Source organism: Phaenicophaeus curvirostris, chromosome 3 (assembly GCF_032191515.1).
Source record: "Phaenicophaeus curvirostris isolate KB17595 chromosome 3, BPBGC_Pcur_1.0, whole genome shotgun sequence".
In the NCBI taxonomy this organism is placed as follows: Eukaryota; Metazoa; Chordata; class Aves; order Cuculiformes; family Cuculidae; genus Phaenicophaeus; species Phaenicophaeus curvirostris.
Window position 1 is genome coordinate 66600435 of NC_091394.1, and position 72089 is coordinate 66672523.

At 37.6% G+C, this 72089-nt stretch overlaps 1 protein-coding gene across 3 annotated transcripts; it reads left to right on the top strand.

Annotated features, from left to right (window-relative positions):
• Positions 1 to 21994: 21994 nt before the first annotated feature.
• Positions 21995 to 57918, top strand: CRISPLD1 (cysteine rich secretory protein LCCL domain containing 1). Of its 3 annotated transcripts, none has more exons than XM_069854245.1 (14): positions 21995 to 22310; positions 41514 to 41632; positions 41740 to 41872; positions 43112 to 43227; positions 43818 to 43918; positions 44947 to 45120; positions 45213 to 45273; positions 45399 to 45465; positions 46099 to 46229; positions 49346 to 49389; positions 49484 to 49556; positions 51687 to 51762; positions 55043 to 55173; positions 56355 to 57918. In XM_069854245.1, the coding sequence occupies exons 1-14, from the start codon at positions 22053 to 22055 to the stop codon at positions 56404 to 56406; spliced, it is 1536 nt and encodes a 511-aa protein (XP_069710346.1). In that variant the 5' UTR covers positions 21995 to 22052; the 3' UTR covers positions 56407 to 57918. The 3 variants fall into 3 exon arrangements, with proteins under 3 accessions (XP_069710346.1, XP_069710345.1, XP_069710347.1); XM_069854246.1 differs by having other exon boundaries at positions 22047 to 22182; positions 56355 to 57917; XM_069854244.1 differs by lacking the exon at positions 56355 to 57918 and having other exon boundaries at positions 55043 to 55285.
• Positions 57919 to 72089: the final 14171 nt, after the last annotated feature.

Below are 72089 nucleotides of genomic sequence, written 5' to 3' on the forward strand. Positions count from 1 at the left end.
TAAAAACATCATAATTCTTTGAGTAAAACTAGGAGAATCACAAATGCTGCTTTAGATAGAGAGGCTGAGGAAAGGCTCTTAAGTAACTGCAAGATTTTCTGTGTAAGAAACAGTTGGTTTTTTTGTGCTTGCCTTCTGCAATACCACACTGGACTCTGTATTGTATCAATAAGGAATTATGAATTCTTTTCTCTCTTGCCTCTTGTTAAAACACCCCAGTGCGGCTGCCTGCCTGGCTCTGTCATCTACTACTAATCCCATCTGAGAGACAGTGCCTCAGTACAAGACATATGTGATGCTACATCATGCATGACACTACACAAGCCAAATGACTTGGGGAGTCCTGTATTTACCGAATTGTACTCCTACGTGACCCAGTGTGTTCATTCTTATACATAGGGCCTCTGAGAAAATGAGAGCACTACAGTAACAATAAGTAGAGTTTTTTCTCTGGAAAACTTCGTTTTCTTCAGATATAGCAATTAAATGCCACATGTCTGATCAGTATTCACTTTCCTACGTCATTTTTTGAGCTAAAGCAAATAAATGAAAAGATTTGTCTTATAATGCCATAGCCATAAAACGTCATATCAGCACAGTATTATAGCCACTGAGATATCACTGCTACCTCCTGTGGAACCTTGGTGGAAATGTGCTCATGCACACTTCCACCTCCAGTGTCTCAAAAGCCTATTTTTTTCAGCGTAGGCAGCTTCTTGTATGTAGTTACTTATTTTATGAATGCTAGTTTTGTGGTTGTGCCACTGTGGGACTGTGGCTGCAGTGGTGATTACTGTTTGTCTTCACTGCCCAGTGCATCTTTTTTACCACTTACACAAGCAGCGTGATGTTGTGGTAGGGATAGCAGCCAAAGGCTAGCATGTAAAATCCAATTTACAGAAGGCAATTCTATGTGACTCCTTCTTAACATATTAACCTATAATTAGTCAAGAGCCAGTAAGCTGTGGAAGAGAAGTTTGAGAAAGAGCATTGAGTCAGATGGAAAGCTCAAATAACTTCTCTGAAAAGTTCATCTTTCCCTTCATGAAAGCACTGAAATGTTTTGTTTTTCAAATAATTTCCTCTCATTTACCCATCCACTTGCACACCTCAAAAATACTCAGCAACTTTTTCTGGTGCAAGCTGCTTGTATACGTCACTGTACAGACTCTTTTGGTTTGGATCTCAACAATTAAGTTGCTGATAGTATTAGAGCTCAGTCTCTGAGTGGCAAAATTGCGTACATTCCTTCTGTAGATAGCCTCTCAGGGTTATGTTGCAGCCTCTCCAAAAATGAGAGATTCTTACTTGCAAATTATCTTGTGCATGCTCTTTCCTTTCAGAAAGAAAGCCATGGTGAACTGGGCAGCCATTGGAATCATAGCTTATCAGTAGCTGTATGACAGATGTCAGACTGCTAAAATTTCCTATAACCTTGACCTAGTCTGTATGACTCAAGCCAAGAAAAATGTTGCAATCCCTCACCTATACTCTTTTGCATTACAGCATTATGAAGAATTAGAAGTAAGCTAAGTTGTTGTCAATACTAGAAGAAATTGTTGCCAGAATTGCTTATTGCATACAGGGAAGCTATCAGAAAACCAAAGGAAGCACATAAAATGAGGTGCTTTCACATTTTATTCATTAAATATTTTTTGAAGGAAATTGTAGATGTTACAGTCTACTGTTGATTATAATAGTATGACCAAAAGTGCTAGACATTAATCCACTGGGAATGTAAGGAAAATGAGGAACTGAGATAAAGTACAAAAATGCTGATGTCACTTAAAACCATTACTAAGTCAAGGCAAACTTACAAGAAATGTAGCAGTCAGGACGAAATGTGGATAGACGTTTGCAGGTGGCGGAGGTCTGGGGGCATTACTAGCACACTGCTCCATGGGAACATGGCTAAAACAAGAGCTGCAGTTAAACCATCTTTGTGAATACTTTGTTTAGTGAGATTTGCCTACTTGCAGAGACATAGAAAAGGGGTTATTCATACTGCCGAACTTCAGGCATCTAAACTAGGAGTCTGAGCTCCTGTAGAGTCAGTATAGGATTCTTTAGAGAGCTGGCCAGGATGAGGAGGTTAACTTTTGTGTTCAAATTCATATTCATAGCATCATAGCATCATAGCATCATAGCATCATAGCATCATAGAATCATAGAATGGTTTGGGTTGGAAGGGACCTTAAAAATCAGCTGGTTCCAACACCCCTGCCATGGGCATGAACACTTCCCACTAGACCAGGCTGCCCAAGGCTCCATCCAACCTGGTCTTAATCACTTCCAGGAAGGTGATTGTTCCATTGGACAACTTGTTCCAGCGGACAACCTGTTTCAGCATATCACCACACTCATCATGAAGAATTTCTTCCAAATGTCTAGTCTAAATCTTCTCCCTTCCAGCTGAAAGCCATTCCTCTTTGTCCTATCTCTACATGCCCTTGTAAAAAATCCCTCTTCAGCTTTCTTGTACACCCCCTTCAGGTACGAGAAAGCCACTATACGGTCTCCCTGGAGCTTGCTCTTCTCTGGGCTGAAAAACCCCACCTCTCTCAGCCTGTCCTCATAGCAGAGGTGCTCCAGCCCTCTGATCATCTTTGTAGCCCTCCTCTGGACTCATTCCAACAGTTCTATTTTTGTCATAACCAATGTAATAGGGAGATAATCCTTACTTAGCTACCCATCTCTAGTGTTTCCTGTTAGAAGTTGTGAATAATCGCTATCAGCTGCTGTCACATTAGTAGTCATCATGTTTGTTCATGAAGTAGAAGCCATGTTCCAGGTGCGACCATTTGACATCATGTTAGGAATGTGCATTCTAAAATTGTCATTTCAATTTGCATAATTAACAAAGGGATTATTAGTTTTATTGCTGGCAACTAAGTCTAAATGAGGTTATTGAAATAAGTTGACTGTGCTTTTGTGAGGGGAGTGAAAACCACGCTTCCCCAATGAAAACATTAATAAGTAATGAAAGGACAGAATAAGATTTAATTAAAAAGTCATATAAAAGAAGACAGAAAGGCAGAATTAAAAAGGCAGAGAAGCAGCACTAACTAATAAATTCAAATGGGGTGTCTTATTCAACGCTTCATGAAGGAACAGTGGCAGACAGAGACAAGAGTGTTTCTGTTATTTTAAACTACAAAGGATTACCAACTATAGTACAGCCTTGACCTGGAGGAAAATACTCTTCTTGTAGGTATGAAAAGAAGATGATGATGCAAAATCAAAGTTCTGTGTGAGATTGCCTAAAAAATGGCAGATTATAAATTCAGACTCTATTAACAGCTTTCTGATAACTACAATTCATTCTCGAAAAGTAAGCATCTCTCTGAAACTATATATACATAGATCTAAGATAGTCTTTTAGTAAAGAGGATTATCTCATTAATGAAACAGTATTACAAGTTTTCTTTTAACAGGGAAAAAATGTGAGATGCACTGAAAGCAGAGTTTTCTCCCCAGGAGATCTTGGTTTACAAATAACGCAATTTAATACATTACGGGTTATATTCATCAGCTTTTTTTCATCAGCTCATCAGTCTACCTGTGCAAAATCAAGATTTCGTTTAGTGGATTTAAAGGCTTACCAAAGAATTATCCATCTTGTTTTCAGAGCTTAGTAACAAACCTACAGATTTACTTCAAAGACAAATATACTTTGAAATAGTTACAATTAAATGACACACCTGACACTCAAAGCAGTGGAAATATTATAACATACATACCAGTTTGTTACAGTGTGCAAGATGCTTTCAGAGAATGAACAGAGAATATCTGAAAAAACTAAGGTGGACTACATTTTTTCAGTACCTTACAGAATTCTGAAATGGTGCTTGCTGTTGTTCTTCACTCACTTATATTCCATAGTATGTCTAGTAACCAAAAACAAAACCCAAGAACATTAAAGCTAGGATCCAGACTATATTCTACAGCCAAGTAAGAGACTGAAGAGATGGGTCTCAAGGAGGCAAAAAGAATTGGCATGGCATTAGAAAGCAAATGTATTTGAGAGACAGAGTATAATCCCTCAGAAGCTCTATACCCTCCCTGCATGCTATGCAGCCTCTATGCAGTTGTATTAACTATTATGTAGCAGAAATATTTAATCAATATTGTGCTACATTGCATCTTGAAGGGTAAAGATAAAAGTAAAGATCAAAAAATGAAAATACAGGCACCTGTCATTTAACAATCAAACTTTCATTAAAATTCCAATCTGTGTAACATGACCTGGCTGTGTTTGCTTTTAGTGTATTTGGCATTTATAGCAGGAGAGGATATATTTTCCTGAGTAATGCAATGGTAATAGCCTGAACTACTGTGTTGGGCTGCTGGTGCAGGAGGGAGAGGCAGTGGAGAGAAGATGATAAAATAAAAGTAAGGAAAGTGAAAAGAATTGGTGAGGACTTGAAGACAGTGAAGCATATGACTGTCTCATTTCAAGGAAAAAGGAAAAGGACAGTGTGCATAAGAAATGTAACAGGGAAGAAAAGTTACAAAATGAAAGAAACCAGCAGGTCCAGGGAGGTTATTCTCCCTCTGTACTCGGCACTGGTGAGACCGCTCCTTGAATACTGTGTTCAGTTCTGGGCCCCTCACCACAAGAAGGATGTTGAGGCTCTGGATGGAGTCCAGAGAAGAGCAACGAAGGTGGTGAAGGGGCTGGAGAACAGGCTTTATGAGGAATGGCTGAGAGAGCTGGGGTTGTTTAGCCTAGAGAAGAGGAGGCTGAGGGGAGACCTCATTGCTCTCTACAACTACCTGAAAGGACGTTGTGGAGAGGAGGGAGCTGGTGTCTTCTCCCAAATGACAGCGGACAGGACAAGAGGGAATGGCCTCAAGCTCTGCCAGGGGAGGTTTAGGCCGGACATTAGGAAAAAATTCTTTACAGAAAGGGTCATTGGGCACTGGAACAGGCTACCCAGGGAGGTGGTTGAGTCACCTTCCCTGGAGGTGTTTAAGGCACAGGTGGACGAGGTGCTAAGGGGCATGGTTTAGTGTTTGATAGGAATGGTTGGACTCGATGATCCAGTGAGTCTCTTCCAACCTGGTTATTCTATGATTCTATGATAAAATTAATTCTGTCAGGCAATGAATGGCTGCAACAATATAGTGGTGAGCATGTTGTGGATAATACTTTTAAAGGGTTAACTCTATAAAAATCGTGAATTTGATAAAAGATGGTGGTGAATGCACAAATTATAGGATATAGTATTGAATACTGCACAAACAAATTTCAATACATTCCAGTTAAATTTAGTGGATTCCTTCTATTCAGTAGATGGTATGTAAGTGTTCACGGGTTATTTATACAAGTCTTCTGGAAAGCTTCAAAATGTATTGGTCCAGGTTAGGAATTTTTTTAGGCCCTATCAAGAATAGGTGGTTGTTCATAACACCTGAACTGCCAGCTGGCATTCTTGAAGGTTTCCCAGGACAACTGGATACTTTCCACTTAGACAGGAGATGCGTGCAGCTTGCCTTAGTTTGTGCTACCAAATGTACTGTGAGATTAAGGAAATGTTGAATCACAAAAGGTCCAAAGCCTAGGTTGAAGAATTTCTGCAGTCCAAGAGAAAATAAAGGCTTCCCAAACAGATTTAGCAGCAGTATCTCACATGGAAGGGAAGGCTGGGAATAGGCATGGAGATACCTCTAATAACTGTTGAAGACACAGTCTAGTGCAGCAACCTGGCAAAGTATGGTAGCTGGATATGCAGTTGGATAAAGGAATTGTGAAATGTAACAGAAATATTTTCAATTGGCTGTTTTAAATCACCCTTCTACACATAGAAATGTAATTAAAGATTTTTATTAAAAAAAGCTTTAAAATTAGAAAGACTTTGACCTGTAGTTTCCTTACAGAAATATCTATAGACATTACCAATGCCAAACCATCTTTCCTGTGCTTAACACTGTTTCCTTTATGTGTCGTTGTCCCTTAACTGTCTTAAAAGTTGGAAGAAACTGCTTTCTTTGCATTTTTTAAAGAAACGTGCTATTTATTATACATCTGGAAATAATGCATTATATAGCTCCCTCAGAGGATTTTTCTTATGTATATATTGGGAACCTTAGAAATTTCAGTTATTTTTAACATGATTAGTTAAGTATAGATGTGAGTCTTGCTGACAGGTCATTTTTCAAAACCTTATCGTATGTCAGTGAGCGGGTGGTCCCAATGTCAGAAAGTGATTTTGAAGGGGAAACCTAGCTGAGGGGAGAACGTGTGTAGAGTTAAAATTTGCCCAGTGTCAGGTGGGTCACCGCATTAATGCTGTGTGGCTTTTTATTATGATAATTTTATTTTTAGTATGTAATATGCTATCATTCATACATAGTAATTCAGTTATAAATTCATCTGATATGAAATACTTAGGAGAAAAATGCCAGAATACATAAAATATATCATCCACAAGTTTTCACCGAAACCACAAGGATCAGCTTTCACAATCTTCCCAAAAAACTTTCATCCTCTGAAAATTTTCTGAGAAATATTTACCCCAGGCACAGCTTTTAATAAAACCTCCCTACTATGCACCCTGACAACCTTGCATATAAGTGGCATTATTTTACCATTTTACTGTTTTTCAAAGTGCTATGGTGAAATTTAAAAAACAAACAAACTGCTGTACACTTATTGAATCGATTACAGAATATAGTACAAACAGCCAAATAGTCAAATATTAAAAAGTACTTTCCTAATGCTAGACTAGAGACCATAATTATGTGCTATTCCTTTACAACACTGACAAGCAATAGCAGAGAACACACACAGCAGTATTTTTATTTGCTAATTACGAAGGACATAAAGACTACCAGCAATATTTGAGAGGTACATCCTTTTTTCCTCCATTACTGAATTAACATGACTTGGACAGAGGAAATGAAGGAGTCAAAATCTTCCCTTTCTGACCATGCCCTCACATATGGGGAAATTGCAGGCCTAGTTCGTTAGTGATAGTGGAAGCAGACAGTGATACCTTTCCGACGTAGCACAAGTGTTCAGCTCACTGACCCTACCAGGTATAAGTCTGAACTGCACACTGATAACGTGCCAGCCACAGACTCCTTGGCGTCCTCTTTGATGTGTGCCAAAAAGACTGAGGAAGCTTTCTAATTCCCTTTTCCCCAGCAAGATCCAGACTGTGATTCCAGCAGCCCTACTGCATTTTGAACATTTCACACCTCCTCTGTAGTCTGTGTATTTCTTGCATGGTACAAACTAAGTAAAATGAAGCCACATCAAATTTCTTTTCCAAAGGAAGCGAACTTTGAGTAAATGTTGTTGCTTCCACTCAGCTGCACTAAATTTTACAGCATGCCTATGACGATCAGTCACAAAAGACCATATGGCTCACAAAGTTTATCTTCAGAATGGTCAGGTATCGTTCTACTGCAAAGATGCCAAGATCCTAAAGCTGTAATCCTCATCAGGAAAGACTTGCCCCTTTCCCTTTTTTTTTTCAAGACCAAAAGGAACTGTGGCATGAAAATATTGCAGTCTATACTCTCTGTAACTGTCTTGTTTGCATACATAAATATTGCTTCTTTAAGAAAAACAATGACTGGCACCAGTGTAAGAATGTATGGTTTAGTATTTGCACACATACAGATATCAGTCTGTTTAGAGCAAGAAGGCTGAAGAACAGGCACACACAACTGGCACAAAAGGGAAGCTGACCTTTCACTATTTACCCTGGTGGTGTTTTTAATGGCAGCTACCTGGCTGATGTTGGCGACACCATTTCAGAAAGCGCCAACAGACTTTTCAAATCTGAAAGCTTCTTTGCAAAACGTTAACTATACTGCTTGCTTGAACTTCCTTTTCTGGGCCCCCACATTCTGTAAGCAATTAATTATGTTTTATAACACAATCGTTCAGAGAACAGGTTAGTGTTTTGATTTGTATAACCTGCACTCCTTGAAAGGTGCCACTCCTTCAAAACAGCAACACAAATCCTCACATACCTTTCTATAGCTGTAGCTGTAGCTGTGTGGGTTTGCCATCCACTCTAGCAGCTGTGGATGCAGCATATTCCCCAGTCTTTGGCAGAAGTACTCTGTTTTAAATGTGGGTCACAGGAAAAGAGGTTTGGGATTACTGGATGCAGAACAGCAGGGTATGAAAGACTGGTGAAATGGGAGATTCTCTAAGAAGTAGTTCTCTGATAAACATCCCTTTATATTTTTGAGCCACCTGTATGCCCATGCCTATACTGCTGCCAAATGTAGGATTTTTTTGATGCATAACCTACACAACACAAGCAAAAATGTGATAAATAAATGTATTAGCTACTCTAGAAATATGTGCCCAGTTATTATGGGAGGTAAGGTAGGAATGAAGGAATTATAAAGAGATTCTTCCTGAGAAGGAGTCAGAAGTCCCTGTATGAGGCAGGTAAGTGCATGAAATTACAAAGTTGAAGAGGCAAAATATAAAGGGCTGGGCCTTGCTGTGAGAGAGGGAGTGTGGGGTCTGGTGGCTTGTTGGTGAGAGGACACAGCAGAAGTGCAGAGGGTTGGGGGGAAGCGTGGGACTGGGACAGAACAAAGCAGGGAGGGATATTCAGGGTCTAGCCCATCTCATTCAATCAACATCCAGCACTGTTAAGTTTAAAGAAGAAATGAGTGAAGAACAGCTCTTCCTGCACTGCCTCCACTGTAGACACAGAGCTGGAAGCTGCTGCTGGTGCTGAGAATGGCAGCTCATCCACATCACAGTATCCCTGTGACAGTCTTACTCTTCTATGATCATATCCTAACTTTTCTTTATACAACCAAATGTGTCACATGGATCAATTCCCAAAGTCATCATTGCCTAAAAAAAACCAAACCCAACAAAAAAAACCAACCATAAACCAAACCAAAACAAAATCTGCATCACAGACCTTTTCCCAATACTGGAAAATAATTTATCCAGTGGGAGGAATGAGTGTTTAGAGGTGCTAAAAGTCAAGGCTATGCACCGAATTGTAAGTGGCTGGCAAATAAGCTATTAATTAAAATAGAAATTGATTCCATCTTGTGGGATTTAAGAAGAAATAAGATTCTCACAAGGTCTTTTCTGAGTGCTCTTTTGGTACAGCTAAAGGCAGCATTTTAATTTTCAAATAATCCAACTCTATAATTAAAGTTACATTTTTTTGCCACAAATTTTAAAATATTAATGAAACTTGAATACGTCTGGCCAAAGTGCTCCTGGGCAAAGTATAGAAATATGCTAATGAGCACCTTTTTCAAAGATCTACTTATGAAAGGGTCATATTCCAATTGACAAAGTTCATCTCTTTCATTGTCCTTTGTAATTCTAATTAAATCTTCCTCTATGAATCAATTTTTAAACTATTCCTTCCTTTCATGTGCTTGTGGAATCATATATTTAATTACATTTATCTAAAAACTTACATGAAATATAATAATAATAAAAATCAATAATCTTAACATCTTTGTTTTAAACATTGTGTTGATTTCTGCTATCTAGAAAGAGTTGCCGTTGAAAACTGAGGTGATATGTAGGATGAAATAAGTTAATTCTTAATAAATGGATCATAACTGTCCATGCTAGTAAAATATAAAGACTTTGTTTTGCACAGGAGTGTACTAGTGATTTATATAGAAGAAAAAAGTATAATAGAAGAATTAGCATGCTTAATCATGGCAAAAGAAATAAATATCCTTATTGATCATTGAACAGTCCTGTTTCAGGGTGTTCCAGTTCCACTATCAATATATGGATAAAGGTAATTTCACCTAACCATTAGGCTACGGTATCACAAGACAGTAAAGGACTCCTAGCACCAACTCAGAATTCTAATAGATAAATAATACAGTTTTGTACTACAAATATGATTTCCAGTATCTCCTTCATTCCTTTGGCTTCTGGAGCTTCTAGGGTCTTCCGTGCCCCAAATCTCTAAAAAGCATTAGTCCTTTCTCTACAGGAACGCTACCTATGATAAGTGGAATTATGATGCCTCTGTCTGATTTTGTCCACATCAAAAAGCGTGATTCAGCTGAAGCAAGGCCTGAGAGTGGTACATCACTCTCTCTTTCACTGACATTGAACATATTTACCTGTGCAAAATTGCTGGATGTACCATATCTCTAGAAGAAATGTTGCTGTCAAAGGGTCACTTGCTAGGATGACACATGATGTGAGAAGTTACAGATACTGATGATTCTGTATTGGCACCTGAACAGATAAAGGTGCTCTACCAGTGTCACTGTCAGCCCCATTAGTTGTTCTCTTCCAGTCATAAGAAGCTTGGTGTAAGTAAGTAGAACTGTTCTTCTTCCCCACAGCTCATTCTCAATATGGCACGCAGCTTTGAAGACCCAGGATGATGTGGGAAGCAGGGGCTGTGTTGAAGACAGGCACAATCATGGCAGAGGCTGTCCCAGGGAGAAAATGGGTATCTTGGAGCTAGATTGATCCAGGCCAGTCAAGATATCTCAACTATTCCAATTAAGCTGCAGAGAACTGTGAGTAAAGAAGAGCAGCCTGTGTAGAAGCAGTTCCATAAAACATTTTTCATTTGTGTTTGATTTAAAAAACAAATGCTTACGTAACAGGGACAAACATATCTGTCAGCAGGGAAGTCAAACATTTATGTCTTGCATCATTTCTAGCTCTGGAGTCAGGGCAGTGCTGCTTCCTACATTTCTCATCCCCGTAACCAGTCATGCATCTTTCCCAGCTCATTTACAAAAGCTCTGAACCAGCAAGATTTTCATTCAAGATCTTCATTCAAGATACCTCACAGCACTCATCACAGCTGTGTAACTCACAGAGGCCCTCAGATGCTGTTTTTTTCAGATGGGACCTTCTAGTTTTGCAGGGTGATAGTGCTCTTGAAATCTGACTTTTTGATTTGGTTACAGCCTGTTACCTTCTTCCTTACTGCAGTTGTGAGGGGTAAAGCAGGCATACATTAATAGACATCAAGTCTGATACTGATGAATCTCTGACTTCCTTCCAGTAAGCAAAAGGCACATGTCACATATTTGGACTCTAAAGCCAGTAGCTTCTAGGTACCAACTAGGTACCAACTTTTTCACTGTCAGCAGGCCTCCTAGTTTGTTCAATGGCCAAAATATCTCAGCACAGATGCCTGTATTGTTTTCTCCACCCACTAATGATTTCTTCACCTTTGTAAAGTGATGTTCTACTACCAGTCATTGCTATTCCTTTGTATCCAAATGCTTTCAAGAAGGAGTAGAGATGAGGCCCTGCAGACGTCATCACTGGTAAAATGTATGGGGTGATACTTGCAGACCATGCATGACCCATGTATGCACACTTTAAGCTGAACAACTTATGCCATAAATCTACAAAGTCTACAAAACTCTCACCACCAAATCAATGATTGATCCATCCCTGTGGGCCTGGTGGTATAGCTGGTGGCCATCATGGCCTAGGTAACCCACAGCATGTAGGTCTGGAAGGAATAGGATTGCCAATCTGCCAGAGACGTCTTCAGCAGGCAGAAGTAGCTTGTGCTCCATCACTGCAGCTAAGCTTGGCTGTGGGTTAGGGGCATGGAAACTTTGGTACGTATGCTGCTAAACAGCACAGAGATTAGAGGCTTAGGTAAAGGGATGGTAGAGCCCCATTCTGGCATCATATCCAGGTGCTATCTTGACCTTGATGCTGTAGGCAAAGATGGGACAGTGTAAAGATAGAGACCTGCTGTAAAGAGTTGTCTTCCCTCTGCATCTTTTTACAGAGTCCCAGCGTCCCTAAAGAAGCCAGGTTCCTCCCAGTCAGAGAAGAGAAATGGCAGCTGGTGAGTCAGTGCCTCAGTGGTGAGCGGAGATGCTGATGAGACAATGGTAAAGGAATCACCTCTGAGGCCTCCCCAGCTAAGAGCTCCACAACCAAAGGAACAACAGAGGAGCTGTTCTCTGCAGCTCTCTTGTGCCTTTTTCGCCATCTGTACCTCATGAACCATCTCAGGGCCATACCCAAAGCCCAGGTTACCTTCTCAGGTGTTTTGAGACTTTTCCCACCTTAGTGAGGAATGTGATGGGCCCATGATTTAAACTTGCTGGTTTTGTCCCTCTCCATGAGATAACTGGCTAGGGGATCTGGACAGAGGGCCATGTGGCAGTTTATAAAGAGACATGATCAGAAGGCAGAGGAAGGAAGGAAATTATGTAGGCCCTGGAAAGGATCCTCTTCCATGCCTGAACACACAGTATTCTCTAGTTTGCTGTTCAAGAACCCCGTCCGGCTTTGTCATCTCAGTGCGCTTTCCTGGATTTAATGGAAAGGGTGTAGGTGGTTGATTTCACACTGGGGTGGGTTCTTTGGATATTGTTACAAGGAAAAGGTAACATATAGCTGAAGTGAGTCACTAGCAATGGTGTAGTCAGTGCTATCCTCTGTCTGGGACACTAGAGCTCCTCCTTGCTGCATGAAAAGGCTGTTCCTCCTGAGGTACCCCATAGCCAGCAGGAACAGCACCAAGTTGTTCATTGGGTAGAAGAGTCTCCTTGACAGAGAAGTGTGGTGGGTACAAAACATTTCTATTTCTCTCCATCATGCTATGTCCTGCCATTGGCATTTAGATGATGTTTTGCCAGCAAAAGGAGAGCATGTAGTAAAAGGCAAAGTATTTGCAGCCCAGTGGGAGAGGGCTTGGAGGGAAATTGGCCCAGTGAGGCTAGAAAAGGGAAGAAGGGCAGCATAGGGGAGGGAGAAGAGGAAAGGCAGAAGAGGGATAAAGAATACTTAAAACTATAGACATTTAGAGGAGATAATGACACTGATAGATACACTGAGATTTCCTTCCCCGCTGCTGTCAAGGTATTATTCCCCCAATACAGAGAAGACCATCTTTTTATATGTGTCAAAGAATTATCACCATAGCTGAGCCCCTCATTCTCTCTGCAATGTCTGTGTGCATCTCAGGTCGGGGCAAGACCACATGATGAATGAGGGTCAAAATTTGCCTTACAACCCACCCCCCAAACCAAATAAAATTTACCTAGATGCTCAGGAAGAGCAAAGGAGAAAGGTGAAGCAAGAGGGAACAGGACAGAAGCGAACAGGAAGGACTTTTGTCTGTCCCTTCGCTTTCAAGGGAGGGATTAACTGAAGAGTCTAGGTGTAGCAGGAGATATCACTCCTGGCAGTAGCGACAGTAGTTACAGCAGTCCAGATGTCAAATGTTTGATTCTTCTCCTCAGTTTCCAGTGAGGCAGGAGGGATTTCCGTTTCTGCGCTATTCACAGAATCACAGAATCACAGAATAACCAGGTTGGAAGAGACCCACCGGATCATCGAGTCCAACCGTTCCCATCAAACACTAAACCATATCCCTCAGCACCTCATCCACCCGTGCCTTAAACACCTCCAGGGAAGGTGACTCAACCACCTCCCTGGGCAGCCTGTTCCAGTGCCCAATGACCCTTTCTGTAAAGAATTTTTTCCTAACGTCTAGCCTAAACCTCCCCTGGTGGAGCTTGAGGCTATTCCCTCTTGTCCTGTCCCCTGTCACTTGGGAGAAGAGGCCAGCACCCTCCTCTCTACAACGTCCTTTCAGGTAGTTGTAGAGAGCAATGAGGTCTCCCCTCAGCCTCCTCTTCTCCAGGCTAAACAACCCCAGCTCTCTCAGCCGCTCTTCATAAGGCCTGTTCTCCAGCCCTTTCACCAGCTTTGTTGCTCTTCTCTGGACTCTCTCCAGAGCCTCAACATCCTTCTTATGGTGAGGGGCCCAGAACTGAACACAGTATTCGAGGAGCAGTCTCACCAGTGCCGAGTGGCCAGTAGGTCCTGCCATGAACACAGGCAGTGGGGCAGGCCTTGTTCTTCTGTCCTGGCTGGCCTCTGCTGGGCTGCAATTCAGTCTGCAAAGGGAAAAGACAGCAGAAATTGGCTGACTCACCTGCACCCCCTGCGCAGCCTCCTCTATGGCTGGCATTGGAGACAGGGCACTGAGCTAGATGGACCGCTGATCTGACGCCTTATGTCCCTCACTTGTTCTTTCTGTTCCAAGATTTCCTATGCTTAGATATAGATATTTAGGAGAAAAAAAAAGTGTTTCTAACTTCCTGAACTTCATAGTACCTGTGATACTCTTTCTGTGCCAGGCAACTCAGACAAGCAATCGGTGTGCTTGGGCAGATGAAATTTACTCCCCGAGACAATAAAACAACCAAACAACAAAGAAACCAACCCAAAAAGTCTTGAGCATCTTCAAATATTTCTGTCCCTTTTAAATTTGACACACTGCTGTAACTCATATGTTGATAAAGACATTAATTTTAACAGTGATACTGAAAAAATACTGATATTCCCACCTAACTTCGGAAAGGCTGATATGGCTAAATAAAGTCATGTCTTTCCCAGAGCGTAATTGAGGAATTAATGACTCTTACAGGGTCAAACTGGGCAAGACTGCCCCATTACAATTAAACTGATAAACTGATAAACTGTTAAGCCACTGCAATATTAATGCTTTAACTAGTAAGATTCAAACTTTTGTTTTTCTCCCTCATACCTGGAGCTCAAATGATTCATGCGTATAAACTTATAAAGAAATTGTCAGCCATACAAAAAAACCCCAAACAAACAACCTGAGAATACATACAGTTCAGTACTAGGCTTTATCTAAAACTTACAGTGAAAAAAACTCCCCTGTCTTGGAGGAGAAGTTGGTTTTGGGTGAAATGCTCCAATTTTATCTCTGCAGCAACATAGCACAAGAGCAAAATTTAATTCAGTTGAATTATTTTATGGGGCAAGTAGGCCTATAGACAACAAAAACCACCAACAAAGTTCTCAGTCCTATTCCAAATCAATCAGCAGCAAGGGGACTTAGAACAAAGTCTTTTTGTGCTTAAGGCCTGGATTTGTTGTAGCTGTCTGGGTATATCTATTCAGGCAGAAAAAAACCAGCATGCTTATAATTCCCCTATCTCTCCAAAACAAAAAAGCAACAGCAAAAAATAAGAGAAGCATATAGTTATGAGCTTGAGAGAGAGCAGAAAAAGGAGACTGAATCAACGAGGATATACACATTACCACATACTTCCTCCAATTAGTTCTTTATTTCAAGTAGATTAACCATAAATATCGGGTTTCAGTGTGATTTTGTTCTACCAGAAATGCCCTCACTGGGTTACAAAAGCATTACTGCATATCTTCCTGGCTCAAAGTATACTTGATTATTTAGTGAAATAGAAGTGACAGAGAGAATGCCATCCTGACTCACCATTATGTACAGGCTGGGGGAATTAATCAAGGACAATCAGACTCAAATCATTTTAGAGTGGAGTAGAAATGGAAACGTACTGATGCTGACTGATTATCTCTTCTGGTACTGTGTAAAAGAAAAGGGAGTATGGATTTGTCTTTTCTTATATTTTTGTGAACAGCCATATTGAAACAATGACTCTATGTGCTAATAACTAAACATCACAGACTATTTCTGTGAGAGTCCCACTGTTCTTCATTTCAGGAGTTTTTTGTTTGGAAAACATACTTTTTGATCTTTATATGCTTAAGAGGCAAGGGTAGCAAACTAACCAGTTTTATAATAAACAACAGTTCAGAACAATTTAAAGCGTATCATCGAAACAATTTAAATCATGACATTTTTCTTGTTAATGATAACCTGCTTTCCATTCACCCTACCTCCCCAATGGCCTGCAGCTCTGATGTTTCTCCATTGGTTAAAATATTTATTGGATTTCATATTAGTTGCAGAATGTTAATTGGTTAAAACTTCTGTTCATTTTTGATCTTGGGCAAAATTAAACTAAAAACCTATTTTTGTTAATCTCAACTGGAAGCAAAGTGGAAGTTTGCTTCCAATCACTGTAAGTACATAAAAATGATTTTTTTAAAGTAATACAATGATAATAAATCTATAGGTATGTCCTTGTGCAATCATTGATTCAAAATTCTAAAATGAAACTTCCAAAACTCATAATACAACAGTAAAGTTCATGCCATCTATTCATAACTTCAGTGTAAACAGTCATGCACAAATAATTGTTCTAGAAATCATTGTATTTCGTGTACTCCTTATATCTTTATAACACAATTTCTATTTGGCTGTTTATTTTTACAGATCTTTGTGCTTACTTTTCAGCAATTTATGCGAAATATCTGGTGAAGATGGTGCAGAAAGACATTTCTGCCAATTTTACTCTTCACTCAAGTGATGGACAATACAAGGTAATAGGTACAGCTCCTGTTTCAAAAGGCCAGAAAACGTGGAGAGTTACTAGTCTGTTTGTAATGTCCTGTTCTTTTAAGTATTTTTCAGGCTTCTCAGAGAGACAATGTGAAACCTTGATTTTTGTGAACTCTGCTGGTGCAATATCAAAAGCAGTAGATATAAATTTTCTCTATGATGCTACAGTGTTTAAAGATGATCAGCTCTAGATGAACAGCATGTTGCACAAGTTGCAAAAGAATGCATAGTGATGCCTGTTGATAAAAGGAAATGCTTGGAAATGCTACCTGGTACACACAAAGTGTCCAAGCACTCGAATTACTTCTGATAGATGATATGGGATCTTTATGCATCCTTTTACCCTGGTTAATTTGGCTATAGGAAAGCCATATTCCATTGCTTTGTTTTGGTTGAATTCTGTCTCCAAATTACCCATACAGCTGTGCTCTTTGAGTATGAAACAGTTCACTAGGTCTTCAGCAATAGAGGTGGCCAAGACATTTTCAGCTGAAGGCATCCATCTATCAAGAGACCTTGCAACATTGAAATAATTGTTTTGGATAAAGGTTTCCCACCACACCCAGAATAGCACAATACCAACATCCAATATCTCTTTATTTCATTTTTTGTCCTTGCCAGAAGCCTTTTGTGACAGTTTTTTTAATCTCACAAGGCAGAAAATCAAAACAACTGTAGAGGCAGTTTACAGTTCCTCCTCTGAGCACATTTTAGCTAACAACTTACAGATTCACGTTTGTGTTTTTTCTAGTGTTATTTATATTTAACTGTAAAAAGGAACAGATTAAACAAGAGCCACAAGAGCCACAAGAAACAAAATCAAATCAGACAGCTAGGTAACACGGTGGGCATGTTCCAGCAAAAGAGCGTTCAAGAGCCTGTTCCACATCAAGAAGAGCTTAAAACTTGAAAGCCGGTCTTCCACCTTACAGACGTGTCCAGAAAAGTATCCTGCTTGGCCACTTTTCTGGAAGTCTGCAGCAATTTACCACATTGTTAAAATGGGTAGGCAGGGGGGTTCCTTGATTTGGGAGAGTCACTGGAGCTTAGGTGGCTGATAGCAGGTTTGTGATGTACGCAGTAATGTACACCTTGGGGGCTGAACTTTAGGTGTACAATACAATTTTCTTTCAAGAACTGTTCCCATAACTACAGTTGTCTACACGACTGGACAACAACTAAACACTGGTTTTGTGGGTCTAATTTTTTTGGGAAAAAAGTGCCAACAAAGTCCTCTAAGGGATAAAGCTTTTTAATAATTCTCTTTTACTCAACGTGGTGCTATGATACTATAATGTCATAGAGCAAATCAAAAGGTGTATTAATTGAAGATGTTTAAAATCAACAGAAAGATGGCCTTGTTTTTGCTTTTTCCTTCTGTTTTCAATTAAAAGCCCAGCTCTTACAATTTAGCAGATTTGCTAAATATGTGTTTATATGTATTAAAGTCTTTCTCCCTGTCTTTCTTACTTGGTGGAGTCATTCTTTCTTAACACAATTACACACACTTGGGGCCCCTGTGTATTGCTTCTATTAGGAAAACAAACTGATGATGAAGTAAAATATCTTTCATTCAGGCCCTTGTTTATTTACAATGGCTGCTGGAATTCTGTCTCCTCAAATCCAGGAAGTCTCAAAGAGCAGAAGAAACTCTTTCCCTCAAATTTTAGATATTTTTTTCCCTCAAATTTAAAACATTTTTAGCAAATGTTTAGGCTAAAAATCTTCCTTCCTAGGATTTTCTCATCACCCAAATTTCAGTACAAATTTTCAGCATGTACCTAGTGACCCCTTACTGTTTTCTTTCAAGTGAATTTTTTGTTGCAATTTTTATTGCTGCTACAATTATTCAGAAAACAGTTACTGAATCTGCCTGTCTGTATACACCCTGTCTGCATGTGCCTTTGGGAAAAGAGAATAGCTAGTCTGAGTTTAAGGAGATGTAGTAGTGCTTAACTATTTATTGTAACAATTTTTAATTATGGATTGCGGTTATATCCTCAATGTCAGAGGTTTAAACCAATTCAGAATAATAAAAAAGGAAAAAGGGTCTCTCCCAAGATCATTAAGACAATGAATCCAGGGTATTCTACTTAATTATATAGTCAAAATTAGGGAATTGGTCAAAAGATCATTTGTCAAAATCACAACACTTTTATGCGATCACATAACTTACAGTCATAAGCAATATAAAGAGTACAGCCACATGGTATAAAGGGTTTGTTCTCTTGCTCATAAAAAAAAATTCAAACAAAATTTCAAAAAATCAATTTCAATAAGGCCTATCTCTTTTTGTACTAATATTTATTTCATTGAATGCAAAACCTGCATTACAATATAATAAGATCTTCAATCTGACAGACACCAAATATGATCAAGTGCTTTCTAAAAAGTATGACACCAAATATGATCAAGTGCTTTCTAAAAAGTATGATTAAAGATGGAAGATGATATTTGCTCTATATTCTGTTTGAAGCCCAATACATGTCCAGTGCTGATAGAAAGGGACAGCTACTGCTGGGAACACCACAGATACCTTCAATCCTCTAGAATTTTTCAGTTTCTTGTGTTCCACCATTAATGACTGTAAGAGCAAACCTTTTCTGTTGCTTTACAATGAAATAGCTCTCGTACACTGGACAAATGTCTCAGTATGACGCATATTGTCTTCTAGGTTCTGACAGTGAAGGAGTGTCTGGATGGTATCTACTTCATGATAGAATCTACATCTTGGCCTCCAGAGGTCTAAACAGGATATTTAGTCCATCTAGTGAGACATATAGGATGTGCGTACTATAAAACTACAGATCTGACTTAAGGACTCCAGTGAGTTCTAATTTTTGGTTTCCTTTCCCTTCAAACTCTGGGATGGCCAGACTACAAGTAAGGCTTATCTTCCCATGCCAAAAATGACAGATGTTAAGGCATCCTGGTGCATAAACCCCGAAAACACTCACATCTAATCTGTGTATCCAGCTGCACAGTGGCACTTTACCTTGCGCAGTTTTGCTAAGAAAAAAGTATAGTGCCTAATGCTTGAGTGCAGAAGTCCACATCTCAGCATCACAAAGAAGTCATGTTCAACCAATATAAAGCATAACAATTTTTGCATGTTATGTTGTGCAAGTAACAGAGTACCAATAGCAAGTTAGATTCAGAGACTTTAGAGAAATTGTAACTGACACAGAGCACAATAAGAAGCAGTGTGTTACTTGCATGGCATTGTTTCTCTTGGGCTCATGAAATTTGGAAGCATTTATATAGTCGATCTGAAGCCAGCTGGATTCTGTTGAATATTAACCTCAGTCTCTCAGTTTCTGAAAATGAAAATACAGAAAACCTTTGAAAACTCGTACAGCAGTCCTGTGAAGACTGGAAGCTGGTCAATCTTGCCGTTAGCTAAAGGTACTAAATGATACTAAATAAATGAAACATTTTCCTGATCATCTTGCATAAAAAAAATCATATTCTGATGCAATACAACAAAGACGTACGTTTTTGATGTCTAGTCCTAATGCAAAAAGAAATGAGTAGTTACAAAGTTTTTAATTCTGCTTCATAACAATAAGTCTCATGGGGCTGGTTTGAATCCACAGTAAAGTTCTTACCCTGATACCTCCAGCTATATTCGCATGTTCTGGACTTTTGTGGAGCTCACGTGTGAACACCCAGCTTTTTCTCTTTGCTGTGTCTTGGCAGGAGAAGGCTGGCTTAGCATCCTCTTGCCAGCTACCAGCAGATGGGGGCAGCAGGGGACAGGACCCCCCTCTACCTTTTCAGGGTGACAGCTTTTGCAAGACTGAGTCCAGCTTCTGGCAGGAGGCTATAGTCCCGGCCAAACACAGAATCATAGAATCATTAAGGTTGGAAAAGACCTTCAAGATCGTCAAGTCATCAACGCAACTGAACATGAGCCAGCAGTGTGCCCAGGTGGCCAAGAAGATACATCTTCTGATACATCTTGGCTTGTATCAGAAACGGTGTGACCAGAAGGTCCAGGGAGGTTATTCTCCCTCTGTACTCGGCACTGGTGAGACCGCTCCTCGAATACTGTTTTCAATTCTGGGCCCCTCACCACAAGAAGGATGTTGAGGCTCTGGATGGAGTCCAGAGAAGAGCAACAAAGCTGGTGAAGGGGCTGGAGAACAGGCCTTATGAGGAGCGGCTGAGAGAGCTGGGGTTGTTTAGCCTGGAGAAGAGGAGGCTGAGGGGAGACCTCATTGCTCTCTACAACTATCTGAAAGGAGGTTGTAGAGAGGAGGGAGCTGGTGTCTTCTTCCAAGTGACAGGGGACAGGACAAGGGGGGATGGCCTCAAGCTCTGCCAGGGAAGATTTAGGCTGGACGTTAGAAAAGAACTTTTTGATAGAAAGGGTCATTGGGCACTGGAACAGGCTGGCCAGGGAGGTGGTTGATTCACCATCCCTGGAGGTGTTTAAAAGACAGGTAGACAAGGTGCTGACGGACTGATAGGAATGGCTGGACTCGATGATCCTGGAGGTCTTTTCCAACCTGGCGATTCTATGGTTCTGTGATCCTATGATTCAACACAAACACGCCTACGAAACCAAGTCCTGAAGCGCCACATCAACACGTTTTCTGAACCTTCAGGGGACGGAGTCTCCCCCACTTCCCTGCGCAGGCTGTTCCACCGCTTCACCACCCTTCCAGCTAAGAATTTCTTTCCCCCTCCCTCACCCCTACTCCAGCCCGCCCGGGGCGGGGTGTCCGCGCACGTCAGCGCCGCCCGCGATAAATGCCCGGCGGGGCGGGTGCCTGGAGGAGAAGCGCCGAGCTCCTCGGGGCGGTGGGGACTCGGCGGCTGGTGCTGCTCCTGCTCCTCCTCCTCCTCGCTCAGCGCCACTCGCCGCTCCCACCGCCGCAGCGAGGAGGCGGGCGGCCGAGCGGAGCCGGGAGGAGGCGGCAGCCGGCCGAGGGGTAAGGGCTCGCCGGGTCCCCGCGGCGTCCTCCTTCTTCGTCTCCTCCTCTTCCTCCTCCTCCTCCTCCTCCTCGTGTTTCCCTCCCGGCGGGGCTCACGCTTTCTCACCCGCGGACAGACGGTGGCTTTCCGTCCTGCAGTAGGTGGTGGTGGAATATTGTCCTCTTGGAAGTGGGGCTGCTTTTTTTTCCTGAGAGTTTGCCGGTCCTTTCCTTTGTTTGCTGAACGCGATAATCCCGTCTCACCCTCCCCGTGCTCTTGGCCGAGTTGAATACTTTTCAATTTATTAGGTTTTTGGAAATCACAGGGCAAAAACTTTAATCGAAGACATATTTTGAAATGCACAGAGAGGGCATATTTTGTATCAACTTTATTGTCAAAATCATGTTTTGAAATGCACCGAGAGGGAATGTTTTGTATCAACTTTATTGTGTGTTTCAGGTCACAATTTGACAGTGAATGTCGGCCTTTAAACTTTTTTTCTTCTTAAATTCCCGTACTGGAGGACCTTATCTACAGTCTAATCTTCGTTGATGTCTGGCTTCTTTTAAGTAGACATGAAAAGCCTGGTTTCTTGCATGCTGGGAATGACATGTGCGTGCCTGTGTACTGTGTAAAACCATTTGAACAAACTGTAAAGTTGGATAGAAGTTATCATCCCAAAGTAGCAGTGTATACTTGTTAGAATAAAACACGGCAGTGTCCTGGTTTCTCCTCTTAAACCAAGAGTGGCACATCCTGCATAAACTACAATTTTTGTTGCTTCGTAAGTTCATACAGGCCACTACTTCAGCCTCCAAATTACATTACTCTCTTTTGCATTTACAGCCAACAGACCTGGAAGAAAGACTGACTTGGAGCTAAGTCCTGAGCATTTTGAGATCGTTCATCATGAAGTATGTAGTACAGGAATGGCTCAGAGTAACTACTTTGCTATTCATAGCTCAAGCAGTTTTTGCAATGGTTCTTCCCAATGCCACGGTCTTAGAGGAACTTTTGGAAAAGTACATGGATGAAGATGGTGAGTGGTGGATCGCCAAGCAGAGAGGGAAAAGGGCTATCACAGACAGTGATATGCAAAGTATCTTGGATCTTCATAATAAATTACGGGGTCAGGTGTATCCACCAGCTTCCAATATGGAATATATGGTAAGGAAAAACTGATAGCGGCATGCAGAAAGAAATGTTCTTAAAATAGTTACTGTCACTTTATGAAATAGCATACTTTCAGTCTTAACTTGCTTGCTTTCTAATTTATAGCACTTGTTACTTCTTTGTCTTTTTTTAAATTTTTTTTTCTTTTATACAGGCATGGACTTTGAGATAAAAATGCCTGTTTGTGGATCAAGTGTCATGTTCTACCGATATTAATGAGTTTAATCTCTTATCGCTCTCCTGAATTTAAGTGGCAATTCCTCAGTGTTACGGGGCAATTTCCCAAATTGCATTACTCAATATAGTTCATTGTGGCCTAAGAAGTTACCATCTAAGAGAAGTGCTGAACTATGAAGGTTCAAAATAACATGGATTCTCTCCCATGCTTCTAGGTTGGATGGAATTTCTGAGCGAAATGAGGCTCCTATAACAAGAAAGTCTTCTATTTAAGTTGGCATGTGTTGCTGGACTGGAGACCTGTATGTTCCTGTGTTTAACCAGTTAATTCAGCAATACATAGTTTGTATTTGTGTTTTTTTCCTGTAAGAAGCCTCTATATTTTGTTTGTTATTAGTAGACTTAAACCTCCCATATTTTAAGCTTTGATTTTTATGCCAAAACTCAAGGCTAAGTCTATCTGTTCTTGCTAATTAGATCAAATCAGGTCATTAGAAATTTTTAAGAAGTCCAAAGGTCTGACAAGAATGGGCAACTTTTCTTCTGTATTCTTGTTTCTGCAGAAAAGCTTGAATCTTTTTTCTGTGTCCACACTGTGTGTTATTTATGTATCTGCCAAGGCACCAGAGAAAGCATTGCTGTAGGTTAGGTTGTTTATACCAAATATTGCACAGCTTTCCTGACACTTTATGACAGGATATAACATGGTATCGTTTTAATACATTTTAAGATGTAGATATCTTTCCTAGCTTGGAGTGATGTCTCTCAGCTTGGAGAACTCATTGAACTCATCATTTGTGTCCTGGAGAAACATGCTTGCTTAAACCATCAATAATGGTAGTTTAACCTAAGTTTACCTACATAAGTGTTACTACATTAGACTGAGAGCCATCAGAAAATTACTTACCACATATAATCTCCAAACAAAGTGGTGATAACATCTGAAGCCCCTTTAACCCTTTCAACTACACTTGTCTGCACGTATCCTTAATCTTTGTTTCCTGTTGTGACTTTTTCAGACGTTGTTATAATATAGGTTAACTTTTTGTTCCAAATAACTCAGGTTAACTTATTTCTGGAAGACTTAAGAAAAACCTATTCAGTTGTTTTCTAAAATAAGAATAGGGAAGACACTAGTTTTTTCCCGTGTTAAAATACCACAAAACTTTTTCCCAGGATTCTGCAGAAGGGTAGCTTTTATTTTTAAAAATGTGCCTTTTTCTATTCCTAATGTTGTTCTACATTGCCTTTGTTATACATCTTAGAAAGAAGAATTTGGATGTACTCGTTGAAGTTAGATTTTAGACAGCTGTATTCTTCAAAGATTCTTCCTGCACTGCACGCACTTTGGCCTAGACTTTGTGTTAGATCCACATCCGGAATGGAACTTTCTGGTTTTGTTGTTTTTTTTTCTATGCTCCCTAGTGAGCCCTGACCCAGAGAACAAATAGCATGGGAAAGAGATTACCCAATTTTAATGATGAGGAGGTATTCTTGTATCCCACTGTTCAGAATAGGACAGCACCTTTCAAGGGAGTGGAATTCAATTTTGGCATCGTATCCAAAGGAATTGGAGATTGAGATGGGCAAGAGTTTGGGAGCTGTGTAAAGTGTCTAGTCAAAGGGGGACAGATACATGTTCAAGGACAGGGACTCATGAGAAGGGCATGGAGAGAGGCGAAGACTCAGGTTAAGATGATGCTGAAAAATCGGTGAGATGGAAGGAAAGAATGTTTGATGAATATATGTGGCTAGGGGAAGAACTGTGACTCTAGGCAGAGAAAAATTGAGAGTATAACTCTATGGAGGGAGGGTAAGAACACAGAAAGTTGCTAAGAGGCTGTTTAAAAGACTAAGCCTGAATGTGAGCGGGAAGGGAGATGGTACCTGGAGGATGCAGGATGAAGTCAACATTGGGAGTCAAGAAATGATGGTTTAAGAGACAGCAGGAGCCCTTCCTCAGGAGGAAATGATGGTATTTGTGACTTTTTGCACATATGTTTTTATGTTACGGTTTGTGATTTTGCCATTGTCCACCTTTTTTATATGGAGTATCATGAAGGAATGAAATTTGAGTAAAATATTGTAAATTTAGCATGGAGCCAAAGATGGAACAGCAAAGAAGGAACAATAAATGATAGCTCATTAAGGAAGCATGATTTATTTTGTGGAAAGAGTGTCCTTTGGAAAAACTATTATCTGGTTGTTATCATAGTACTTATATGCAAGAAATAAATTACAGATGCAAACACTGTTCTATCATTTCATAACTTCTGACGGACAGAGATATGTAACTAGTACCACTAGCATTTTGTCGATAGTTAAAATGAATGCCTGCTTTGACACTTAATTGCACTTCTCTAGATGTGAATACAATTTCCACTTTTGTAGATAAAGAAACAAGCATTCTTACATCTGTTTTCTCAAGGGTATGTGACCTCTGGGGCAGTCTTGTTAATGACAGAAAGTTCAAATGCTCAAGTATTGATAGATTAAAACTGTACGTGATTATTTTTTGTAAAACAAAGGATTGGGATAAATGGGAAGGTGTAATAAAAAATAGCAGATAGATCTAAAAAAAAAAAAAATCCCTATGGATTTCATCTTACCTAAGTTGAGTTCCAGTGCTCCAGGATAGGGAAACAATCCCTGTAAATGTTTGCCTGATGTTTAGTGAACTAGATAAGTACAGCTCAAATACTTTGGTCTACTTTTGAGATGCTTTATTAGTATATACATGCTGGTAAAAAAATGCCCTTCTACGGGAACAGTCACGTTACTATAAACTGATCCTTATACTAGTAAAGGCTTTACTTGTAAACATAGCTAGCTCTGCTTGTGGAAGTCAAGTTTTATGTCTTACTGAGTCTGAATGGAAGTGATCAAGGTCCAGGTGTCTCACTGGTAACCTGTCTCTCTTGAAGCCTGTCCTATAGCAATAGGATGAGAGGAAATGGCCTCAAGTTGCACTGGGGGAGGTTTAAATTGGATATTAGGAAATATTACTTCACCAAAACGATTGTCAAGCATTGGAAGAGGCTGCCCAAGGAAATGGTTGAATAGTCATCCCTGGAGGTATTTAAAAGATGTGTAGAGGTGATGCTTAGGGACACGGTTTAGTGGTAGACTTGACAGTTTTAGTTTTACAGTTGGACTTGATAATCTTAAAAGTTTTTTTCCCAACCTAAATGATCCTGTGATTCTGTGTAACTGAGAAGTTTAAGATCCCCAAGCGTGCTTGGAGCTGGGAGAAGTTATAAGAGGTCTATGTGCTCTCATGGCACTGTTAGTGTGTAACAACTAAGCTAACTCAACAGGCTGGTCTGGCTGAAACGCCTCTGTCCAGCTCCTGCTACTGGCACATATCTGAGTTGAAGATGAAATTGATCCAAGTACTTAAAGAATCAGATTTTATTTTTTTGAATTTATTTATTTTTTTTTTCAGTCTGAGTCATGAAATTGGCTCCCTGTTTGGCTGAACCTGAGGAGTATCAGTGCTGATAAAAAAGGGTGTGAATGCATAGCTAAGGATTGAGAGGGATGAACAACCGTACTTAGGGTAGGAGATATTGGTTTTATGCCTTACTTGTAAAGTCTGGCCTTACCTTTGAGAGAACTACAGGACTAATGCCACATTTTGGTTTCAGTTGTGCAGAGGAGAAAAACTTTTAAGGATGGTCTCCAGCATGTAAAATCTTGACTCTGTCTAAAGGACAAGGAAAATGAAAACGTTAAATTACTGATTTTTTGTACAGCTGTACACTCTCTCCTTATGCCCTGAAAACAAAGCAGTGTACTGAGCTATCACAATTCAGAGGCCTAAAGTTAGAGAAACTTACGCAGTGAAACCCTCCAGCTTCCAGCAAACTACAGTTTAGGGACTTCTGAAATCTGCTGTACTTTTTGTGACCAATAACTTTAGATTGATGACTTTGAACACAAAATTTTGAGTCCACTTGCATCAAGTTGCAGAGCTCTATAAATGTAGTTATGAACTGTGTGGAAGAGTACTTTTTTCCTTTAAATCTGTTCTTTAAATTAATGCTTTGTTTTTCTTTATCATGAGAAATAATAATTTTGTGGGTGGTCTCATCTTTTTCAGCTGAAGAGCCCTACTCCTCTTACTTGAAAAGATTTCTATCTGAAAAGCTTCTCCATTTTGTTTTCCTTCTCTATCTGCCATGGTTCTACTTTTAATTCAAAGGGACCAAACCAAACTGTAGTTATGGTATACTGCAACTTGATATAGCTGTGTTTTGTTTCTTTATTTAACTTCCTAGTAATTTCTAACATTCCTTTACTTTTTGACTGTGGCTAAATTAAAGCCAGCATTTTGAAAATGATTCGTGACGGCTCCAAGATCTTTCCAATGTGCTAAGAGGTTATTTACTACAGTACATTATATGTATGGTTGGCTGTAATCCCCAGCAATGTGCTCATTATTTCGTATGTGTTCACATTGAATGCTATCTATCATTCTGTCTTCCAATCACTTAGCAAGTTTCCTATCGCTAACTTTTATTTTCCTATCTTGTTTATAACTACCCTAAGTAGTTAATACCATCTTGCATTCCCTTTTCTTGAAGTGTTGTGAAGAAGTTACACAGCGAGGGACCAGGGGCACACCTTGCAGGGAATTTGAAAAATGGATGTCATAGTCTTAAATCTGTTTCCTGTCTCTTATCTCCTTTTTCTTTATCTCATAATAGCTTAATTTTATTAATTTATTAATATCTAAATAATTTAGGAACTTTGTAGAAAGCTTAACTGCACTTAACCCTTTTCCACATTTTTTTGACACCTTCAAAGCCATATATTTGGGAGAAATTCATATCTGTATATTTAATATGTTTTTTAATTTGTCCTATGAAATCATCCCAATGGTAGTCAGCTTTTAGTCTGTATTTTTTCAAGATCTACTGGAAACTTTAAAATTTTAATCCCCATGCACTGTTCTTTGTTACCATGGTGATGAGGCCATTTTAAGAGGGATTGTGTACCACACAGTAATTCAGAAGTTTCGTGATCAAGTTCTTGCATGTTCTTGAGGGATATTTTCTGGTCATAGCAGTTTGATTCTGTTAATATTTTCAGTTTCATCTAATATTTAAGTCTGATACAGATCCTCCAACAACAGTCCAACAGTCTGACAAATTCAGTTAACTCCTCTGCAGTGGCCTTATATGACTTCATGATTGCATGTTAGATCATTCTTTTCTAGACCTCTAGCTGCAAGAGCTTTTGAATTGTCTACATTATGACTTGAATAGGAAAAAAAATCCTTTCTTGAGGTTATGATGAGTAGTTCATTATGAAAATGTATGGGAGAAGTATGATGTAGATATGTTTATCCTGCCATATCCTGTACACAATTGTTTCCCAATAAAGAAAGGAGTAAGGAACTTCTTCTTTTTGGGGTGCACAAGCATTTAACAGCACTGGAAAGAGAGCAGAGAGGGTTGATGTTTCCCTGCTGCCCTTCCAAAGCACCCAAAGAATGGCTTATAAAAGCATTGTATAATATAAGATATTATGCTTTTGACATTTCCCACCCTAGCCCATTGACACCAGTGTGGCTTTTACACATTTGGGGTATGTCTGTATTGAAGAGATATCTGAACTAGTGCTGAAGCCTACTGCTGCTAGCAGTAGTCAGTCTGAGCAGGGCAATGTGCTACTGTGGCTCTGCTGCTATGCAGTTGCTCTGGCATCTCTGCTCTGCTGTGCTTGAGCTGCCTGTGCCTGCTCAGCCTCCCTTGCTGAAGATGTAGAATTCAAAACACCAGTGAGAACCATCGTGTTGTGTCATATACTTGTCAATGTATGTAATAGTCTTGGAATATATGAGGGTTCTTTCTGTGGTTAAAGTCATTATTTGGTGGATTAACTTTAGACAACCTCATGCACTCTACTGCCATCAATCTCCCCCTTAAAAACGTATCATTCAAGAGACTGTGACCAAATCAGAAAATTAGTACATTGCTTTATTGTTCAAATGAGATTGGTGTGAAAGACCTTATTCGATGTTATTCAGTTAGAAAGGGTTTTTTTCATTACTAATAAAAAATTACTAGATTCTAAAGTGTTAATAAAATTTGAAAAACTTGTTTTAGGCACCATAGCCCCACAACTTCCTAACTTTTTGATTTTATTTTTTTTCTAGGCATTATTTATGTATTGTAGACTGAGTTTTCAAGGGCCTTTTTCCCCCTGATAATTCCATTGGTAATATTGCACCTTAATAAATCTGAATATATTAATGAAAACTGAGATTTTTTTTTTGTGGTTATTGTGGTCAGCACTTTAAAAATAGTCATTATTATTTGGATAGTGGAAATTATTAGTGCGTTTATATTTCGAACTGTTATATGCTACAGACTAACAGGGCCCGCCAAGAATAAAATTTACAAGAGCAATTTTGATTAATGAATTTTTAATGTATTATGTTTTAAACCATTCTCTTAGTATTTATTCCTTGATTCAATACATATTTTCCCAAACAAATAAGTTAAACAGCTCATGTGAGATCCTCATACCATGTATATGCCTTTCCTGTAGTAAAATTTGTTTAGCTTCACAGCTTGACAATAGCAATGCATTTCAGCCTGGTATTTCGTGGCAACTAGCCACATACTACTAATTACTCTAATTGGAGAACACCAGTGTCCTCTAGGGTAAGGAATTATTTTCTTTTTTTAATTATTATTTTTCATCTCCTTTTGGCCAGAACCTACTGATAAATGCTAGGGATGGTACCACAAAGCCCAGGCCTTGCTTCCATAAAGTTTTATTTTGCAAACTTTCTGAAGAAAATAGTGTTTTAGAGTTCATATTAGAATGATTTATTTGGTGTGGCTGCATAGCTCTTAGGGAGAATTATGGATGTGTATCTAACAGTAGTATTGGATAGATATTTTGTTTGCAGGGGAAAAAAAAAGATATTTATTTATTCTTACTTTGTGTTAGGACTACTGAAGGTCTTAATTTGAAAACCTTGATAATGACTTGTTGAAAGTGTTAATACTGTGCGATTCCTTTCTAACCTATGACTGACTTCTGACTTCTGTGGAGCCTTATATTTTGGGAGGCTTGAAGGTTTGCTTCTCTATTTCATTAACTTCATGAAGACTTCAGAGGAGAAAACTAAGAATGATTGTCGATATTTTCGTTTAGATCTTTCTTAATTTTTCCTCAGGCAAATTCCTACTGTTTTTAAATACAGATCATTGGGCTTTGGATCATAAGAACCCACTAATGGTTTGTTCATGTCACTGTAGTGATGAACAGGGATTGGAATATGTTTTTGGCTATTATGTGATGCTTTTAGGTCCTATGACCTGCGTAAATCTGGATGTAACAGTTTCTCTTTCTGCGTGTGTCTGTCAGCTCCCAGCTGTGATTTTTTTTTTTTTTTTTTTTTGTCTGTACTGTACATGGGAGAATTGAAGCAGTATTAGCAAACATGAAGGAAGGCCTTGGAATGATCTTACACTTTTTGGTGGATTTTTCTGTGATGAATAGAAGTGTCCTGTTAAATTCTCTAGACCTTTCTGACAAAATTTTGTCGCTCTTCAGTGTGTCTTGTCCATGTTGCCAAAAGTCATCAGAGACGCTTGGATAAAACAATTCCCATTCCTTTCAAGCAGAGGACTTTGGTTTGTGGAATCCCTTAAGTGGCTGGAGAGTACTTTGGGTGCCAAGAACAGAACAGCTCTTTTCAGAGTGAACCTGCCTGCTTTCCCTCTGGTTTTCCACTTTTCTGCTCCAATTCAAAGGTTGGTGGAAGTGCTTCATCTCCTTTGCCGATGCTCAAAGCCTATGACACTGCATCAAAGAACACAGTGACATTGACTTATCCTCTTATTCTTTCTGGCAGTTTTAGCAAAGGATTGAGCAGTGTGAATTGGCCAAGAAAGCAAGTGGATAAGTCCACGTTATGACTATTGATGTAATGCCAACAACAACTAAGCAACTGCAAGTAAAGAACCTGGAAGTGGACGGTAGCAGAAAGGCTCACTGTCTCAAAGTTTAAGGGAGACTTCCCAAAACAAAATAATGAACAGCACAGGGCATCTTTTATTTTTCATGGTTTATTTTTGTTGTCAGAGTACTTCTTCGTTACTCATTTCAAAAAGTTTATTAAAAATTCATTAGTAGTAGCAGAACCAGAGATTAAATGCAAAATACAAACTGAATGCATAGAGAATCAATTATAGAAGTAACTCCATGTAGCCTGTCATCTTCGTGATATCTGGGAACATGCTTTAACTTTAAGATTTAATTGAGGAAAAAATATTTCTTAATATAACTTCATTGAAATCCTAGTTATGAATTTTTCCTTTTTTCTGTAAGATTTGGCATAAGTAGAGTGTCTGTCACAGGTGGAAAAGTGTGATTCATGGAGAAAAATATCTTCTCTCCTTGGAGAAGAATAACTTCTGTCCAGCTTTTACTTTATTATGAAGGAAGATAACAGTTTCTTAAAATGAGACTATTTCACTTATTCAATCCAGAATTTTGGCTGCCTAATATATCACAATATATTTGTCTGGAATTGCCTGTTGGACCTTCAAATGGTCAGGAACTTCTTTAATACATTTTCCAACTCTTTTTTTAGATTTTATTTAAACATATTTCTAACAGTAGTGCCAAGTCACATATGATCAATGGGTGCTCTCTGACAGTGAGTTCAATTCACTTATGTCAAATCACAGTGTTCATCTTTTAAAAGCAAACATTCACTGTGACACATATTTGAGATATTGAGGTTAATTCATGTTCAAAGTCCAGGAAATTCTGCAGCATTTCTAAAACTGCTGTATGAAAGCAATCAGTTACAGTTAGTTTATCGTGGTAATCACTACTAGGATTTGAGGTAAGGACCCATGCTCTGGTCAATTTGTAATTACCTATAAATATTTATGAATGCTGTTTTTAGTGAATGTGTGTAATTCATACTTTGACAATGGACAAATCGCAGAAATCAAGATCAGCTTTCACATCACTGTTGCTTATTTTCCATTTGTGTCAGAATATAGAAGTGAATAGGTGATTTTTAGCCATGTTCTAATAGAAAGTCTTTGTACACTGCTTTTAAAAAGTAGCAAAGTAGATGTACTGTTTCAGAACACCTTGGAAAGCTGAATATTCCAGCAAGGTTTTTTTAACATGCTTAGAGTACACATAGAATTAAGTGTGATTAGTCATGTCTGCTGGTTCCTATTCCTGGTTTTGCTTTTTGAACACAAAAAGCTCAAACACATGAAACTGTAATAGGGAGATACTTCTAAATATTGGTGCAATTTATTCAGTGTTCAGGAACAATATTTTTGGCCTCATACAGCTTTCCTGTTTCCAGGTAACAGCCACAGTTTTCCTGCTTTTTACTCTTTTCCAAAAGAGTAACTGAAACCTCAAGGTCTATTCAGGGATCTCTGCCCAGTTTCAAGCTCTATAAACTTTTGTCTACCTCATGGCAGCATGTAAGGTCCTTACCATTTCCTTTCTAAACAAGCAGTAGTCACAGAATCATAGAATCATTTAAGTTAGAAAGCGCCTTTAAGACCTCCTTAAGCAGCCTTGGTACAGATGAAAATGCCTCACTGAAGTGTAACAGAAAGCTGACCTGATTAATACTGCCAATGCTTGTTCATCATGTCAAACCAATTCTGTATTACTTTTTTTCGACCTAGTAATTAACCAGCATAGTTTATCAGAGGGAAGTCGTAGGCATCATATTTTCAACTTTGGAAAGTCTTTGACACTTTCTGCCTTGATATTTTTGTGAGTAAAAGCACTGCCAGAAGATTGAAGGTGTTGATGCTGTTGGAGCACATCCCTTTTTATAAACACTTTGGTTATGACTTGTGTGGATAAAGAATACACTTGAAAACTGAATAACACATTAATGTGGGCACAGTTTTGGGTTGTTTTAGACATTGTGATCAAAAGTAGAAGAACTTGACAAGTGGAAGTAATGGCCAGGAAGTAACATGATGAATTTAACTGCAGGGTATGGAATAAGGAATTAAACAGGTAAAATGCAAGGAATAAATTGTAGAGGTAACACTGCAATAAAAGGATGCAGAGGTTGCGCTGACTTAAAAAATAGTATGAGGCAGCAGGCTTTTGAAAGGAGACTTCTCTGTGTGAAACTGCTGAGACCTTGTCTGAAATGCAGTGTTCAGGTTTTGGTCATTTTTTTAAGAATGTTGTAGCCATTCTAGAAAGAATGAAAGAGACATTATAAACAAAGAACATGTCATTTATGAGGAAGATTGAAGAAATGAAACTGCTGAATCTTTTAATCTGGGAAATAAGTAAAGGTTGTTACAGGGAAGAGAGTGATTTCCTTTTTCTTGGCAGTAAAACATTAGCTAGCATTGCAGAGGAGGAGGTTTAGGTTGCATATCAAGGAAATCCTCTCTACTACTACAGACACAAAACTCCAGGAAAGAATTACAGTAAATATTCTGAAAGTACAGTTACTAGTTTTAATTTAAAAAATTTGGATAATGCACATATATTTAATTCTGGCTCAGTGGAAGAGGCTAGATAGACTACAGATAAGATCAGGCTCTTGAAGTAATTTTCTGGTATACCTTCCTGTCATTCTGTACTGATGCAATGTTACTTATTAACTGTATTTCTGACTTCCTTGCTCATGACATTTCTTTGTGTTTCATCTTTCCTTTTTATTCCTTCTCAGTGTCATTAAAAAGTACAGTGTATTCTATTAAAAAGTAGATAAATACCCATACTGTACTGTGGTATTTACTTTACTACTCTCTCTGTTTAGAATGTATAAAGCAATGAGATATTTATATTATGCCATGGTAAATGTTTACTTTCAGTGGTGCCCACTGTACTTTTCCATCTTTACTGATCTTACATTTTAGGTCTTTTTTTTCTTTCTGTACAGTCCTATCCCATATTATTTCTTCTGCCTTCCTACATAAATAGACACTTCTCCAATCTAATTGCTATCAATATATTTTTTGTATTTTACTGGGCAGCATTTTTTGAGCTACTGGTCTTGCATATTCTTTTGCAATACCAGTTGGTAGACTCACTTATGCTGACCTGCCTCGGGTGAGAATTTATGCTTTTGATTTAACACTCATGCAAGACGAATGGTGGGATTTGTCTCAACAAGCTTTTGATGTCTGTGGTGTAGATGTCTGCATTTGAACCAGACTCCCTTATGATTAGTGGAGAAAAATGAAAATTTCCAGCAAAACAGTTCATCTCAATTAAAGGTGTGTAGCTAAAATTATCTCCCTCAATAGATGTTTATTTCTCTATGTAACTGCAAAAGTAATTTAGATGATTAGCTCAGATGCAGGTATCTGCTTTGAGGCTGTTTAAATTCAGTGGATTGATTTGTGATTAGTTTGGCTGTTGATGAATTGTAATTTAAACTGCGGTACCCTCACTGCAACATCAGTTCCTCTATAAGCAGAACATTGGTTTCAGCCTACATGCTACTTGAACCCCATGTTGACAGAGGTTAAATACCACAATTCGTAGTCCAGTCTGTAAAGTTAAACTGGTGTTAGTTGTGGTTTATTTTAATGTGATATGTTGTAAACCAGAAGCGTTCAGAATATCCATATTGCATGCTGCTTCTCTGCCGCAAAACTTGTAACCTTCCAGGGCAGAAGAAAAGTTGGCAGCTGGTGTCAGTAACTGCTACTAACTTTCAGTTTAATCTGCCACCTGGGTTTTTAGCTTCAGCTAGTCTAACATAGATGCAACATTTGTGAAACACCGATAGTGCCGTTTCTCTTTGAATGTCTTTGATAGCGCACTAGCTTTAAATAAGATACTAACAAAGACAATGCCTGTGTTGGCAGATGCTGTGGTGCAAGAGGAGCAGATTTTTACAGCAGAACAATTGGTTCTGAGGACCTGACGTTCATGCTGTCTGCATTTCTGGGGGGGTTTATTTTGAGCTAGGTCTAATCTGTGTGGAGTGAATACCCATGAATAACTGCAAAGCGTTAAATGTGCTCCTGGAGAAAAGCTCCTGGTATTCTATCTGGAAAGGATCCAGTTTGTACTCCAAAAGTGCTCCGTGATGCACATTAAGTAGAAGCCATCAGAACTTTCATTTCAAAAGGACATTCCTCATGTAAATTAAAAACAAAACAAAGCAAAATGCTAATCCATTTTGAGTTCAGTCATGGTGGTATTGCAACCCAGTCTGATAAGCAAAAGATAAGCATTGTTTCCTGACTGCTGGCTACATGAAAGGGAATGTTTTACATAGCAGATCTGTGTGAGCTCTGAGATAAGCTGCATAAATAGCATACTTGTGATACTCAGATGATATACAAGTTGTTTTCCAAAGCTGAAACAGGAAGACAGTAGATAAAGTATACAGCCTTAATGAGACAGTAAAGCTGAATTATGTAGAGCTAAATGCTTTCTTTTACTGTAAAATAGGTGCTTGCAGAGGCCAGTTTAGCCAATGCTCCTGCTATATATAGTGTCTCAAATATGAGTTTGAATTATCTCATTTTCTGTGTGGGTGTCTGTCTTGCAGTATCTTGATCTTGAGTATCAGTAAATGCAATATTGCCTATGCCTGTGCTGTTGGGTTCTGGTCCTCTCCTGAATTTGGAAATTTTTATATGAAAAATTGAAGCACAATGAGCATCTCTAAAGTTACAATCAACATCACTACCCTAGCACTCATAAATCTCTGCCAAATATTTCATTTTTTTAATTTTATTCAGCAAAACACAGACATACTTTTGTGAATGCCATACACACAAAAATCATTAGAATAATAAAACCGTTATTTGTTTATATAGAGGAAAGTCTCAAAATAGTGAATCTGTCCACCACTTAGAGCTAGACCAGTAGGCAAGAATGGGGGAGGGAGGAACATCATCCTTTGCCTTCATAACAACCTAGATATCTAAAGTCACTTGTCCTACAGTCTTCAGGAATACTTGTGTTCAGCGCTTCAGCTTCCAGCTGTCAGCATAGCAGTACCCAAACCTCTTTGGCTTTTAGCACCATTTAATGTACTGGATGTCTAAATTAGTTGAGTGAATCAGAAGAAATGTATGCCTGTATGGCCACAGAGCAAATGTAGACCTGTGATGCTACTATTTATTGTCTGTAGCTGAATTAAAATAAGGTGGTTTTTTTTAAAGAGGTAGTCCATCCTTAAAGCAGATGTGGACAAAAAAACTAAGAAAAATTTCAGAGATAAAACATCAGATACAGAATAGACTATAAGAGTTTAATGCCTTTCTAGTTGAAGCTAGGTTTGTGAACTCATAAAACTGGTACATGACTTGTAAAAGCCATGTATGTGACTTGTAAAAATTGCTAAAGTCAGTCTGCAGGACTGCAGTTGTAAAGGTGTTAATTTGTTACATGCAAATAGTTATCTGTGAAAGGTGAAATTAGCAAGGATTCAATGTCTAAGTATATTAGAAAAGAAGAAATAGAATAATATAGAAAAGGGGAATAATTAATGTTGCTTCCAACCCAAACCATTCTGTGATTCTGTGATCCTATAACAGGACAAAGTTTTCACAGTCTGGAATTTAACATTTAGAAGGGTTATCTCTCATTTCCTGGAGTTTTGTTGCATGCTTTTTTGTGTATGCAGAAGGTTAGAAAACACTGAACCAAAGGCCGTCGAAAATTTCACTCTAGGGAAATGTAGTTCATAAAGCAAGCTGTCATGAAAACCCTGTATTCAATAGTATTGAGGAAGAAACAATGTCACTGAAGATATTGTGGAATACAAAATCTTACCATTATTTTCTGAGACTAGAGTATTTATTGATTTTCCCTTGTCTTGTCTTCTTATGTCTGAAGCACAAAAATATAACATGCATTTCTCAAACTGGGTGTAGATGTGAACCTGATATATATGAAAGTGGGAGCAAGAGAGGTACATGACTTGGTAGTACTCTGATGTTGCGACTACTGATGAATAGGTAAGGGGGCAAAAAAACCCCTTTAGTTTCTCCCAATGTCTGCAGTAGCACTATGTTTTCTCATTGCTAAGTAATATGTTTTGGTCTTTAAAATTAGTATCACTGAGTGATTTTCTTTTGGAAGTAGAAAATACAAGAAGTTTTTGCAAAGTAGAAAAGTAGAAGGACATTTTCCGATTTAAGACACACTAGCTGCTTGTTTCTTATTTGTTGCTACTCTAACAGAGTTCTGTGGAACAAGAGGAATAGCTTTAAGAAGGTTTGTGTTGCTGAGCAGCTGGTGACATGTTCAGTGTCTACCTACCTCTCTGTCTTAATGTGCAAAGCCAACCTTGATGGTGATCCTTTCTCCAAAAGGTAGACCATGTGTAGTTTTCCAACGTGAGCAATACTTTTTCTTCATAAATAAGTTGCATTACCTTGCACATAGCACCAAACTATTGCCAGCCAAAGTGCTTGTCAGACCTGAGAACCAGCTGCTTTATTGTGCTCCAGTCTTCTTGTACTTCCATCAGTACCCTGTATTTACCAAAGAAATCTGGTAATGTAAATTCATTGAAACCAGGTCATATCAGAGCATAATTAGGGAACTAGCAGATGAGGAGTCAGGTGATGCATGTGCACACACCTACATCGTAAAAGACTATGGTCACCCTTTTTATGAAACACAACAATTTCCTGGTTTTTTTTAAGTTGTTGTGTTTGAAGGTTTTACTCATCCTTCATCAAGCAAAGGATCCTTGCCTATAGATATGGAGAGACTTATTTAAACTTTTCCTGTACCATTTGTTTCAGAGATTTAAGCTGTCTTGGAAGCGTCCTTAGTTTAAGTATGTAAAGTAGTAGCTGATGATGATGAATGTTATGGAAGAACTTTTTGATTTAATTTTAAAGCATAAGAACTATGTTAACTCAGCATATATTTCAGTACCAAGAATTCTATATCATGAATGACATTATGGTTAAAACCTACCTCTGATAGGATGTAAAATACCCATGTTGCTGTGACTCTGCATGTTTTTCCATTTTCTTCCTTTCTTGAAAATGCCAAGCACTTTGACATTTGAAAGATTTGCTAAGTAGTTGTATATTTGTTTGAAGTTCTTTGTTGTATACTTTGTAATGATTGGTCCTTTCCTTGTGTTTTTGGAAACATTTCTGTACACATTTGCTTTCCTGCCTTTATCTTTCTTTCTTCACTTCTTTAAGGAGGAAGGGAACACTAGGACAACAAAAGCCTTTTGAGTTTTATGCAATGAAATATGAAAATGTATGTATTTATCTTTCTTTGTATACGCATATGCTTTTATTGAAGTCAAAAGCTTGCCATCATGTAAATGAAACAAAGGAATGCTATAAAGAGCATGAGAATAAAACTCTTATTCCAGTAAAGAGGTAGTTTTATATACTTATATAGTTATTTTATTAGTTTGTTTCATTTAGCCTGCTATACAAGCAAACGCAAAACCAATATTGGAGCTATTCTGACTGGACTGGTATGAAAATTCCTTAAAATTAACAGTCTACTAGTTCTTGGAATAAACATGCTCAGTTTTTCTTCATATAACTTCAATCAGAATAATTAATTTGTATCTCCTATTTTAACAAGTGGAGGTGAAGGACAAACCTGAAGGCAGCATCACTGATGTAAAGTAGCTTCTTCCTGTTCTTGAACCAGTGTCTGAAGCAATGACTAGGCATGTTGTCAAAGCAGTAGAAAACTTTGAATTGTTTAAGTTCCAAATATGTGTAGCTGTAAAAAATGACCTTTAGAAATACCTTTTAAGTTAATTTCTGCTGTTAGCCGTGATATGGTGTTCCAGTCTGTTGGATTTTTTTGTAAGTTTTTAATTTGTATTGAGAAATACCATAACTGTTCATGTTATTAACACCTGTGTAAAATTTTTGCATCACTGGAGTTGTCAGATACAAATTTCAGATAAAGTCTTCTCAATAATTGCATCAGAAATGAGGATATCAGTTTCTTTTTTTTTATTTATTAAAAATCATTAGAATGAGATTGAGAAAACTTTAATTTCTATGTTGTGGCATTGTGTTGCATTTCTTCTGTCTTGGTAGGGGTTGGAGGCCCAAGTAACTGTGCCTTAAAATTCCCTCTAACTTTTTTTACTGACTTTAGGAGGTTATTGGTGTCCTATCCCCTTTTAATTTTCTTTTGAAAGTCTCTGGTAATCAAGAAGGTGACTTGGAAATTCTTTGAAACTGGGACTTGGGTCATTTCTTTTGGAATATTTCATAGATTTGATGTAATTTAGGAGAGGTTTTGTTTTAGTGCTAAATTCTGTTATAGACACTTAAGGAAGCAGTGACTTTCATGAGAAAATGAGGCAGTTGGATGATGAATACTGCAATCATAGAATAGCTAGGGTTGGAACGGCCCTTAAAGATCATAGAGTTCCACCCCAGCTGCCATGGGCAGGGACATCCCACTAGATCAGGCTGCTCAAGGCCCCATCCAAGCTGGCCTTGAACACCTCCAGGGGTGGGGCAGCCACAGCTTCCCTTGGCAACATGTTCCATTGTCTCACTACTCTCATGGTGAAGAAATTCTTCCTAATGTCTAGTCTAAATATGCCCCTCTCCAGTTTATACCAGTTCCCCCTTGTCCTGTCACCACAAGCCTTTATGAATAGTCCCTCTCCATCTTTCTTGTAAGTTTCTTTCAGGTACTGGAAGGTGGCTATAAGATCTCCTCAGAGCCTTCTCTTCTCCAGGCTGAACAAGCCCAACTCTCTCAGCCTGTCCTCATATGGAGGGTGCTCCAGCCCTCAGGCCATCTTTGTAGCCCTCCTCTGGACCTGTTCCATCAGCTCGATATCCTTCTTAACATTGAGGATTCCGGAACTGGACACAGATGAGGTCTCACAAGGGAGGATTAGAGGGACAGAATCACTTCCCTTGACCTGCAGGCCATGCTTCTTTTGATGCAGCCCAGGGTATGGCTGGTCTGGACTGTGAGCACACATTGCCAGCTCATGTCGAGCTTCTCATCGACCAGCACCCCCAAGTCCTTCTCTGGAGGGCAGCTCTCAATAACAGTTGTATATTTGAGCACATTTGAACTCAAATATAGTCTTGATGAAGAAGAAACAGTATCAAGTTGAACTCTAGGCTGATATTTCTTCATGACCTTCTTTCCATTCCAGACAGCCCTAGATCAAACTAAACATTGCCTGGCAGGATAAGAGGGTTTCTGACAACAAAATATGCTAGCATTCTGTGCATTATATCCATGCCAGCTACTTTCCATGTATAGCTTTAGAAATGAGGGATTTAGGTGTTAAAGGCTGAGAAACAAATGAATGAGTCCTTTCTTCTATGGCGTACAGGGAGTTTCCTGAACAGCTGACTGTTCTGAAGTGACTTTATTGTGAGCTACATGCATTAGAGTGAAAAGCAAGATGTGGCGTCATTTGCTGCAAATCTAAAATATATATGCAGGTTTTTGACATCTAATTCATCCCAGATATCTCATAACATTTTGAACTTGAGGTTATCTGTTGATTGATCAGCCTACCATGCATTTTGGTTAGCCAGTATAGCTGGGTGAATTCAGTCCTTACACAACAGCAACTGGAAGTGTTGGTAATCAAAGTGTACCCTGTAAATTTCTTATTTGCTCATAATATTAGTAACAGACAAAATGCACTTCAATACATTAAAGACTTAGGAAGAAGAGAACAAGAATAGATATTCTAGGACTGAACTGGGTGGTTAATTAAAGTCTTTATATAAATATGAACTTGCATAACCAAGAATGTATTTGTTTTTAATGTATACTCTGATTAATAAGATAAAAACTGCACCTTAAAATCAATAGAAAAATAAATTCTAGCACATGGAATTTGTCTGTTTTATTTCTGTGTTCTTTGGCTATGTTAAGGAGTTTTTTACCTTTAGTATGTGCCAAAAATTTGTGGACTTGATCTCCAGTGTCCTCAGGCGAATTTGGGTTAGGAAACGCTGCTTTACTGTTACTTAGATAACACAATCTCACTCTAAAAAATTTAGCTTGAACTTATGATTAAATAATTGAGCTGTTATCAAGAAATATGTTTCCTTCCTGGAAATATCTCAGTTTCCCAACCTGGGCATTGATATCAGAGTTAGGTATCTGGAAACTACTTCTGCAACTACCAGGAGATTTTAAAAGTCAAGTACCAGTATGGAAACAATGCACAAGAGAGACCACTTTGTGCCAATTCCAGCTTAATGCAGTCAAAACTATGCTTACACAGTATAATATTTCTTTAAAGAGTAATAGGATTTATTGTGCTTTTGAAAGAAAGAAACTTGAATTTGCCTTTCATTTACAAGCTTATGATTCTTTGTCCCATAAAGAATTAAAAGTAAGGATAAATAATTGTGATAAACAGTAATTCATAATCTTTTTTCTTTAACTTCTCCCAAGCATGCCTCTTACTAACATGAATACCTCCTTTTTGCCAATCAAGCCATAAAACCAATCAATGGTGATCTTACTCTAGTTTCTATATTTTGTTTGCACGGTGTATTGTTTCAACAAAAGCTAGTTATAGAAAAGGGAGAGAAAAGCACTTTCAATAAACTATTGGTATAGAGGAATTAAACCCTTACATTGGAAGTGTGTTGGATAATACCTTTTTAGTCAAGGAAAGTGTCTTACTGAAAAGAAATCTCACAGGATAGAAAATGCACTTAATTTAGCTTGAAAAGTTGAACTAAGCCTTTCAATTTCATATTTGTCTTTAAGTCATGGCACCATCGCTGCACATGCTTTTAAAGAGTGTTGTGCAAGGATTGAAACTCTTTTTCTCCTAGTGTATTTCTTTGTTTGTTAATGTAGCAGAAATGGGGCATGCAATTGTCAAGTCTTGCTTTTTTCTTTAGTCTTCTGCCCCAGTAACAGAAGCTTTAAAAAGGAGCAATCCTGGTTTGGTTTTTTTTCTTTTTTTTCTTTTTTTTCTTTTCTTTTTTTTTTTTTTTGAATAAGAATAAAGAGATACTCACTGAATACTCCTAAGAAGATGTCCCTTTCTTTTGTTTCAAATTTCAGACATGGGACACAGAACTGGAGAGATCTGCAGAGTCATGGGCTGAAACCTGTTTATGGGAGCATGGGCCTGCAAGTCTTCTTCCCTCAATTGGGCAGAATTTGGGGGCACACTGGGGAAGGTAGTTTAAGATACTGTTTTATATTCCATAATGGGTTTTGCTTAAAGGTAGAGTTATCAAAGTTACAATTTTTGAATGCTTTAATAGACTACTGCTGCCTTTCATAGGTACAGACCTCCAACATTTCACGTCCAAGCATGGTATGATGAAGTGAGAGATTTCACATATCCCCATCCTCATGAATGCAATCCATACTGTCCTTACAAATGCTCTGGTCCTGTTTGTACACATTACACACAGGTATGTATGTGGCTTTGTTTTTTGTCAGTTATGGAAAAGAAGGGTCAAGAACTCTAGTTAGTTTGTTGTATGACGTATAGACCATATTAATATTGCAATATATACTATAGCACTAAAGCATAAAAGGGGCTTGTTGGTTTTAGGCTCCATAGTTACAAGAATTGGATACTGGTGACATAGAGTAGGGTTGTCATACAAACCTACAGATTTCATCCTCACAAATATCACTTCCTTAACAGGATCAAGGAAAAAGCTCACAAAACCCAGTACTGAGTGTTACTGCTCAGTGCACCTTGCATAATCTAGTCTCTGTGCTGGTATGCTGGTAGTCCTTCCTGTAATATGCTGAAGAAAAAGCACATTTAACAAAAAAGGTAAATTCCTCAGATCAAACCACAGATTTTAACATGTTGCTTTAACTTCACCAAGATTTAGAAATTTCATAGGAATTAGTTGGTACTTCTGAAATCAGTGTATCTAACCTGATTTTTTTTCCGGAGGGGAACTGTTTCACTGAATAGGAAATATGTGGTCCTCAGATAATATTAAAATTCACATGTAATGTGGCTTATCGTGAATTTATACAAGTTTGGCACCTGTTGTATTTGTTTAATTTGAACATTCCAGCCTTTGTTGAGCTCTGCAGTGAAAATGGTTTCTGCAGATGAATAAAGGAGCACAACTGCCTTAAATTGCAATGATATGAAAACATATGCATTTAAAATCCATTACTTGAGTCTTTTTGGTGTATGAGTTTCTTGGAAGTAGTTTTATTATTTGTGTTACCTCTTTTCTGATCTTATCTGTCTTTTCTCGTCTTATCTATTATCTGTCTAACCAGTCTGAACTCCTCTGGGTCCTTAGGTTGTGTTGAGAACTCCAGGGTATAGGAACCTAACTTCTTTTAACTCACAGTTACCTATTGATTGTATCTCAAAGAATCAGTTCTTCAGATCATGTCTTATAAATATTTTGCTATGCTTTCAAATACATATTTAGAACATATATATCAAGTGAGAGCTATAGAATTTATATCAATGTAAGCTTTTCTTTCTAATAATGATAAAATCAAACGGCCTTTTGACAGCTATAATTAGGTCACTTCAACCCCTTTGTAACAGAGGGGAATATATCATCACTTTTTTGATTTGTGTTTTATATGTTAAAGTTTAGAGACAGTTTTGATTTTATGTTAATCAGCTTTGGTTTTCAAATGCCTTTCTCTTTCCTTTTCCACAGGTTGTTTGGGCTACAAGTAGCAGAATTGGTTGTGCAATTAATTTATGTCATAACATGAACATCTGGGGACAGATTTGGCCAAAAGCAGTCTATCTTGTATGCAATTATTCTCCTAAGTAAGTCTGCTGACACCCAATAATAACTTGAGTGGGCAAGATACTTTATAATAATCCAGGAAGTAATCTGAAAGAAAATCAGTCTGGTTTTCCTACTTTTTATACTATTACAAAGTAGAGCATTGTTCCCAAGGCAGCCTTTGGCTGCACAAATACTCTTGTGCTTTTTCTAGCTTCGGTTTTCTGGCCTGTGTTTTAGCATACAAAATCAAAATCAGAGATCTTTGTTGTGGTGTGGTATTTGCCTGGAAAATACATGTATCTCCCTAGTGTGACTTTAAAGAATGTGTAAAATAAAGCCCATGGTTAAGATCCAATTCAATGGAGTATTTCATGTAGCTGAGGAATTTAATATTATGATGCTATGCCAATCTAAAAGGATTGTACAGCAGCTTATAGCAGTACTTTAGTGTTTCTCTTTGTTAACTTTTAAATTACTTTCTGTGCATTTGGTATATCAAAACAATATTTAAGTGTTTGCTGGTTTTCAATGTTTATTTGTACACATACTAAATACTGTTTGGTGTTAAAATGTTTATTTATTAAGGCATGTTTTGCTAATTTTTTTTGTTTTGTTTGTTTGCGTAAAGGGGTAATTGGTGGGGTCATGCTCCTTATAAACCTGGCCGCCCTTGTTCTGCATGTCCCCCTAGTTTTGGAGGAGGTTGCAGAGAAAATCTTTGTTACAGAGGTATGTACTACTTCAACAGTACAACTATAAACGGGCAGAGAAATATAAACTTTCTTTTGCTTTCTTTCCTCATTATGTTTTAATATAGTAGAATAGAACATATTATGCATGCGCCCGAAGACCTGGTAGGGCCTATTTTACTATGATGAATGAGGTCATGTACTTACAATATGTGAGGCTGAGCTTCAGCAGTTACAATGAAGTGTACTGAACTCCTGCTGATATAAGTGCTGAGCCAGGGTTTTTAGTACACAAGGATGTGAATTGTCACTGTTCACTATTTGTATGCCTTTCTGTAATTATGGTTGAAGTCCATGCAGCTATTTATTTACAGGGAAACATGTTATCTCAGTGACATAGCCATGTGCATTGCTATTCATATTTTATAGCATCGAAACACAACATATTATGAAAGTGCTATTTCTTTTTGGTTTTCTGTATGTACAAGTAACCTAGGAATTTTGGTAGTAACTTTTGAAAGTTTTTCATCTATTCTGGTAGACCATAAAAGCTGTAACAGTGTGCCCTAATACATTCCTTGCTTAAGTAAGAAATGTAGATTCACTGATGAATATTCTTAATTTTTTACAGTATGTATAATAGAAAGGTCTCGTTTTCAGGTGCACATTTTTATGAAATCATCTTCTTTAATTATAAGTTATCTATTAATTGCTAAAACTCATCCAATATACAAGAGAAATATCACATTTTTTCTTTTGGTTTTCTGATGACCTAAAGAAGATGCCAAACCAGGAGCGTTAAGAGCACTTTCATACCTCAGTTGTGCTGCCTGCACTAGAAAAATTCTGCCTTCTCTCAGCATCAGAAAGATACTTGAGATATATTATTAAGGTTGAGGTCTTCATCTTATGAAGCAGTGGAAAGATTTCTTTGTTTTCTTGCTTATATTCATAAACCATTTTGTGAGAACAAAGCCATGTTGTCAAAACTTGTTAAGGGTCTTAGATTGCACAAACGCTGATTTTTTTTTTTCCTGAGTGATTACTTTTGTCTATTTTCTGAAACAGAGGATTCAGAAAGGCCTTATTCTCCCCATGAACCAGAAGAGGAAACCAATGAGATTGAACGGCAGCGAGCCCAGGATACAACAGTGCAAAGCCGTTCAAGAACTCATTCACCTTCAGGCTCGACAGGCAGTGATGACAGTGAGAAAAATGAAGTAATAAGCACTCAGCAAATGTGTAAGGAACTTACCTGATTTGCAAGTGGCCAATAAATTTAGATTATATAATATCAAATTCCTTGCAATAAAGTTGCTTTTTGCTTGTTTTAGCTCAGATTGTTTCATGTGAAGTAAGGCTAAGAGATCAGTGCAAAGGAACAACTTGCAATAGGTATGGGAAATTTTACAGTTGTCATTCTGAAATTATTATAAAAGATTGTATTTGTATGTGAGCTGGAGTTTTTTCTCTTGTTGTAATCCTAGGATTTAAGATCAAGTTGTGTTTTATTTTCTTAGGTATGAATGTCCTGCTGGCTGTTTGGATAGCAAAGCCAAAGTTATTGGAAGTGTACATTATGAAATGGTAAAGATTTTTAAATTAGGCTTTTTTACCAGTAGATTGTTTAATGAAATGTCTTTTATGTTGGAATACTAGTTAAAATCATATTGCAAATGGATTTTGAAGAAAACAACATTCACCGAAAATAAAAGCCAACATTGAATATTTAAGACAGCATCAGGCAATCTTAAATTTACATCTGCTGTTCTGCCTGGATGCACTTCATACTTATACATGCACAGAAGTAGATTTTTTTGTCCACATATTTGAGTGTAAATATGTGAAGGTGTGACTTAAGGAGAAACACAGCAGTTTGTGGGTACAGTCCTGTTAAATTGTTTCACCAAAGCAGGCCTACTTGTGTAAGCTTGATGCCAGCTGAAAATGAATAATTCGCTCTGTAGAACTGAAGAAGTGTAGGAAATAACAGCTACTGTGAATAAATATACTATAAGTGAACATAGTTTTTTAATATGGTGAAGTGGTGTTTTCTTCGTTTGAAAGAATACCTACACAGATCACATAAAACTTAATAGACTATCTACCAAGTTTTTAGTGACACATTTTAATTAAAACCTGATTTTATCACAAATAAATTACAATGTGACATAGTGGTTTTATCTAACATGGAACTGCTTTTCCTGCTCTATTTTTCAGCAATCCAGTATTTGTAAAGCTGCCATACATTATGGCATCCTAGACAATGAAGGTGGTTGGGTTGATGTCACTAGGCAAGGAAGGAAAAATTATTTTATCAAGTCTTACAGAAATGGCATTCAGTCAATTGGGTAAGTTTCCTTTAAATGCGTGGAAAGTTTTTCACCTGTTTCTTTTTATTTCATACAAAATATATCACAATAATAACATTCTGTTCATACTTCTTATGATAAAAATTATGAAAAATATGTGGATAAGCAGGTATTGTGTCCATTCTAAAACTTTAGCCTGTGTCTGATAGTGGACAGAAAACTGATGCAATAATGATGTGAAGGATGATGAAATAATTTACAAAATCACTTGAGCAATAAGTTAGTGTTGTGGTTTAATACTCTCAATATTTGGAATATTCTGTTAATTCATTTGTAAGTGTATACGTTTCTTGTAAAGAGCTACTGCATACTGGCTCTTAAATAGATTGTTTCACGCCTTATGGAAAAAGCTGGTAGTACTTCCAGGTTGGACACACGGATCTATGACAGCTAACAAAGCAATAGTCTTTCAAGTTTGTGTTTGGAAGTGACTCTCTTGTACTGTGCATAGGAACAATATGAACAAAGTAAAAAATAAACTCCTTCCTGTATGTTTGATAGCTTCATCAAAATTCCACGTTTTTTATGGTATTTTGTGGCAATATTTTGCACTACTTCTGCATTGGCCAGCAATGGAATAATATCATATACTGTGGAAGTGTAATTTGGAGATATACTGCACTGTTCAGGTGCTTGCCTGAAGACTGGAATGTGAAAACGGGTGCAAGTACTTGTTGACATGCTAAAAGAAAAACTAGAAAAATAGCACATAAAAGCTGAGAATGCTTGGCTAATTCCATACGTAACTATCCAGCGGCAGGACAACAGTGATACTTGTTTGAATCTAAGATAGTATTTGTCAATTACGATTCACCATATCTTAATGTATTCTGCAGAGATGTGCATTGCTGTCCTTATTTCTGTCTATAGTTACTGCATGTGTAATAGTAGCATATGTAACAGTTAGTGTATGAGTAATATCAAACTGAAAGAAAATAGAATTTGTCTGAGTGATATATTTGGCTCAGGTGTGAACCCAAGGGTAAGGAGATACGTAATCATTAGAGGCTGTGCTTTCACTCTGTGATGTGCTGACAAATGACAGGTACCATGACACCTTTCATAATTTTTCTTTTCAACAGATTTACCTAGATTCTATCTAGAATAGAAAGAAACACTGACCAGGTAGAACAAATTCAATGGACTCTCATTTGGGCTGCCCATGTAGCACTTAAGGCATTTATATCAATCTGTTTCTCTGGGTCATCTGATGATCTAACTGTAGTTTAAGTTACTATCCATAAAAATGAAGATAAGACAAACGTCTCTTTTTTTAAATGGTTTGAGGCAAAGCAAGAAGTAAATCTTGATTATATTGATATTAACGTATTCGGAGCCAACTTTCATACAAATGTAGCAGTAGTTAAACTGTAGAAAATCTTTAAACTAGAAGGAATTGATTTCACATCACTTGGAATCTGTGTTTCTATGCCAACTGAAACAAAACTTTATCAGTGTCCAGTCTACAGAGTGTATTTAGTCTACAGAGTGTATGAGAATTAGAACTAAGACCAAGGTACTAACATTTGGTTTTATTTGCTGTGGGCAGGGATAATCGATTCATTGCTGAACAGTAATGGCTGTTTTGGTTTTGTTACTGAGATTTTGTAAAAAAAACCCCAAAAAATAGATGACTTGTAGATAAAAAACTGTTAAAAGACTAAATCTGTATCTTCCTCTCTACAAGTATATTCAGGAAACTCCTGTTGCCATGTGTGTGCACAGATGATGTAATTCTTCATTAATGTCCTGTACTATTTAGGACATCACCTTTTAGAGTGAATTTACAAAATACTGTGGTGAGGCATCAGATTTCAAAGTCAGTCTGTAATTCAAAGTCTTTGGACTAAATAAAGGTAACTTCAAAGGTTGGAACTTTGGTAAAAGTCCATCAATAAGGCCATGCATACCTTGCAGCCACTTGGCTCCTGCCAGTGTCTTTAGATGGAGTCTTGCAAAAACTATGTATCTGTTCAATGAATAGACAAAATCAAGTGGATCTTGCCTCTGCTGCATATTGCAAAACAGAAAAGCAGGAAAGAGGGTGTCAGAGAAACATACAGCACATTTCCAAATTTCAGCAGCTTTGATTTATAATCAGGATTGCTAATACAAATGTTTTTTCAGCTGTTGCATTTTCGTAGTGTAGAATACCATTTTTAACAATATCTCAGCAAGCTAATCAACAACAGAATACAGTGAGTTATTCCCAGATCAGTGCTTGACAATGCTAGGGCAACAGGAGTGTGAGCTAACTCCAAGAATGCAAATTGGAGTCCAATAAATGAGCAAATATGAAAGTGGTGGGCTATACAACTAAGCAAACCAATGCAAGCAAACAGTTTCTGAATAGAAAATGCAGGTCTATGGAGTACACACGAATAATTTGCTCCAAAGATGAATAGGGAATCATTTCCCTGTTTTTTTAAATAATAAATAAAGCTTCTTTGTTACAGATGAAGACATACCCGATTAGTTAAGAGAGGAGTAAAATAGGAATGTTTCTCAATTGTAATGTAACAGCAGAATGTATATACTTGACTTTAGGAAACAGACACAGATAATTATTGAGAAAAATTATTGTTGGGTACTACTTGGTTTATAATGATACTGTTGATAATTTAAGAGACAAAAGATCCAAAATTAAAATCTAATGAAATTTTTTAAAAGGCTGCCAGGAGACTGTTTTCAGTGTTGGAGCTCTTTGTAGGAATGAATATTCCGGGGGAAGCAATTGATCTCTGCTGGTAAATGGATGCTTCTGAGCAATTCTCAACCATAGGTTTTGGTTGCTACATTATGAGGGACAAATTATTTGCATAATTTGTTCCTAGCACACTTATTCTCTTAACAAATTACATAAATGAAAGAGTTTAACATGCATTCCTGATTTTTAAACAAATTCGCTTGGAGTACCCATTAAATGTGTTATTGCAATAAATAGATTCATAACTGGGGAGAGGCGTGCAGGTTGAAAATTGCTTTAGGACAATGTCTTGATTTTTTTTCCCAGATTGTCCAATAACAGTTCTCCTAGCTAGAAGGAATCACTGAGAGATGTTATTTGGTGACTATTTATATTATTTCTTTTTCAGAAAATACCAGTCTGCTAACTCCTTCACTGTCTCTAAAGTAACAGGTTAGCATTTATTTCGTATAAACTCAGTACTATGTTGAGTTTTATTTTTTTCTAAAAAGTACACATTTATTCATTTCTGTTTTCCTTTCTTCAGTTCAAGCTATCACCTGTGAAACAACAGTGGAACAGTTGTGCCCTTTTCAAAAACCAGCCTCACACTGCCCAAGGTGAAATTCTTTGAGTCTTCTTAATTCAAATTACTGCCATATTTTCTGTCAGTTACTCAGTATCTGTAGTTGTCATTAATAAAGGTAACAATAAGTAGCAGTAAAAGTGAAGCCAGAAATATTTTACTGATATTTCAGTCTTTGGTCTAAGGTAGGTGAAGATGATCTACAGGCTTTTTCATTACGAGAATTTCATTTTGCTTTGCCCATAAAGATCTTTCTTCTGTCCCTTGGCAAATCTTAGTGAAATTGTTGGTTAGACCAAAGACCGTGGAGTGCATTTTTCTTTTTTCATTGTTCACTATTAAGCCTATGCACCTTGGGCAAAATACACTTTATTTCAGTTTATTTGGCTGTAAAACAGATACAATAAAAAAGATATGATACAGATATTTATTGTAGAAGTTGCTTGGGAGTTTCGGAGGACAGAGTGAGCAGATATGTTTGCAAACAATTGAACTATGTATTGTTAAGGTAAGGTGTGGTCTGCATTTCAGTTAATAGCTTTAAATAGATGTGCGATTTATTTGAAGCCTATGTTTTAACTCTTCGAAAGGAGCTTGTGCCGCAATATTTTGAGGAAGGAAATAGGTAACAGTTCTTAAAACCGTAGATGAGTCAAAGGTAAATACACTGTAGCATGATTTACCGCAAGCTAAGCTGGAGATATCCACAGGATTACTTTCATAGCAGTCCTACAGCCAATACAGGAAGCAAGTACAAAGCCAGAACTGCTAGGAAAACATCCCTTCATGTAGCACTTGGGTCCATGGGCTTGTTTGGTGTTTGGCTGTGACTCCTGGTTTTCTAGCTGGAAGAAGTGGAGAAGTAAGCGAAGGAGTGGAATGCAGGAACGGATGGGTAGAATCTCATACCTCAATCTTTTTCTTCTTTTCTTCATTACTAAAAATTAAAAGTAGCTTCATTAAGAGAAAAATAGGGTCTGTCTTTAAGATAATTTAAAAATAAAAATAAGGTTAAAAATGACTGATGAATTTTGATGCATCAACTTAAGGAACTGCACAACAGCAGTGATTCATTCAAGATTTTGTGCATGGTCTTAACTCTGAAAATATAATGTCAAGAATTACAAGTAGTAATCAGCTATGACACTGGTTGCACAATCTCGTTTTTCCCTCTAATGCCCTGATAATAGATCAGCAGGTCTTCAAAAGGCCTCTTTAACATCTTGCTTCCTTTAGACATAAATCTCATTCCTAGCTGCATCAGGTTGCTTTGATTACCCACCTGGTAAGACTGTCGCATGCCCAAGTGGTATGTCATACCGAATATCAATTAGAGCGTGGATGGCATCCCAGAGAAGAATGTCTGCCCAGGGCTGCCCTGTGTAGGGTGATTCCAAAGCCTTTAGTACATGACACGTTTTTTAAATGAAATAGAACAGTGTAGACCTGGAGCTGACTGGCAGTTCTTCCTTGTAGCACAGCTAGCAAACAAGAAATCGACACCTTCTATACCACTGTTAGCTTTCCACATGGTTTTCCCTAGACTTTTGGAACTGTAGCTGGCACAAATGACAGAGTTTTTCTCAAAGGTTAACAAAATGCAGTTGGATAGACAGTCATTGTTTCAGTAGCTTTCTGATCTCGTAGAATCATCTGGGAATCTCATTACTTTCCAAAGCTTATCATTTTAGCCAGAGATGCCAAGTACTTGCTCTCATAAGTTGCTAAGTTGTCTTGCATCTCTTAAGTCATCAGCATCATAGCAGATTCTCATTCATATCTGACTCTCCTGAGAAGGTATTCCATCAAATAGTTTGTATAGGATGCTGTAGAAGTAGGTAATAATATAAGTGAACAGTCCCTCTTCTCATTGGTTTTCCTACTGATCTCAGATATGTTGAAGAGCATCATCTGCTTATCTAAAGGGGAGAAGACTAGATCTGTTTGAAATATGTTTTCAAGTACTTCATTATGAACTACAATTTAAATCAGCAGTGCTTTCACCCATAATGCCAAAACCTGGCAGACTTATACTATAAGTATGGACCCATATGTGTGCATCATCAATCTGGTTTATGTTCAGTAAGGCTGATGTTGAATATGATATAGCAATACTCTGATATAATACCTCCTAACTGTGTGTGGTTTATTTTTGATACTTCAGGGTGTATTGTCCTCACAACTGTATGCAAGCAAATCCACACTATGCTCGTGTAATTGGAACACGAGTTTATTCTGATGTAAGTATAGTGATTTACATTGCATTATATAATGAAATATAAAATCCTATGAAAAGCTGTAATGTATAGATAATAAGATATAGTATAGATATTCAGTTTTCCTCTATCTGCTGATTTTTTGCGCGTTCTTCAAAAGATCTTTTTCAAAGGCTTCCATTTAAGTCAGTAGTACTCAGCTGCTGAAGATATAGAAGGTTATTTGAAAATTCAGTGCAGACTTCAGTAGTTTCTGGACCCTTATTTTCAATTTCTTATGAAAATTCCAACTGATTTGTTCATTGTTGCTCTTTGGACTCTGATGCGATCATAACTTCTGTCAGATTAAACTAAACAAAAAAAATTATCCTGAAAATAAATGTCCAGTCTCATTAATTTGGATATTTCTTATCTGTGCAGACAGTTAAATCTTTGCAGCAGTACTGTATCTCACCTATTATTTCAACAGACTAATATTGTATTTGCTCTTGTTGTTCTGTTTCCTAGTCAACTTTTTTTTTGTCTTTTCTACATCGTGTTTAGTTCAAAAGGGGATAGAAAGAATGAAAAGAAAGTTTTTAGGACCCTTTTGTCATCTCTCTATGGAGAAGCCAGGATGTAGTGACAGAAAAAACAGTTTACATTTTTTCCAGTAAGCTGTGTGTTTTAACTGCCTTCTAGATGTCATAAGGAATAGTATGGCAAACAACTGTTTCAGATGATGATTTTCACTACTTTCCAGCACTTGGAAATGTGTGAAAATAATATACAAATATTTATTAATCATTACTTTGAAACCAACCAATGTCCGTTAGATTACCTGAGTAGCTTGTTCTGAAAAACACTCCTGTCCATAAGCAGTGTGACATGTGTGAGAAGTACTTCCAGCTCAGGAACTAAATGGATTTGTGGATGTGTAGCTGGGTCCCTAGTGAATATAAGATGGGCAATGAAAATGGATTCAGCGAAAGTTCATTTTTTAAAAAGGTAATTTACTTTCACTTCTGTGGTTGCAATGAAAGGCTACAGCCAAAGTTTCCCAGGGAGCTGGAAAAGACTTTGTTGTAGGACAAAGAAGACCCATTTCTGTTTAGCCTACGTAGAACATCTCAGAATATCTATTTGCTTTTGTTGGAAAAGTCCCAGACTTTTTATTGTCATTTTCACCAAATAATATGGTTGGGTGTTTTCTGCGTTATAATATATTGCTGTACTAGTTTCAGGTAAAGTGTTTATAGAGGATAATCTATTTAATAAGTTTGTCCTCTTGCAGTTTTTCATGTATTCACAGACAGATTTGATCAGAGAGAATTCATTTGCCCACTTGTCATAGCACATATATTTGAAATTTCAGTCCATGATCTACTTGATTCTACAGAACAGGTGGGGTTTTTGTGACATTCCTGCAAATTCTTTTGTTTCAAAAGTGTGTATATATGTATATGGATGTATGCGTATATGCATATAAGTATTAATTTGCACTACTCCTTGGGCCACTTGCATTCAGTAAATGAAAAAGATTTTGCAGAGATATTGAGAAGAAAAGCAAATATCAATAATAGACATCACTAATGCACAACGATGTGTTTAAAAACCCGTTTTTATAGTTAAACCTTTCCTTTTCTGGCTTTGGTCGTCTTAAACTCATTTCATATTTTATGATAACTTCTTTTCCTCCCTTTTCATGGGAAGGGTTGTTCTCTGTTTTTTCAGTAGTGCATCACAGAATTGTTACCCTTTTTCCCCTCCTTTTCTTTGACGTTGCAATGAGTGTCCCTAACTCCACTGAAACACCACCACCCCCCCCACATTATTTCATCATCCATTCTTCTAGTCTTCTAGCTGTTGTCTCTTTGTCTGTGGCAGATAAATCACAGCCACAGTTCAGGCAGTCAGCATCTATAAACTTGGGGCAGGGGTAGGGGGCTTCACATAACACTAAACCCCACTGTGCTCTGTAGTTTCTATTTTTTAAAATTCACTTCTCTCAAGGTAGATTGCAAACTCTTTAAAAGCAAAGTATCTCTTATTCTGAATTTATGGTATAATTAGTTTCTTATATGAATAGAGCTGTTATTTTATGAATAAAATCCTATCAGATAGAAGTATGAATTACTCATCGTTCATATGGCCTGGACACATTGTCACCTTTGTGCTTTGTGTCCCTGCTGGCCCCACTGCTAAGTTTCCACCTGGCAATGCTTTGTCTTCTTGGAAGACCAGGAAACAAAGAAAGTTTCCTCCTGTGTTGTACTGAAGAGTTGGTTCCACCTTTCACCTTTGGTTATTTCATTTTGTGTAAAACTTTGAGTCTTACTTCTGGAATTTCAGAATCGTGTTATGTTTTTGCCGAGTAGCTGAAGAAGGAAAACAATTAAGCAGCTTGGTATTCAGATTCTATGAACTGTTAAATATTAACAAATTTCAGAAGGTTGACAGCACAGCAACAAAGCAGGGTCATATAATGCTGTATGAAATGTTTATATTAACTTAAAAATACCACCTTATAAATCTTTTGGAGTGAGTTCATCAAAATTAAGGAAACAACTCCTTCTTTGATGAAGACTTTCAGAAAGCGGCATGAAGTTGCTGATGTAAAATTGACTTACATATAATGTGCTGAAATTTGTCATAGACTTAAGTGTGAAATAGTGTTTAGCTTAAATCAACAGGAGGCTCCCCTTTACAGTTCAAGGAAATCTGATCAGGAGGAAGTAATATTATTAAATATAGGAAATAGTATAGCATTAGTACTGAAATCTGTGTTTCTTCTGTGTATGGATATTTTCACTGTTGTTTGAGATTTTACACATAAACGGGGAATTATTGCCACTTGGCCCTCACCTTTAGGCGTAGGACATCCTCCTAGAAACATACGACTGCAGTGTGCCTTTGCTGTTCTATGGTTCCCCTATCTGGCTGTGGCTGGAGATTAAATTGAATCTCCTGTCCTACAATAATTAATGGGACTGAGGTCTGAGTTTTACTACCTCTCTGTTGTTTAAATGAGGGCTGATAGAGTGTTTCATTTTGAAAGGCTCAATAATTCTAACACATTCCTGATCCTTGAACTGAAATATCCTGAAATAAATGATCTTGGGGTCATGCTGCAGGAGATCTTTGAAGAGCCTAATTCCTATGAAAATGGTTTAAACACTGTAAGAGTAATAAAATTAGTAATAAAATAAATATAATTATTTTATGTTTCCTAGAACTTGATTTAAATGCCTTTATTAGTTTTCTTCTAAACAATTTTGAAATAAGAGAATGAATTAAAACTAATCTTCTCCTCATTCTTTCTTAGATATCCAGTATCTGCCGGGCAGCAGTCCATGCTGGTGTAGTCCGCAACCAGGGTGGTTATGTTGATGTTATGCCAGTAGACAAAAGAAAGGTGTACATTGCTTCCTTTCAAAATGGGATATATTCTGAAAGGTACAGAGCCCAGTTTCAAAGATTACATTTTACCCTTCACCTCGATAAGATTTACAAAGTCTTGCATTGTGTCTGTTTGTACCTGGGGCAGTGCTAGAAACCAAACAAGTAGGTCAACATGGGTAACTTACAGAGCTTATGTAACAGCTATGGTGACTTTGGAGAAGCTGTGGTACCAGAACTGCCTGCCTCCTCTAAGCTTATAAATCATTACCCTAAAAAGCTGCTTATGAAGTAAAATAATCCTTTTGTTTACTTTGCTGCTTCTGTTGCAACTAACGCAATATTTGATAAGAAAATGCCTTTGCATTCTTTTGGATTTTTTTAAATTAACATTATTCACGTGTTCTGTTCAACTTAGAGGCTCTACAATATACAGCCACAAGTAGCTGATGCAAGTTCATTGGTCCATGATGAAATAGTCATTACTGATTTGTGTGGTATTGAACCAATAAGCCTGGATCATGAGTAATATTCACAAATATTAAAGTTTGCAATCATTAAAATATATTTTTAATTTTTTTTTTTAATGGTTTGACTATTTTTAAGTGTTTTTCTGAAAGACATGGAGATGCTGTGAAAGCTTATTTAGTTGTACTTAGTATATTTGTGTGTCTATGATGATACCACAGGGCTTCATGTTGCATGTTAAATTTAATCCCTGAAGGAATTTCCAGGTTCTAAAGGAAAAAGGAAGAATAACCTTAAAAAAAATTTGTGTAGCACACTCTTAGTCCTGTAAAGCTAAGAATGATTGTTACCTATAAAACTATAAACTTTTCAAGAAATTTGAAATTTTCTATAGAGAACTTGGAAGCAGAAAAAGATAGAGCATTTTTTTTCTTATTTTTAATTTGGAGTGGGACAGTGTCTTGCCTCTGCCTCTCAAACCTTTCAACACACCTGGAGATCTGTAAAATACAAATTTCCTTTGTTTATTGGATGACTTAGTTTATTTATGTTATCTTATTTGTTTCTAATAAGCTGTTGGGAAGAAAAATTAATTTGAAATTTATGTAATTTTATTTGTAACAGCTTTAAAAACATTCTCAGATAGTTAAAGTTATGAGTAGTCACAGGAAGAGTTGCAGGATCCTAGAATTGTATTAAACCATTACAAAAAGTTGTCTTTGGGGTGTTGCAGTCATAAAGATAACAACAGGAATGTTTTTATGTTTCAGTTTACAGAATCCTCCGGGAAGCAAGGCATTCAGAGTATTTGCTGTCGTTTGAGTATATCAAGTAAAATGTAAAACAGGCAAGTGAAACCAGAGCACTTGGAAGAGAATAATAAAGGCAATTGCTTATAATACCTAAAATTTGTATAAAGCTGTAACATTACTGTACAGAAGATGTATACTGCTTTCCACCAAAATGTTTAAATTACATTTATATCTTAATGAAAAGAATCTGTAAAAGTAAACATGGGAGAAAAATTCATTTGAAAATCTATAATGATATATAACAATATTTTGAATCCTGTGTTAAATATTGCTATATTTTCTTAGCAGTTATTCCTACGCAGTTGATTCAAAGCTCATAAATGTTCTTTGTTTCCTTCATCTGAATATATTATTGTATGGTGCTTTATATCTGCCACTAACAGTAACCTTAAAACTATGCCATAGGGAGGCCTGAATTTTTATTTCCAGTGTACATAAAAGAAGCCGTACCAATAATTCAGTGTATTAAATCATGCCTTAAAGTAAAATAAAAATATATATAACTTTTTGATGATTTACAGTAGCATTAGCCATGCAAGCATAAATGAAGAGCTAGACTGTTTTCAATTTCACACTAATCAAAAGTACAAATACCTATTTTGAAGTAAAATGGAAAATATATGGGAAAGTCCTGGGTTGTATTAGCATGTTTTCCTCTAAAGAAATATTTTAAAGGACTGGACCATTTGTGTTTATTATTTCTTAAAAATATTAATGAATAAAATGTCTGTTGGATGCTGCTAAGCTCTTTAGTTGAAATAATCAATTCATTGTGGCCCAGTCCTTCACAGATATTCAGCTGTCTTGGCATGGGTGAGTGGGAGACGTATATAACCTTGAAAGATCTGAGAAAAATTTCTTACTGAGAAGTATAATAGCCTGAAATTAAGGAATAAACCATCAGTTCTGCAATGCAAATCTGTACATATACATGCTTTTTATTTTTTGCCAAGTAACTCTTTCAATTCACCTACATTGGGTTTCAGCAAAAACATAGAATTGTACACATACATAAAATTTTACAGGCTTGAATCCTTAAGCTGTGCATGGTATCCGTATACTATACCTTAATATGAGGGTAAATATTTTAAAAAAAAAATATTTTTGTTAAAAAGAAAAGTTAACAAAGGCTGACTTTGGTCCTCATGACCTGGCAAATACTCCTGCAGGCCAGGAAGTATAGTGGTACGGAGCCCAGTGATGATTATGACATTTGTTGCTTCACCATTTTTAAAAATTCATTTATGGTGAACCGCCTTGTGCATTAATTTTACCATATTATGGTATTTGAAGAACATGTAGTGGTGATACTATGTTTCTTTCTATGAAAAGTGTATTGGTGCTTTAAGACTGAAAAGCTGTTAAACTTTATTTTTTGAATTTTTTGTTTCTGTTGTTGAATTTATTTCCTTCCAACTTGTAAACTTATCTGTATTCTTCATATTTCAGAATACTATATTCTGCCTTCTGTTTTGCTACGTATACTACCTCATGTAGTTAGGCAAGCTTTGTTAGCTTTTTTTAATCTGTTTTGAATAAAATTAATTTACACAGTAAGAGTACCTTTGACAGCCTTTAATTTTTTACTTGTTTATCTTGTCTCAGGAAAGAAAAAAAACTGCCACCCAAGGTTTAGTTTTCTTTCCAACTTACATGTCATGTGTAGGACTGAGCAGTAGACGTTTTATGAGATTATAAAAGCTGTAAAGGTGATTCAGGCACACAACTTCTATTAATTGCATTGGTAGTTTTATGGATAAATCTTCTTGTTATTCTCTCAAGTTCTGACCCACTTCTGTGGGAACAGATTGCTATCTCATTTTAAGGGGCAACTCTGGGTCAGGAAGTGGTTATAGAAAAGCCACCACCTTTTATCCAGTCCAGCACTTTATTGTTGTTTTAAATGTTTCTAACGTGAATGTTCCTAGTTACATTTGTTTGGAACAAGCAGATTTTAGTATTACACATTCTTTTTTTGCCTCATAATACTAGTGGTCAGCTAGTGAATTCCATTTGGGATACCTAAGTAACTGATGAAGAAGACAAAGTGTCTTTGATGTATAACTTCCTTTTTTGCAGGTGGTGTCAGGAGGCCATTGAATGAAGCTTTATATAGATGTTGCAATACTGGCATTAACTGTTTTTTTAGAATTGAAACCAAAGTACAAGTAGATTCCAGGTTACTCAAAGGCCTAAGATAGAGCAGCACCACCTTTCCTTAAAAGCAACAAAGCAGGAACATAGGCAAGCCTTGCAATATAATACCTACGGTTGGGGTTATCAGAACAGACTAAGGACACTTCTGAAATTAAGGACACAGAGAACTGCTGAGGGAGACATTTGAAACAAAACAGTGTGAACTGTGCCCCTTTTCACAAAGGCAGGACACTTTCTTGTAGCCTGGCCTTGCCATCCAGCAGCTTATCGTGTCCTCTGCCTGGCCTATGGTCTCCAACAGTTGCCTCAGGAGCCCATGGGAAGCCTGTCTGATGCCTGGTGGTGAGCTAGTTCCCTTCTCCTCTGACCAGGCAGTAGGGTCCATTCATTTCTTCAGGCAGTGCAGGGCCTGGGGTGAGGGAAATAACAAGGCAGTCACACCTTCAGTCAAAATCACAACTACCTCATTTCATGTAGATGGGAGAATCAGGTCCTGTGTGGAAATGCTGTTACCACACCGAGTCTTTTTCCTCGCTTTATTCCTGACGCCTTTTTTGTATCTTTGCCTCTTCTCTGTCTCGTCTGTGAAGTCTCACCTAAATTTGCTGGGAGTTCCTGTGCAAAGGGGTGGACCCTTGGAGCCACAACAACAAAGTTAGTGCTTAGTGGGAGAAGTGGGAGCTACGTCCAGTGAGTGTCAATGTTTTCTGTGAGCAGCTCTACTACACAGCACAATGACAAGAAAAAAAGGAAGTGAATAACTCTTTCTCCTTACATCCTATGTTGCAAACATTTTAGAGTCCTGTTGCTTTTCCATATGCGATAATTCTATCCTATCCTGCAGCTAACATTGGCTTTTTGTGAAATTATCTTCTATATTTACTGTAAGTAATGAATCAATGAGAAGACATTTCCAAGCAGTTGCAGTGTGGGAAATAACACAGCAGGAATTGTATGCCAGATGGTCACAACTGATTCACAGAAGGTCATAGTGAGTAACTAGCAGTATCAGAAAGTTTGTTGTAGCCTAATGAAAAAATACAGAAGTCAAATTTGAAATTGTGGAGAGTTATTTGGCTACCCAAACAGTTGCAAAATAGAGTTCTCAAGTTGAAATGGAAAAAAAAATGGGGGGGGGAAGATATTCAATAAGAAAGTAAAATTTAATTCAAGCTATGTATAATACTTAGCTTGCCTCCCAGGAAAGACCTGGTATTTAACAATCCTCTGCACCCCCACAAAAAAGAACAAAAAGCTGTTTTAGTACAATGATTTTCACAAATTTTAATTCTGAAAGGGATAAAATATCAAGAAATTTAAGCCCACTAAATGTGTTAGGCCCTTGAAAGTATATTTGAAGCAAGGAAGCATACATATAAACCTTTTCCTATGATCCTGTGGTATTTACCATTATGACTTTCTCCATAAGAATCTTTTCCAAAGAAAAGCTTAGGAGTCATTTGGAGAAGAGTCAAGTGTTTGTCAAGTGTAGTTCACTTGCCTAGTGAGCTTTTCAGTATGGACCAATTGAGGCATTTCTCTGCTATGCTGCATCCCTTCCAGCTTGGGCAGCTAAACAAAAGTTAATATGAAAGAAAGTGGTCAGATCCGAATAGATAATTATTTAATAGTTTCTCACCATTTTGATAGCTATACAAAGATACTCTATTTTTTGGAAACTTGCATCCTATGCTCATGTCAGCAGACCGCTCATACTACTAGCTGAATGTTAACTAAGGAAACTAAGAAACATTTCCTAAACTTTGTGGTTACTGAGGAATTTTAGAGAGTTTACAGACTTCCTTGTGTCTGATTTTTGCATAGGTGATAGTCTGATCTAGAAATTATAAATACGGTATTTTTGGAACCAAGCCTGAAACACAGGTTGGGATAACGTGTGTGAAAGGCTGCAGGTTTTTAACTGACAAAGTACTCAGTTTCAAGTTTTATATTAATGCCAGACTGTCAGCTGTCTATGAATTATCAGTGGATGTAAAAGAAGGAAAGTAAGATCACCTTTTTGTATGTATTGATACATATGCTCAGGAAAATTTATGCCACTTCATATAGGGCAGATTTAACACACACAAACAGCATCTTCTGTGTGACAATTGTTTTTAAAATATGTTTTGAATTCAGCTTAAATCTTATATAACCCATCTTTCTGTGAATACACAAAGGAACGTTTATTTCCTGCAATTTCTATAGTCATACAAAGGGTCACGTTTAGAAATGTAAATATTTGGAAGTTACAAAGATTGTTCATACAGTGCAATATTATGTTTGGAAATTTTTAGAGATACTGTATGAAATACTGTACTGTGTCGCTGCTATGTCTTAAGGCTTTTTATAGCATTTGTGGAACTCCAGGGAATTATACAAGGAATGAAAAGCCTGGAGAGTTTTGTTTCATTCAATGTATAATATGCATCTTACAGAGCTTTAGATATACAAATGATAGCATAATTCAGTATTCTGAAAATTGCATATGATTTTATAAAGATATACGTCGTGCATGTGGGAAAAGAAGCCATGCTGTCAGCCTTAGCTTTAGGCTGTCTTTGCTGTGGGGAGTAAATGATAAAAATAGCATTTTATATATGTTCACTTTTGATGCTATTGGCATTATTATTACAATTAAATGTTAAATGAGAAGTCCTTGTAATGTACTAGGGGACTGCAGAAATAGAATAAAATGTGATTTCTGCCCCATATTAACATAGGAAGATAATGTGACAACTGAAGTTTGCCCCCAGCTGTCCAATGATCTGTGTTAAATGTGCTATTCATCTTGGCCTGTTTGCTAGGAGATAGTGCCTCAATCATTAAACCATTGTAGCACTTTGCAGAAGTGACGAGTCTTAAATTTTCAGAGATTTGAGTTAGACCAGCTCAATGTAACAAGGCACAGGAAAATATGAGAGACCAAAGGAGGAAAGTAAAGAACATGCAACCAAAAGAGCCTGTCATGATGCTTCATATCTTACTATTCACATTGATTTCTGCAATAATGATCCTAGTTATTCAATTCAGTATCTGCTGCTAGTGCTATATCCAATATTGGTTTTGTCTTTAGTAACAATGGGGTATCTGAAAGCTAGCAGTAAAGTTTTTTGTTAAGAACTCAGATACACTGGCCAAACAACATGAATAAGTTTGCAATGTTATATATTTTAATAGGCACACAAAAGACTACAATTGCCAGTGGAAATAACTCTTGGGCTTTCAAGTTCACTAATTTCATTTGAAGCATAAGCATTATAATAAAATAAAAATGTCAGCACATACTAAGTAAGAAATTCAGTTGTTCAAAGAATTCCCATTTAGTTCAGCTGGACAGAAACTACAGTAGTTAACACCAGTAATGTTAGCAATAATCTCCTTGAAATTTTATTCAATATAAAGATTTCTTATGAAGTTTACCAAACTCTATTTGATGTGTTTGCAGTTATTTCTGAGTTAATGCTGTTTATGAAGACAATATCCTTATGAGGACTATCAGAGTATCATCTTAGAATAAATACGAGAACTTGCATTTGATTTGCTTGTGTATCTTTTTGGAATTATTTCCAAAGTCTGACAGGCTCCTAAGAATTTTGAGTAATACTAATTACTTCTACCATGCTCAAGAAACAAAAAGTGCTAGAAGGTAGTGAGACTTGCAAACTTAACCCACAATTTGAAAAACAGGTACTTGAATTGCTTAATTATTCACTTAGGCTTGTTTATATGCAATGTAAATAGTAAGCTGGCTTTGGCTTCTTACAAATTGCTGCTACTGTACATCCCAAAGATAAACTGGAAACAGTTGCTAAATAAATCTCCCTGTAGTCAGTTCAATCTTCATTCCTCATTTATCTGTTGAAATCCATCTGTTTCTTGTTGTTGATGGCTGGTTTTTTTCATACTGAAAGATCATGTCTTCTGAATAAGCATTTCTTTTATTGTGTCAGAATGGCTCCAAGACCTTTGGGGCTGCAGGCTGCACTAACTGCAGAAACAGAGCAATCGTTTTATGCAAAAGGGCTTAGTCTCAGATTTTGGATTTAGCCCAGTTCAGTACACAAAGAAGTACTTTGTATGAATTGATTTAGTGCTTCCTGTACTGGATGTGATAGACCTAGTCTTGCTGAGCTATAACTGAGTTCTTTAGTGATAACTGTATGGTGAAACAAGAAATACTTCTCAGTATATTTCAGAAATACATCTTTATACATTGAAACTGCTTTGTCCTCCAATGAAATAAAACCTAGTACCTTTTAGAACTGCTCTTAAGAGTCTGGAGGTGATCATGAAAGTCAAATTCTTCAGAAAACAGAACAGAGTATCCATTAAGCAGAAGACAGGATGGAGTGTGGTTTGGTTTATATTTTTTTCCCTAGCAGGTTTCCCTAATTGCTTAGATTAGTTAGCAATTACATCTTATGGTGTCTTCTAAACTGAAAATCAAATTTCTTTTAATTTCTAGAGCTAGATATTTAATTACATTTCCAGATATAAAGGTGCCAACTCATCATTTTATTTTGAACGTATTACCAAGAACTTATAAATTAACTTCAATTTCTCTAGTCTCTTCAACTCAAAACTCTTCCCTTTGCTTATTTCTTCCAATAAGTAGCTCACTGTGTCTCTCTACCAGTTTGTTGATTAGCAATGCTGTCCATATATACAGATTACCAGGCAGCAACATGATAGGAGTGAAAATTCAGAGGATATGCATTGGTAAAAAGTTGTAAAAGATGTAATAATATATAGAAAATGCAAAAAAAAAAAATAGTCTGTTCAGGAGGAATGCAGTTTGTGTCCCCAGAAAGCTAAAATAAGGGAAATAACTTCTTTCAACCTACTGACTAAATGATATGTGTTAGCTGAAAGATTTGTTATTCAGTACAACTTCTGGGTTTGACCCTGGCATTACTAAAAGTATCTACACAGTTGAAGTTGCTGCCCAACTCTCACTCATAACTCATGTCTAGTGACAGAAGTGGCTGTGTAATAGAGTTAGAGTCTCTCCTCCCACCTAACCCAGCTGCTTTGAGTCTCAGCAAGAGCATAAATGCCTCTTTTCCTTCCTAGTCAAAGGTGGGAGTTACAAAGAAAGAGAAAATCTTGAGAAGATGTCTGCAGTGATACTGCACTGCACAGCGGGGCTGGAGGGATGGCAGACTCCTCACAGGGCTCTGTCACTAGAAATGTTCATGTGAAATCACAGAGAAGAGAGGAAGGGAGTCCTGCCGCACCATGAGCGTTTACAAGGAAGGAAGCCTGGTAACAAAGGCATATTCAGCATATTAATAGTACCGACAACAGAAGGGTTTGTGCACTAGGAAATATAGCAAACTGAATTATTAAGCAGTCAAGCTGTTTATTGTTAGATATAATTCTCCAATTTGATAAAAGAAAGGTTAGATTATCTTTTCAGTTAGACTGTTATAAATCATTTAACAGCAATATCTGTGATGCTTCTTAACAACTGTGGTCAGGATACCTTTGCTTTCCCTAATTAGAATGCTTCTGAAAGAAACAAGTTGTTCATCAAATTATGACATTGTAAAATTTTAGCTATGGCAGTGTTTTGAACATTTTTAGTGGATGAAGGATCAGCATTGCCTGTTATGAAAGTTATCTTATCTTTGTACTAGGTGCTTTAATAAGAAGACATCTTCATAAAAAGGTAGCTAACCAGTTTCTGGGACATTCAAGTCTAGGGTGATCATAGAATCAGAGAGTGGTTGAGGTTTGGAGGGACATCTAGAGGTCATCTGGTGCAACCCCTCTTGCTCAAGCAGGGCCACATACAGCAGGCTGCTCAGGACCATGTCCAGGCAGTTCTTGAACATCTCTAAGGATGGAGACTCCACATCCCTCTGGACAACCTGTGCCAATGCGCAGTCACCCTCATAGTGAAAAAGTGCTTCCTGATGTTCAGATAGATCATATTATGTTTCAATTTGTGCCCTACTGAAACAAGCCTGGTCCTGTCTTCTTTGCACTATCGCTTCAGTTATTTATAGACATTAAGATCCCCCTGAGACTTCTCTTTTCCAGGCTGAGCAGTCCCAACTCTACCAGCCTTTCCTCACAGGAGAGTCCCTTAATCATCTTTGTGGCCCTTTGGTGGACTCTCTTTGGTATGGACATGTCTTTTCTATTGTGGGGAGCGCAGAACTGGACATAGCACTCATATATGGCCTCACCAGTGCTGAATGGAGAGGAAGAATAATGTACCTCAACAACATGGCAATACTTTGTCTAGTACAGCCCAGGATACCATTAGCCTTCTTTGCCACAACTGCACATTGCTAGCTCATGTTTAACGTGATGTCCTTCAGGACCCCCAGGTCCTTTTCTTCGGAGCTGCTTTCTAGATGGGTGGCTTCCAGCAAATACCGGTGCCTGAGGTTCTACCTCTTCAGTTGCAGGACTTCGCACTTCTCGTTGTTGAACTTCGTAGGATTCAGCCCATTTCTTCAGCCTGTTGAGGTCCCTGTGAATAGAAGCACAACGCTCTGGCACCTCAGTTACTCCTCCCAGTTTTCTGTCATTAGCAGACTTGCTGAGGGTGCACTCTCCCCCTTATCCAGACCATTAATGAAGATGTTAAATAGGCTTGGACCCATCACAGACCACGGGGCTACACTGCTAGTAATTGGCCTCCAACTAACCTTTGTGCCATTGATCATCAGTCTCTGGGTACAGCCATTCAGCCAGTTTTTAATCTGCCTCACTGTCTGCTAATGAAGGTCCTAATTAATTAGCTCCTCTGTGAAGATCTTAAGGGTGACAGTGGTGAACTAGTGGCAGAAATTATCCTCTTTATGCCTTACTTCTAGTGCTTCCTACTTGTCTGCAAATAATCTGCTCATACACACTCAGTGACTGCAGGATCAGCAAGTTCAATGCAGGTATTAGTAGGGATTAGTTGATGGTTTTCATTCTTTAGGTGGGGGTAGTGTGCAAACATTCACAAATGCTATTCTCCATGTTATACTACAATGATGTTTTCACATTATTCTCCATAAAAAAATCTTTTAGTCTCATCATATGACTTTTCAAGCTGGGTATATGTCTGTAATCTTCTCTAACTCTTAGCAATGTTCCAAATTTTCACTGCCAGGAACCCAAAACACCTACCTGAGAACATGTACAAAATGGGACAGTCAGCTGAAAGTGATGATCAGTTTTGCTATTTCAGATGTTATTCAGGCTTGTAATTACTGGCAGACCTCTTCAGACCTGAAGTATTATATCAGTCTATTCATGCTATTTACATCAGCTGAAGTCTGCACTCTGATGATTTAATTTAAAAACAGGAAGTCTTGCAATAGCACGAGATGAGATAATACTCTGCAAAAGGCAAATCTTTCCTACATCTGCCTCATAAACAGAACAGTGAGATTTGAGTGTGATGAATGAACTGATATAAGAAAATGGGTTTTGTTTGATTCCACTGGAACAGCTCTGGTGGAACAGAGGAAGTGAAACATTTAGTGTTAGAAATGTTAAGTAGCATGAATTGTATAACACTCAAAACAATGGGAGGTTATTTCAGAGGAAAAAAGCTAAGAAAGACGTATACAGATTATTCAAAATACTTCTCTTGGAAACAGATCATTTGCTTTTTTATCATATAAGAACGACTGGCCCTCATTTTACTTCAAACAGCCTGAGCAGGACTGTTTATAATCCCATGAGTAGGCTTAATCTTCTCAGATCTTTCTCCATTTGTTCCACTACATACTTATTCTCCACAGTCTTTTCCCCATACGTCTTTTTTGGGTGCTATGTTATGCTCCTCTTGGGTATGTACCTGTGGATGCCAGCTTTATTACACAGCCAGCTAATTAATCTTGGTATCTCCTATTTCTGTGAATAGTGTTAGTGCATTAAAACGTAGGCAGATCTCCTTCCAAGCAAGGTAGAATTTACTTTACGCAAAGGAACAGAGCAGAGATGGGAATGGTCTCGTTGCAAGAGGCCTCTAAGCCCAAGATATGCCTTGAGCTTGGCATTCCCTGATTTCTCTTATATGGGCTGGTCTCAAACTTGACGTGCCTGAATCTTTTGGGAATTAAGTTCAACTTTCTTTAGCTTTCAGACAATCCCTGTGTTTGACACAACTGAAAGCTCCTTTGACCACTTTCTGCCAGAGCATTTATGCCCTAGTATGATGAACGGGGTTTATTGGTTTGAGGAACACAGCTTTACCAAACCAAAATCTGCTAAATTTACTGTGGAAAAGCAACTCCCTGTAATCACCCATTGTCCCAGCTGCCTTTGAGATGCATAGCTGAAACTTTTCTATCCCTGAAGCTTTTGCTTCGTTTTCCACTTTGGAAAACAATATTACTCAAGAAAAATAACACCAACAATCACAGTGATTTTAAAAGCTCAAGCTGGTGTCAATTAGGCCAGTTCTCTCAGCTTCAAGGGAAATTTGCTAATTTGCACAAGCTGATGGTATAGTCTACATTCTTCAAAACCAGTAAACACTGGTGAAATTTCTTCAAAGGATATGTAATTGGGATTCATAGTTGGTCACTTCCATAAATTTATACAACAGAGCATGCAAGATTTCCTGTTCCCAGTCTCATGTCCTGGTCAACAACACAAAATGAGAGGTAGTTGAGTCACCATCTCTGGAGGTAATTAAAAGATGGGTAGACAAGGTGCTCGGGGGCATGATTCTATGAAATGGTAATGCAGGAAGCAAACAAGACTCTCTTTAAATTGATAGTATTTAAAAAAAAAATTACTATTGAAATAAATATTTCATAAATACTTGGTTATACAATGGAGCATATCTCTTCCCACATGAAGATTTCAGGAAACAAAGGGGGAGAGAATTGAATTTTCTGCATGGGTGTGACGGAAACTCTAGCCTGCACCACAGAGCAGTTTTACTGTGATTAATTTTCTTTGAATGTGAGAGAGGAGATCTTTTGCCAACCCCTGCAGAGCCCCCAGCACACAGCCTATTTGTGCTGGTTAAACAAAGAGCCAGAATTTAAACTAAACACATTAAAGATAATGGATAATGTAAATAGCCAGCTGTTTAGAACAGTCTCACACAAACTGATAGGTACTTGTTTTTAAAGACGTGAGGAACTCATGTTGAGTCAATTCTCAAAGATATTTTGCCTAGTCTCATAAGTGTCCCTAAGCCAATGGGAGTACTCTGATTTTTCCTTTGCATGTAAATATTTATGGAACCTGAGCAAGGACTTCTTTGTATTGTGTGGATTTCTCTCTGCTGTTTTTAGGTGGAATATACATTACATTCTATGATTATGTGTTGCACTGCAAAACCTAAACCTCCCATCATTAGCACTGCTTCAGGAGCAGTTAGGGGGGCAAATATACATACCTTTTGCTTTCTGTTAATAAGGACAAAAATCCAATGAAGCAAAGGTTCTCAAGTGAATGTTAATGAAGCAAAGATGGTGGATTTTTTTTTTTTTTTAATGAATACTCATATATGAGTGTTGGTATTTCACAATCTGTACATTTAGGGACAAATTTTCTAAGAAGTCTGTTTTCTGGGCTACAGGGTTAGAAACTACAGATAAGGACTAATACCAGAATAAGACAACACCTTGTCCTTCGGGAAGTGCGTCTCTTGTAGAAGGCACTAGATGAGATCAGAGGTCCTTTGCAAACCTAGTCATTATAATAACATTGTTATGGGGAAAAAAAATCTACACTAAATCATGAACACATTTAAACTGCAGTAACAAAACTAACAATGGGATAGTCATATTTTTTCTTGTTAATTTCCATCAACTTTTCTTGATTGCATAATTTTATTGGTCGTAGGAAACCAGTATGTCTGTGTCTACGCAGAAAATATTTTGAGGTGGCAAAAGGAGGAGGATAAGAGAAAAAAAAAAATACATCTTTTATGTACTATCAATATTATTTCTGTATTAAATGATGTGTAACAATTGTTGCACCATATTTTTGTAAATTGCCCACAAACCGATCATGAGGTTTTTGTAACTATTACTCACAAGAATTCTCCCAGTATTTTGTGAACAAATTTTAGTCTTTCTTTTTTTCCCAACCTTTCACTGTATCTTTACTGTGCAACTACCTTACAAAGGGACAACAGAAAAGGAGAATAGTGAAGGGTCTTTAATACTGTTCTACATACATGAATAATCTTTATTTCTGAGAGTTACAAAAGTTGGGAAAATGCAGCATGCCAGTGAAACTCAAGCTAACACTTGTCATCAGGAGTTATCTCATGCTGCATTATAACACCTGGCACACATGGTTTAGAAGAAAAAAGTACTCCACCTCTCCCTAAGACCTAATGTGTGGGACAGGGTTAGGTAGCAAGCAGGCCAGTTTCAAAAGACTCTTCTCAGCCAGGAACAGTATGTCTATGGTTATGTCAGTCACCCTTGACATCAAGCAGAAATGATCGTACAAGGAAATATGAATGCTGCAATCCACAAATGAACACGGTATTTGACAGATTAAGAGACTGATAGGAAAAAATGAAAAGAAAATGGTATGGCTCTTTTTACCTTTGATAAGTTGCAGGACTCTGTCCCTTAATTTCACAGCACTGAAAGACTGTCAGCCTTTTCCTGTGTCTCTCACAGATGGATGTTATGCAAAATGTTAACTCTAGGCATTGCTTTTCCTGACTGCAGCCTGTAGCTGGGAACCTGCTTTCCCTTTCTGTTTTGCTTTTGATTTTTTATTTTATTCTTCTGTCACAAGTATTCAGGCAGCCTAATACTTGAGGTAGCTTAACACTTCTTTTAAGGATAATTGACTTTCCTCACCTGACTTCAGAAATGCTGCTGATGCTTGAGAATGAGTGAGCAGAAACATTTCCTAATCAGGCAGTAAATAATATATGCTAACAGTTGGCCTGGCATTTACTTCTTTGAAATCAAACCACTTGACCACCATAAAAAAAAAATATACTGTCTTCTGCTGAGGTAGTTTTCAAATCTTATGAATAACTTTGTACATGGTATAATATAATTTATATAAGCACTATTAACCATGACATTTCACAGAATCACAGAATGGTTGACAAGGGAAGTAATCCCTGGAGGTCATATGGTTCACCCCTACTGCTCAAGCAGGGCCATCCAGAGCCAGTTGCCCAGTACAATGTCCACATGGTTTCTGAATATCTCAAAGAACGGAGACTCCACAATGTCTGTGGGCAACCTATGCCAGTGCTCAGTCACTTAATGTAAACATACAATGTAGACAATGAAAAAGAATGTACTCAAGACACCATTAATTTCAAGAGGAAAGAAAACATTACAAAACCTTCTGACATTCTGGTCCCAATTACAAGATATTTCTTTTTTCCTAACTCTACACAAAGTAGGCTACAGTAATCCAAGGGTGACACAAAGCAAGGTGGAGACAAGATTTTCAAATCTGAAGGCAAAGCAAAGATGACACTTCTACCCAATTTATGACCGTATTTGGGATATGGCCAAAAATTTGACTCCTGTTTTTTATCTTGAAAGATAATGTCCTTTGCTATCAACATAATTTCCCTCCTCCCATTGTCTATTATTTTATTTCTTGTTTCATTTATTGCTCAAGCTTTGCCAGTGTTGTCATAATGAGATGGAAGACCTTTAATACCAAAAATATACATACATATTAACCTACTGAACTTTCCTGATGCTCCTGGTGGAAAATTCTCCAGGAAATTGTCTCATGTTCCTTAGCTATGGCCTCCACACCCTTAAAAATGTAATTAAATTGATTCAGATTTCTTTTTATTGTTTCTTTTGTTGGTTTTGGTTTTTATTTATTTATTTATTTTATCTTGATTTTCCCTTAGATGTTTTCCAGCACAACTGTTTAAATAATTCCTAGGATTCTTCCTTCCAAACTTTAGTAAACTATGTAATTTCAATATCCTGTAAATTGATTTGCTGCCACTGAGTCTCTCGGTTGACATATAGAGTAGGATATCGTGTTTTCTTTTTCTGACTGCCTTTCCCTTACTGGATTTGAAAAACAGTTAAATAGTTACCTCTTTTACTGACTACTGAGAAGAAAAATATAAATAAGTAGAAAGACTGCAAAATATCCAAAATATCTCTTTTTTTTGTATATCTCCTCCCCCCACCCCCTCCAGCCTGAGGAACTTGGGGGAATGAATGAATGAATTAAAACAGTTGAAGACGTTGCAGTATTTTGAGTCAAATCATGGACTGAGTGAATTTGAAGTCTCAGCCAACGTGCTAGGAATTTAAAGCAGAAAATCTTATGCTACATTTAGACTGAATTTCCCATGGCTGTGTCAGAGAAGGCTTGTGATGAATTTTACCAGTTGTCCATAGTGTTTGCCTGTACGAGAACCCTTTTAAGACATCTCTGGCTTGTGTTTCCTGGTGCAAAACTCCATGGGCTTGGGCCAGCAGGCTTTGTGACTAGGGAGGTCAAGACTGTGGGGAGCTGAAGACCAGCCCTACTATGTGACTTCTAATAGGGCTTTATCAGGTTGGGCATAATGACAGTGTGATTACAGAGGTTATTGCACCATGCCAGCTTTCATCCTGTCCAAGCAGAGAACACAGGCAATAATCTTCAAGCTGTCTACAAATAGATCACAGCTGTGTGACAGTGCTCTAGAGGCTGCAGGAAGGTGGAGGACCAAGAAAAGGCAACAAACTATTAGGTAGCTCCAGTAGTTTCAAAACACATCCATTTTTAAAGATGAATTAACTTTTTTTTCTGCCACAAGAAAATTTTTAATACAGGTTACTGAGTAAAAATGATTGCAGTACCTTTCTAGACTGACTTTTTTCATTCTGTCTGCTATGGATTCTACAGAATCTCCTTTTATAATAAAGTCCCTTGAAAAGGATTCTGACACTAAACACATATTCTATTAAAATTTACACATACTACATATAATACTAAGAATATTGTTCCATATATAAAGATATACTTCTTTCCTTAAATCCTTTCTTCTTTTTCTGTCTGTGTTCTAGGCTAGTAATACTTACGGCAGTAAAAATGGAGAGGATACATATCGTGATAAAAATTTGTTTTTGCAGGATGCAAAATGCCATGAGAGATGCAGCTACTCATATGAATGTAAATATGTTAAGTATTGCAAGAAGTTGTTCTTCAGGAGAACCAGTTACTGTCAATGTTATGTTCAGCTAGCAGAAGAGGTTTTAATTTTTAAGTGCTCATTGATTCCTTCATCAATGTAGATATTTCTTCTTAGCAAAGTTACTAAAAAATTACCTTGTCCTTGATGTTCTTATCTTTAAAATAAAATAAAACAAACACCTTTAATCCTGATGAATCTTCCATAGGAGGACCTATCAGATGAATGAGAAATAAATGGGAAAAAAATGAGACACTTAACTAATAGTTTTTCTTTTCATCTCTGATACTTTATCTATAACATACTGTATATAGATCTAACATTGGAGAGTGTCCATTAAGCAGGCATACAATTGTATTCAGTCCTATTGGCCTGCACTTCCTAACAAACCAGCTATGGAAAAATCATTGAAATTCCTGTCAGAT

Excerpts from the sequence above, each read along its gene's own strand:
- CRISPLD1 (XM_069854244.1), top strand. The coding sequence starts at position 22,053 with ATGAAGTATGTAGTACAGGAATGGCTCAGAGTAACTACTTTGCTATTC. Across the intron at positions 49,557-51,686 it reads CCAGCCTCACACTGCCCAAG|GGTGTATTGTCCTCACAACT; the intron begins GTGAAATTCTTT and ends TTGATACTTCAG. Across the intron at positions 51,763-55,042 it reads GAACACGAGTTTATTCTGAT|ATATCCAGTATCTGCCGGGC; the intron begins GTAAGTATAGTG and ends ATTCTTTCTTAG.